The sequence below is a fragment of the Apium graveolens genome, chromosome 9, assembly GCF_009905375.1.
Source record: "Apium graveolens cultivar Ventura chromosome 9, ASM990537v1, whole genome shotgun sequence".
Classification (NCBI taxonomy): Eukaryota; Viridiplantae; Streptophyta; class Magnoliopsida; order Apiales; family Apiaceae; genus Apium; species Apium graveolens.
This window is the reverse complement of record NC_133655.1, coordinates 15,821,598-15,893,126: the sequence shown is the minus strand read 5'-3', so window position 1 is coordinate 15,893,126 and position 71,529 is coordinate 15,821,598. Positions and strand designations below refer to the sequence as shown.

The following is a 71,529-nucleotide window of genomic DNA, read 5'->3' as shown; positions in this document are numbered from 1 at the left end:
CCTCAAAGAAAGACAAGGGTAAAGCTCTTTTCATAAAGTCTGATACTGAGTCATCAAGTTCTGAGAGTGATGATGACTCAGATTCTGAAAGCTTGCCTGAGACTGATGCTGATGAGGAGATGATGAAGCTGTGTGCTCTTATGGTGAAAGGAATCACAAAGATTGCATACAGGAAGTTCAGGAAGGGAAAGAAGTTTTCCAGGAAAGGCATAAGTTCTGATAAGAAGAATTTCAGAAGATCTGAAGGCAGAGGAGGAAAGTCTGACAGAGGAGATTACACCAATGTTAAATGCTATAACTGTGGTGAGAAAGGCCACATATCTCCTGATTGCAAGAAGGTAAAGGGTGACAAAGGCAAGGCTCTTGTCACAAAGCAGAAAAGCTGGACAGACACCTCAGACTCTGAAAGTGAGGAAAACTATGCATTGATGGCAAATGCTGATAAAGAAAGTGCTGAGAGCATTTCTGAAGCTGCTGAAACAAAGGTACCTCAGACTACTTATGCTTTTCATACTGATGATATTAATGAGTTGAGAAGATATCTTAAAACCATGTTTGTTAGTTATAGAGATCAAACTTTAACATGTGAAAGATTAACTTCTGAAAATCTTGCATTTAAGAAAAGAAATGATTTCTTAGAAAAAGAGTTAGTCATGTTCCATCAAACTCAGAAAGATAGAGATGATGCTTTTTATGTTAGGAATGAAGTGCTAAAAATAAATGAATCTCTAAAAACTGAGTTAGAAAAGGAAAGAGAGATTATCAGGACTTGGACTAACTCTGGCAAAATAACTCAAAATTTGCTAAGTAGTGGAAACTGGAAAGAGGGCTTAGGTTATGGAGAAGATAAGAATAATAAAGGAACTGAAGAAATTAAGTCTGTTGATAAGCAAAAGCCAAAGTTAAAACCTGTTAAGTTTGTAACTGTAAAGTCTGAAAATGAAAAATCAGAAGTTAGAAAGAAATTAACTTCTGACAAACTAAAACAGGAAAAGACAGCTGAAGTGAACATAGGCTTAATGACAAAGATGCAGCTTAAGCATAAGCTGAAAGATGTTAAGAATGCAAACAAGGTAAAATCACCTAGGAAAAATAGGAATGGAAAGGAATGTGTGAATAAAAGCAATAATTATAAACCCGTTCCTAATGCTTCTAGGAAAACATGTCATAACTGTGGAAGTTCTAACCATCTGGCTTCTTTTTGCAGGAATAATAAGAATATTAACTCTTTACCTTCAAAGTCAGGAGTTAAGAGTCAATCTGTTAGATACAAACCACAAAATCCTTGTTTTCATTGTGGTAGTTTATGGCATTCCATTTATACTTGTAAGGAATATCATAGCTTGTACTATGATTATTATCAAATAAAACCTTCTTTGAAGAAAGTTTCCATTGTTCCTTCTAGTGTAAATTCTGATTCAAAGTCTGATAGTGTAAGTTCTGATAAGAAAAATGTTAACATAAACTCTTATGCTAAATCCGCTGTAAATGTTAACAAACTTAATAAGGCCAAAGGATCCAAGCAAGTCTGGGTCCTTAAAACTAATAATTAGTGGTCTTTGTGATTGCAGGGCAATAGGAAAAATATTCTAGTTTTGGACAGTGGATGTTCAGGACATATGACTGGAAATAAGACCCTGCTATCAGACTTTGTGGAGAAAGCTGGCCCAAGTGTTTCTTATGGAGATGGCAACATTGGAAAAACATTGGGATATGGCAATATCAATCTTGGAAATGTCATAATTAAACAAGTAGCTCTAGTCTCAGGACTTAAACACAACCTACTGAGTATAAGTCAAATCTGTGACAGAGGTTATCATGTTGATTTCTTTGAAGAACACTGTGAAATTGTGAGTAAATCTAAAGGCAAAGTTGTTCTGAAAGGATACAAGCGTGGTAACATTTATGAAGCTAAGCTTTCAACAAGTACTGATGGTTCTGCAATCTGTCTGATGAGTAGAGCATCAATTGAAGAAAGCTGGAATTGGCACAAGAAACTCTCTCATTTAAATTTCAACAATATAAATGAACTGGTCAAGAAAGATCTTGTGAGAGGATTGCCAAACACAGTATTTGCTCCTGATGGTCTTTGTTATTCATGTCAGAAAGCCAAACAAAGAAAATCTTTATTCAAGAGCAAGACTGAATCATCAATTCTTGAGCCTTATCATCTACTACATATTGATCTATTTGGTCCAGTAAATATCATGTCTATTGCAAAGAAGAAGTATGCGTTGGTCATAGTGGATGAGTTCACCAGATACACATGGGTGTATTTCTTGCATACGAAAAGTGAAACTGCATCAATCTTGATTGATCATGTCAAACATCTGGATAAAATGGTCAAAGATTCTGTGAAAATTTTAAGGAGTGATAATGGCACTGAGTTCAAGAATTTGATAATGGAAGAGTTCTGCAAAAGCCATGGAATAAAGCAGGAATTTTCTGCTCCTGGAACTCCACAGCAAAATGGAGTTGTTGAAAGGAAGAATAGAACTCTCATTGAAGCTGCACGTACAATGCTTGAAGAAGCAAAGCTTCCAACCTATTTCTGGGCTGAAGCTGTGCAGACTGCTTGTTTTACTCAAAATGCAACACTCATTAACAAGCATGGAAAAACACCATACGAGATGTGAAGAAAAAGAAGCCAAATCTGAAATACTTTCATGTATTTGGATGCAAGTGTTTTGTTCTCAAGACTCATACTGAACAGCTATCAAAGTTTGATCTAAAAGCTGATGAAGGAATCTTTGTTGGATATCCACTTTCCACAAAAGCCTTCAGAGTCTATAATTTGAGAACAAAAGTAGTCATGGAATCTATCAATGTCTCTTTTGATGACAAGAAGATTACTGGTCTTGAAGATTTCATTGACCATGATCAGCTGAGATTTGAAAATGAAGACTCAAATTCTGATACTGAAAATCCTGAAAGTCTAAGTCCTGATACTGTAAACTCTGATGGAATAAACTCTGATGTTATTGAAACTGTGGTGACTACGCCAAGGGAAGATGCACCGATGCAGGGGGAGCATACTCAAGATCCTACCACAGCTCAAGAAACATCAGAACATACATCTGGCTCTTCAAATTCTGATTCGTCAAGTTCTGATAAGCCAAGTTCTGATAGTGCTGAAAATTTAAATACTGAAGACTCCAACTCAGAGAGCATAGTTTCAGGGGGAGCATCAGAAAATAAAAATGAAGATAGCATGGATCATGGGGGAGCATCCAGTTCTAGAGAAAACCTTCCATCTACAAGGAAGTGGACAAAATCACATACACCTAATTTGATAATTGGAAATCCTGATGCAGGTGTCAGAACTAGAACAGGTACTTCAAATGAATGTCTTTACAATTCTTTTCTCTCTCAGACTGAGCCAAAGAAAGTGGAAGAAGCTCTTCAAGATGCTGATTGGGTGCAAGCAATGCAGGAAGAGTTGAATGAATTTGAAAGAAACAAAGTCTGGACCCTAGTGCCAAGACCAAAGAATAGATCTGTTGTTGGTACAAAGTGGGTATTCAGAAACAAAACTGACAATGATGGCATAATTACAAGGAATAAGGCAAGGCTGGTTGCAAAAGGATATTCTCAACAGGAGGGAATTGATTATGATGAAACATTTGCACCAGTTGTTAGGTTAGAAGCCATAAGGATATTCTTGGCTTATGTTGCTTACAAAAAGTTTACTGTCTTTCAAATGGATGTGAAAAGTGCTTTTCTCAATGGAGAATTGGAGGAGGAGGTATATGTTGAACAACCTCCAGGTTTTGTAGATACCAAACATCCAGATTATGTCTACAAACTTGATAAAGCACTTTATGGACTTAAGTAAGCTCCTAGAGCATGGTATGAGACTTTAGCTCAGTTTCTTCTGGAAAGTGGATTCAACAGAGGGACAATAGACAAAACACTGTTCTACCTCAACCATGGAAAGGACTTACTTCTGGTCCAGATTTATGTTGATGATATCATTTTTGGATCTACAAATGACAAACTTTGCAAAAAGTTTACCAAACTAATACAGTCAAGATATCAGATGAGTATGATGGGGGAACTTAGCTATTTTCTGGGCCTTCAAGTCAAGCAGAATGAGGAAGGCACTTTTATTTGTCAAACCAAGTACACCAGAAACTTGCTGAAGAAATTTGGAATGCAAGATTGTTCAAGTGCATCCACTCCAATGGCCACTGCAACAAAACTGGATAAGGATACCGGTAAATCAGTAGATATTACTGACTATAGAGGTATGATTGGCTCTCTACTCTATCTAACTGCTAGTAGACCTGATATCATGTATGCTACCTGTCTTTGTGCAAGATTTCAAGCAGATCCAAGAGAACCTCACTTAACAGCTGTAAAAAGAATCTTTAAGTATCTTAAAGGAACAGCTGATCTGGGATTATGGTATCCTAGAGAATCAGATTTTGCAGGTTGCAAAATTGACAGGAAAAGCACAAGTGGAAGTTGCCAATTTCTTGGAGGCAGATTGGTTTCTTGGTACAGCAAGAAACAAAAGTCAATTTCCACATCAACTGCAGAAGCAGAGTATATTGCTGCAGGAAGCTATTGTGCACAGATTCTTTGGATGAAGAATCAGTTACTGGATTATGGGTTAACATATTTCAAAATCCCTATTTACTGTGATAATCAAAGTGCTATTGCTATGACAGGTAATCCAGTTCAACACTCTATGACAAAGCACATCAGCATCAGGTACCACTTCATCAGGGAACATGTGGATGAAGGTACAGTGGAATTGCATTTTGTTCCCACAGATCAACAACTAGCAGATATCTTCACAAAACCACTGTGTGAAGCTACTTTTACAAGATTGGTAAATGAACTTGGAATGGTTTCAGGTTCTTTCTCTAAATCTGCTTAGTCTTGTTCTGTGTTATCAGACCTTATGCTCAGTATTTACAGAATTAATCTCATTGTGTATTCTGTGCTTAATTGATAAATGTCTTTAAGTACTGACTGTTGTGTGATATATGTTTCTAAACTCTGATAAGTGATATGTCTGTTCAAGTACCTATTCAATCCTATGAGGATAACTGTGCTAGATACTGACCTAGTAGTCTTCAATAAACAAATGATTTCATGTAAGAAGTAATTATTTCAGTGGAAATCTTATGACACTAGCAAATTCCGATAATTGAGCTTAGTTAAGTTTACTTTGTATATCTTATTACTAAGTCACAAATTAGAATAATGCTACTCATCTGTTAAGTTCTGATACTAGTAAAACTGCTGAATATACTAAGTGCTGATAAACCTCACTTATCAAAAGAAAAAGCAAAAAGATCAAAGAATAAAATCAGGTACTCCTTTGAGATCTAGAGTAAAAATGTGGAAGGGACGACCCAAGTGCATTGCTGGTATTAAGTAAATATGCATTAGAAAAGCAAAATATTTTCTTGGTGACTGTTCACACTCTATGATTACTGGAGAAATACTCTGATAATAGCATAAATTCTGATAAACAGTCGTGACTCACTTACACTGAGAAGCCACTGTAAAATAGAATATCAAAAGATGCATAAAATTAGCACAAAACAGTTGAGGTGGACTCAAGCATGAACTCATTCATCAGTAGGTTTCAGGACAATGACAGCTCTTTAGCAAAATTTTAGTTATGCCTTATTTCTAAGATGTACTAAAGTGACTCAGACTTTACTCTTTGTCTGTTATTTAGCTTAATGCACACACTAATCACTCCATATGAATGATGAAAATTACTGTGGTGGTCTATGTTATTTTAGATAAACAGTCACTGTGTCACTTTGCACAAATTCTGAGGACAAGTTCTAGTTACACGTTCTAATAATTAAGTTCTGAAGTCTATAACTCAGAACTTGTATGAGGATTTACTAAGATGGACATTCCTTTTTCGAGTTAAGAAATTATGTTCTGATGACTATTAAGTTCTGATATAAGTCTAAGTTCTGATATTACAGTCTAATGTTTTACTTGACTTATCTGTGCATAAAATTTGATAACAGTCTCAGTTAATAATTGAATATGTTGAAGTGGAAGATTAATAGTCACTATGATTAGGATTAATGGTATTCGTACTTGAACAGTCCATTGTTTCTTGTTTCTTGTGCGTTTTAAACCATGATTCCTCTTTCCAATGAATGTTATTCTTTTTCAAAGTCTAGGGAGACGAGGTAGAATTAATTCTACCTGTCAGCATTCAATTTCTTTGCGTCTCCTGGCATTCTCTTGCCTATATAAGCAGCCACTTCACATCAGACTTTCCATCAAATTCTTCTCACACACTTATCTTCATACTTCTTCTTTCAAAAACACAATGGTCAGATACAACATGTTTTTGAACTACCAAAACTTCAATCTGGAGCTAAGCTGTGCCGATTGGCAGCAGGAATGGCATGTCACAGCCATTCCTGAGGAGATATGGGACTCTGTCCCACAGGAGGTACTGCCACACCTCCTGTTCTTCTATATGGACTACCATCGCCATCTGGAGCGATTGGAGGAGGAAAGGCTGGAAGCTCTCCGCCAGCAAGAGCGAATCATCAGACTCGCCATTCTGTTTGTCGAGAGTAGGAAGAAGAAGATGACTTAATCTCGTCGTCTTCCTGTTTTTCTTCATCATCAGCTTTGTCAGGCTTTTTAGCTAGGACTAAGGCTGTTGATGTTAGGTTTAGAAGCTTAGGGAAAATCTTGTATAAGTATTGATGTAATTTCCATTTCATAAATGTATTGTCTTGATATATTAATGAAAGTTGTTTTTACTTCAAGATTTTGTCTCTGAGTTATTTTATCTTGTGTTGATAAATCCTGATTGATATTCTGATGACCATATAATTTTTTTTTATATTAAGTTCTGATTCATTTTCAGCACTTACTTATCTAATTTATCTTGGTCATTTTCATGTGATGTATTTTCAGAATATTATTGATGCAGTGAAAAATAATTCAATCAGTGATAACGGTTTAAATTTTGACTTAAAACTGTTTCTCTTGATAAATGGAACGGTTTTTCCTTGAAACTAGGCAAATGGGTAAGTAATAATTCCTGTTTTCTCGAGTCCAGTAACTGTCCGTTATTACTGCATGTCTAACAGGTGTCCAACGGTAACATTTTTGTTCAGAGTATAAGTACAACAGAGAGAAGATTTCTTTAATCTTTTATTTTCTTCATATTTTATCTCTCTCCTTACTTTTACTCTCTTTCTCTTTATTTCTCATGTTGGTTTTTCATACAGACATTATATCAAACACCTAACAGGCATACTTGAATCTCAATTTTTTCACATGGCACCAAAGGATTTAATCATTGATGGAGCTAAGTTTATCCCCAACAACTATGCTGCAGTTCTTGATCACACTGAAGCTCCATCTGAATTGCACTTTGTGCAAGATCTTCTTGCACATAGTGAGGTTGGGTATGCATTAACACAGCCTGAATTCTTTTCAAGCCAACAAGTTCTGAGGTTTTGGAGGACTGGACTTTTTGATGATGGTGGTCAACGTGGAACTCCCAGTATTATCTTCCAAGTGGGTGATTCATCCTTTGTAGTCACTACTGGTACAGTACGCAGGGCTTTACATCTTCCAGAAGATTGTACTTTCTCAATTCCAGAGGACTCAGCCCTTCGGGAGTTAATGGCTGAATTGGGATATGAAAAGAGTCTGACGAAACTTGGACAGTTGAAACGGGCTCATATCAGAAGAGAATGGAGTTTCTTCTTTGATTGCATCACCAAAGCTTTTGGGAACAAATGTTCGAATTTTGATGTTATTCCAATTATGAGTCAGCACATCGGGTATGCAATTATCAATCAAACTCATTTTGATTTTGCAACTGCTTTAATTGGTTTTATTGGGGATAGGATAACAGAGGATCGAGATGTTGTTTATTTTGCTAGATTCTGTCAACTTATTTACACTTATTGTACTGATGAACCTCATTTAGTCAGCACCCAAACCCCACCTTTTAAGGTTGTAAAACGATACTTTAATGACCTGGTAAATGCTGATACTAAGAAAAAAGTGGTTAGACCATTACAGATTCCTCAGTCTGTAAAACAGATCCTAGTAAATGCTGATCCTGATACTTATAGATCTGTTTACTCTGATGTCCAACCAACTCCAAACACCCAAAATCCATCAACCTCAGTACCTACCTCTCATTCTACTCAACCTACCCTCAGAACATATCTCAAATCCTATCTCTCCACTTCACAGACTGCTCAACCTTCATCTTCAGCACCTACTGTGAAATCTTCATCTTCCAAGCCAAAGAGGACAAAGAATGTTCCTCAAACACCTCAAAAGAGAATGAGGATTGCATTGAGAGATGAATCTGATTCTGAGGAACCGGTTCCTGCTAGAGAACCTGTTGTAACTGAAGCTGAGAAAGAGATTTCTCAGAAGGATTCTGAAATTGGGGGTTCTAGGCTTCTCAAGAGGCTTAGACGAATGACAGTTCCTGAAACTCCCAAGGAATCCAAATCAACAAGGAAGTACAAGAAACAGAGGGCACAAAGGCCAGTTTCAGATGATGAAGAGGAAGCAACTACGGAAGGGGATCAGGAATCTCTGATCTCACAAGACAAGGAATTTGCTCCAGTCACTTCTTCTCCATCAACTCCATCTCAGGAAGCTGTATCTGACAAGGCTAACTCGCCATCTGTGTCTCTTGTTGATCCAGGCACAAGTGTTGATATTGATGTTCAATACTTGGTTGTGTCTGAAGTATTTCTCTTGGAAGCTCCAACAGCAAATAATCCTTTCACAACACCTGTTACTGTGCTGTTCAAACTCCAGAGTTATCAACAACACCTTCTCTGCATCAAGATGCTGATGATCAAACTTTAGGTGAGCATCAGGATATGGCTGTTGATCAGAACTTAGTATCAGATCAGCAATTAAAGGATGCTGAAGCCTCCATTGCTACTCACACTGTTGTCTTATCAGAAGATACTGATTTTTTAAGTTCTGATGCTGCAAATGCTGGAGATACTGATGATGCTGCTCCAACTGTAGATGCTGATGAAGCAGGTCCTTCAGGACATATTCCTCAACAGACTCTTCCTAAGTCTGAACTTGTAAAGAAGTTTGTTACCGGGGAAGCACCAGTACCTTGGAGTGAAACTCCTGCAGGTCAGGAGTGGACTAAGGAATGGAACTCAGTTTCATGTGTTCCAACTGAAAAACATCTTGCTGAGCACTTGACTAAAGCTGATGAAATGTTAAATTCTGATGATTTTAAAACCCAGCTTAGAGTCACTGCATTGAGTACTAAACATCTACAAGGTCTTCATTCAACTACTCATGCAGAGCTACACAAGATTCAGGAGAACTTTATCAAACAGGAACAAGTTTGGAAAATTGATAAGAAAAAGTTCTTTCAACCTACCATTGACAGGATTGCTTATATTGAGAAAACTCAAGAGAAACAACAAGCTCAGATTGATGAAATTCTGACAAATCAAGCTTCTCAGCAATCGCAACTTACTGAAATCCAATCCTCAGTGGAATTACTTATCTCTCTTTTACTACCTGCTGATGCCAAAAAGGGGGAGAAGGTAATTAAGTCCAAATGCAAAACTAACAAGACACTGCAAGGAAAGGATGATGGAAATGATGATCAAGGATACTCTGGAATGGGTAGCGGTCATAGTCAAGGTAGAAGGTTTACATCACGACAAGCTAGTCACAGGACAAGTTCTGATACTGGGAAAAGAATAAGTTCTGCTGCTGGTAAAAGGATAAGTTCTGATGAACTTCTAGATCTTGATGAGGAAATGTCAAGACAGTTATTTCTTCAAGAAAATCCAGGAATGGACTTGGAAAGTTTAAAGGAAGAAGAAGCCAGACTTAAATCAGAGAAAGTCACATCTAAATCTGAAGCTTCTGGTAAAAAATCACTTCCAAAACTCAAAGGCATTATGATCAAAGAAAGGACACATACTGAAGCAACATTGGCTAGATCACAACCACAGATAGATCCAAGATCCAAGGGTAAAGAAAAGGTTGGTGAACCTATCAAGGTTTATGTACCTACTGAGGAAGAAGAAATTACTGATGAAAAGGATGATCTTGCTCTGACTTCAAGAAAAGTTCTTAAAACAACCTCTGACATGGCTCAAGTTGTTCAGAGTCAAGAAATTGTAAGTTCTGATATTCAGAAGAAGCAAGTAACCTCTGACATAGCTCAAGTTAACTTGATATCAGAAAATAGATCAAAGACACTCCTACCAGGATTTACTAAAGCTAAACAGACTCAATCTTTGAAGACTACTGCAAGTGGTTTTGAAGCAAGAGTAGTTACTGGAAAGGAAGCTAGAGATAAAACTGGATTGGGAAGTGCTGATGAAAGAAGAGTACACAACACTACCAATGATCCAACTTCCTTGAGTGAACCAGGTATTGGAGCAACTCCTGAGAGATTGAATCAACTGGAATCTGTACAGATGGTTTACCATACCTACTTGAAAGAATACATCATGTTGTATTTCATGACAGATGGTAGGGTTTATCATATAAGACAAAATGCCATTCCATTGAAGTATTTTGAAGAATTGGAGCATTTGCTTTTCTTACTTCAAGTGGATGACAGAATAACAGGGACTGCTGAAAACTACTTAAAAGAACAGATTCAGAGACATAAAAGACTTTATTTTGTTAAGTCTGACAGCATATATGTTCCAAAGTACAGAGATCACAATGGTGATATTGTTGATATGAAACCTAATACTGCACAGATCAGAACATATCTTGGTATTAAGGGACTTGAATTCAATCTGGAGTCTGACAAAGCTTATGTCATAAGACTAGATCATGAGTTGAGAAAAGCAAAGATCAATGATCTCAGAGCTGCAATCTTTCAAACTGGTGAAGATACTGTTGAGCTTAAAGATGTCAAAAGGAGAATAATTGATGAACTCAGATATGCTGAGAAATGTTTGTTGAAGAACTATCTCAGAACAACTCCTGACATCAGAGAGATCAGAAAATGATGAAGCCAAGTCGAAGATCTACAACTGCTTAAATTCTGATATTTATACAGACTGAAGTTGTTATCAGAAGTTGAAATTGGTAAAAGCTTTAAGGACTGTAAGTTGTAGTTATTTAGTCTAATTCTCATGCATTTGTACTTAATGTTTTTGACATCATCAAATATCTGTTAAACTTGTATATTATGTTAATTTACAAGTTGGGGGAGATTGTTAGATATATTTGATAATGTCATGACTAATATGTTTTATGTTTAGCTTTCAGATCTTACTTGAACATGATAAATCAGTACTTAACTGTTGATCAGTACTTATACTGGAAGTCAGGACTTAAGGATATCAGTACTTATGTTATCAGGAGATAATCATCAGAAGATAGATATCAGAACTTAAGTGCTGAAGGACGATCAGATAAGGACAGTAGCTGATTAAAGGAAAGAAAATCAAGATAAACATAAGAAGAGATATGCATGAAGAAGGAATTCTGTAAAGAATGGAATACTTGGAAGAAAAGATATCTGATTGATATATTTTAGGAAGCATAATTATATTCCATATCAATTAGCGATTATCTTGTAACTGTGTAGTATATAAACACAGACATAGGGTTTACACTATAAGTGTTATCATTATTAGAGAAGATTATTCATTGTAACCCTAGCAGCTCTCGTGATATTTGTTCATCACTGAGAGGTAACAGTTCCATACTGTAACAGAGTTTATTGTTTCAATAAAGTTTGTTTTCTGTTACTTAAGTTCTTAAAGTTCGATTTGAGTGTACTATACATTGTATTCACCCCCTCTACAGTGTGTGTGTGACCTAACAAATATTATTATCCTTTTTGATTCCTATATGACTTATAATTCTATATGTATAATTTTAACCCGTTTTTCTTTATTAATAAACAAAAATATTCACTTATTTTTTAGTTCCACCACTTTTTGGTTTCACATTTTATAACTTCAAGTGTATTATTTTTAACCCTTTTTATTCCTATATGACTTATAATTGTATATGTATTATTTTTACTCATTTTTAAATTTTTTATAAGTCATAATTTTTTATTATTTTATAGGTTTGAATCCTATTTTTAATTATATTTTAGAATAAATAAGTTCATAAATTGACTCAACTAAATAGGTTCCGAGAAATATAAACCACGACTAAGTAAATAGGCTATGTGTTTAAATTGAAATTTTTTAATTTGTTGGTAGAATTCCATTTTAATAAAATATTATGAATATTATAAAAAATTGTATTTTGATTTCACCATTTGAAAATAATAAAATTGTTCAAACCGTAATATGATTACAATTCTATTTTCGTAGAACTCCAAATTATTTTCTAATAGGGTACTTGGTTTCATCTTAGTACCGTTACGCCGTATTTTGGTTTCACCTCTATAGTTCTCTTTCATGTAGAGTTTTATATTGTTTTTAACAAAATATAGATTGAAATCATATTATAATTACGATATTTCTATTTTTCGTAGAATTCTTTTTTATTTTTTATTAAAATAATAAAATGAAATCCTTTAAAAAGTGTTATTATTAATTAATAAGGAAATCACCTTTTAAATGATACTTTGGTTTCACCTCTTTTCGGTTTTACGAACTTTTGGTTTCACCCTATTTTAAATCTTGCTATAGCTCTAAATATACCATTTTTATTTCTTTTTATTCATATATGACTTATAATTCTATAGGTAATACTTTACCCGTTTTTTGATTCTTATATATCACATATTTATATTGTTTTTATATAAACAAAATCGTATATACATTGTAATTTCTAGATTCATACCTACAGAATGTTATTTTAGCACCAAATGCAAATTTATACATACATAGTGAATATTTTATTAGAAAAAATTATGCAATCACGAACTATATAAAAACACAAATTCCGCTAACAATAAGAAATTTAATATGCAATTACTTAGTGTTGTTGATTTAATTTTTTTTTAAATTATCCTGTCACGACTAAAGTTTTGATGTAAAATATTAGTTATGTCTTTTTGAACAATAGATACATAATAACGCTGAGTTTGTTATTATAATAAGATTTGAATTAATGAAAGTTACATATAATTTAAAAGTGAAAATTGCAATAATCGTAAAATTTTGTTTATTATATATTTTAATAAAAAATTAAAATAAATTTTTATAATCATTATTAAATATTGATATTTTTATGTCGGTCCGTGTTTCGCACGAGTTATCTACTAGTATAATAAAAAATAGAGAGAGTAAAAAGTTAGAAATAATTGTACGATTTCAAATTAAAGTACTCTATTTACCCCTGGGGCGGACGTAATATTGTGTCTTGAGCGAGACTAAAATTTCTAATATGGTACAAAAATTATATTAATATTAAAAAAGATATAATGAATATTGATAATCTATCCTATATATTTCGATAATTATTATCATATGCCCAGTTTTAAATAATCTTATAATCCAAATCAATCATCTTTTAAGAGACAAACTAGTCAATTTTTTTTGTTTAACTAAAATTTGTATTACCAATTACCATTCATGATTCAACAGCTTCTTATCTTCAGTATACATCTGATTATATTTCATATAAATACGGTTACCTTTTCAGCCTATAGTCTTTGTCAAGATGGTTCTTCCAATATATTTTGTGACATTAGACTTTCATTATAGAGGATAATAAATGAGAAATTATCTATAATCGAAAGTTGGGGGTGGCCAAGGCTCCCTTCCGTCTCACTATAGGTCTGCCCCTGTTTGTCCCCGATTTACTCGTAGAAGAATAGTATATATTACGTATATTAGTAGATAACCCGTACGAAGCACGGACCGAGATAAAAATATTAATATTTAATAATGATTATAAAAATTTATTTTAATTTTTTATTAAAATATATAATAAATAAAATTGTATGATTATTGCAATTTTCACTTTTAAATTATATTTAACTTTCATTAATTCAAATATTATTATAATAACAAATTCAGCGTTATTATGTATCTATTGTATCTATTATAGCAAGATTTAAAAAATGGTGAAACCAAAAGTTCGTAAAACCGAAAAGAGGTGAAACCAAAGTATCCTTTTAAAAATGATTTCCTTATTAATTAATAATAATACTTTTTAAAGGATTCCATTTTATTATTTTAATAAAAAATAAAAAAGAATTCTACGAAAAATAGAAATATCGTAATTATTATATGATTCCAATCTATATTTTGTTAAAAACAACATAAAACTCTACATGAAAGATAACTATAGGGGTGAAACCAAAATACGGCGTAACCGTACCAAGATGAAACTAAGTACCCTATCAAAAAATAATTTGGAGTTCTACGAAAATAGAATTGTAATCATATTACGGTTTGAACAATTTTATTATTTTCAAATGGTGAAATCAAAATACATTTTTTTATAATATTCATACCATTTTATTAAAATGGAATTCTACCAACAAATTAAAAAATTCTAAATTAAAAAATTTCAATTTAAACACATGCCCTATTTACTTAGTCGTGGTTTATATTTCTCGGAACCTATTTAGTTGAGTCAATTTATAAACTTATTTATTCTAAAATATAATTAAAAATAGGATTCAAACCTATAAAATAATAAAAAATTATGACTTATAAAAAAATTTAAAAATGAGTAAAAACAATACATATACAATTATAAGTCATATAGGAATAAAAAGGTTTAAAGATAATACACTTGAAGTTATAAAATGTGAAACTAAAAAGTGGTGGAACTAAAAAATAAGTGAATATGTTTTGTTTATTAATAAAGAAAAACGGGTTAAAATTATACATATAGAATTATAAATCATATAGGAATCAAAAATGATAATAATATTACACTGATAGTTACACCATGAATCATAAAAACAAAAAAACAAAAGGTGATAGAACCAAAAAATAAGTGAAAACAAAGTATCACTTAAAAAATTTATTAATAAAGAAAAACGGGTAAAAATAATATATATATATATATAATTATAAGTCATATAGAAATAAAAAAGGATAATAATGATACAATTAGAGTTAGAGTTATAACATGAATGACTAAATGGTGGTACCAAAAAATAAGTGAAACCAACTATCACTTGAAAGAAGGTTTCACTTATTAATAAATATATAAATTACACTTAGAGTTACACCATGAATCATAAAAAAAAACAAAAGGTGATAGAACCAAAGAATAAGTGAAAACAAAGTATCACTTAAAAAATTTATTAATAAGGAAAAACGGGTAAAAATAATATATATATATATATATATATATATATATAATTATAAGTCATATAGGAATGAAAAAGGATAATAATAATACAATTAGAGTTAGAGTTATAATATGAATCATTAAAAGTGAAATTAAAAGGTGGTGGTACCAAAAAATAAGTGAAACTAAGTACCACTTGAAAGGAGGTTTCGCTTATTAATAAATGTTATTAAAGTTAATATGCTTGCATATTTAAGTTGATTAATTTTTAATTATTATTTCTTTGAATAAAAAATTTAATTTTAAATTTTAACTCAAAAAAATTGATTTTTTTAATAAAATTACACGGTCAATATACCTTAAATTATATATAAAAGTCAAAATGAACTATTAATTTGAAACAAAATATATATGTTATGTGTATCATTTAAAATTTCAAAAAACTAAGTTCATAAGAGCAAAAGATCAAGATTTGATTCAAATGATAAAGAACTATTTTTCGGAAAAATTAAAACTTTTCCATATGTAACGAATGAACTCGTCAAAAAGCAGTGTAAATATGGTTGCAAAAAATCACGAACCCTTGAAACTAAGGCAATGAATTATATCGGAATGGAGACATGAGCAGATTATTCTTTATTAACAAAAAGGAATTCCAACTATATGACAAAATGGTCACTTGTGAATATCCTACTAACATGATCGGGTTTGAATATTTAAACTACCTTGTCAACTCCGAATTCTCCCGACTTAGTGTCTGTTTGGTATTGCCGTAAGAAATTGTTGTACTGTTAGAAAAAGTGCTTGCAGAAAAAGTGCTGTTTTAAAAATCGGATGACTGTTTGGTAAAAGTAATGTTACTTGTGCTGTTTAAATAAAAGCTGGAAAAAAACAGTTTGGTAATTTTTTTTTTCTGAAAATGCTGACATACAAAATTGAAATTTATTCAAATTAATACTCTTAAAAATTGAACTGGTAAAATAATTATATCAAAATAAAATAACTCATACGTTCTCCATCATTAAACTATGAGCTATTTGATTGCGAAATATGTCCATTTGCCTTGATTTATCACTTCTTTGACTCTGTTCTGAAACTTGTGATTGACGATCTGAAAAACTATCTCTGGGCACAAAATCTGGATGTGTATCAAATTCGTGAAAAATCGTATCTTGAATGGTGCTCAATCTAATGTAATTATGCAGTGCCATTGACGCCACAACAATATTTCTTTGAGATTCAAAAGAATATTGAGGCATATTCATCAAGATCTTCCATCTTTTCTTCCAAACTCCAAATGTTCTTTCTATGCAACTTTCTAAGAGATGAATGAGCTTTATTAAATATTTCTTGATAACCCTCCGGTGCATGTCGACGATGAAATTCAGGAAGATGATATCTAAATTTTTTGTATTGACCAAGATATCCTTATGTATGTGGATATCCAGCATCTACCAAATAATACTTGCCTACATATTAAAAAAAACATATATATATATATATATATTACAATAATCAATTATACCAATACTTGCGTGTGTGTGTTTAAGTGTAATTTAATAAATATTACCATGGGGTGGAGAAGGGAAATTTAAATGTGGTGTGTTAACTGCAGAATTAAAAATGCGGGCATCATGAGCAGTTCCTTCCCATCCTGCTAAAACAAATGTAAATCGCATATCAAAGCTACAAACGGCCATCACATCTTGTGTTGCCACATTTTTTCTTCCTACAAACCGCACTTGATCATCTACGGGTACACAAGCATGTACATGAGTCCCGTCAATTGCACCAATACAATCCTGTAGATATAATATATTACAAGAATGAACAATGATTAATTATAAATAGTAATATTGACATAGTTAGATATTATGAAAATGACATTAAAATTCTAAAATAAAATTATACCTTAAATGAGGCATATATCTATCATCGTTAAGTATATGAGATGGTATCTTCTTAAATTCTGGATCGTCAGGCTTTATCAAATTTTTAGCAAAGGAGCAAACTGATTGTAGAACTTCATGAAAAACTCTACTTACTGTTTCACCGGAATGCTGAAAACGTTCTTGCGCGTGTCTGTTGGACGCACCTTGAGCTAAAAATAAAAATTCCTACCTTTTCGATAACTGACATCCTCCTTGAAGGTTTTAGATCATACATATTTTCCAAGTCTTGAGAGAGCTGAAAAAATGTTTCTTTTTCCATTCTAAACATATTCTTGCACCTTATTCCATTCATAGATAATATTTCTTGCATCCATCTATGACCAGTTTGAAAAGATGTCATACACGGAACTTTATGAATAAATGTGCAATAATATTCTATAACTGCACTAGTTGCACATACTATCAAATCCCAAAAATCATCATTATCATCGACCATCTCATCAGTTATCTCATCACCGGTACTCTGGTAATCCATATCTATAAATGTAACAAACACAAATTAAATTAGCATTTTTAAACACTAATGTACATTAACAAGAAAAAACTTTAATAAAAAAATTAACGTACGAAAAAAATGCATTAGTCATTAAATGAAACACTAAATAAAATTAACTTAAACCCCTAAATAAATATTTATGTCAAATAAATTATTATGAGGTAACTTATTCAAACTAATTTTTCGCATTCTCGGCGTCTTGTTTTTTTCCTGATAGTTTAACCAACCAACTTTAGCATCCGCAGTTTGTAGGTGTTTCCATAACTCTCTTTTAACTTTCTGCTCAAACATCGTCACAGCAAAATAATACAGATCACTATTTTTAGTGATCTCTGGGATGGAATGCAGATCATCCATAACTTCTTTTATAGTGCAACCTACAGCTTCTGTTATAGAACTTCTTTTCTCAACCGTCGCCACCAGTTTAGATATATTAGATCTCAATTTTGACGCGCTACTTAATCTTTGCTTGGTAGCTCCTTTTTCTTTTGGATTTTTATGTAGTTTATGAGCAGCTTCTTTGCCTGTCTTTTGTCTTTTACCCATTTTTGAATTATCATCTGAAATTGTATCATCTTGTTCCTGTAAGTACATATCCAAACTCTTCTGCAGTGGATCGTCACCTGACTCGTTTAAACTTATAATATCATCCTCATTTGGACCATTGTATGCTTGCACATTTGCATTAGATGATGGGGCCCAAGCAAACTCCCCGGTTGCAACTGTAGCTCCGAACATCAAATCATTTTTTGCAATAAGTTCAGGTTTTATTCCTTTTTTTTGAAATTTGGCATACTCTTTATTCAACTGCAAGTTAACCACGAGGATATCAATTGATATATTTCGTAATCAAGTAAAAAATAATCAAATTTAAATAAAAAAATTACCTTTATTTTTTCGTTCCACCATTCAGAAGTTGCATCCACCGTTTCTAATCTTGGATCCTTACCTATTAATTCTTTCCAAAGCTTCCAGTCCAACTTCAATGCATCCCACTTATTTTTTAGTTGAGGCTTCCAGTATTTTAACCCGGTCAGGTTTTGAAATTTATAACAACAAATTCCCATCCTTTTGTATTAAACTGTGTAGAAGGTCGCAAGCCTTTATTGATAGCAGTTATACAAATATCGCAAAATATATGTGTTGTGCTCAGATTCCATTTTGCTTTTGATCTGGAAGAATCTTGTGTTTCCTCGATTGAATTCTTCTGTGTCTTATGAGCCATATTTAATCTATTATAAAATAAAAATATACATGTAAAGAGTGATAATAATTACCCAATGAGATCCATGTGAAAGCTGAGGGGAGGAATTTATATATTGAGCATGTCATGTTTAAATGTTAACATTACAATATAATATAATATAATATATTATATTATATATTTGATAGCACCGTATACAGACATGACGTACTATGGTAGAAACAAGGAGAACACTTGCATTTAGCTTAGTATGTTCAACAGTGTTTTCGAAACTAAGCATGCATTTTCGCACAATGAAAGTAAAGTGATGGATAAAAGTTTGCACATGCAGTAATGGAGTGTATTTCTATTATATTTATTTATACACTTCAGGGACCCACATCATATGGACTTCTTCTTCCACAGTCATTGTAAAATTGCTAGTGCAGTTGATGATGCATTGAGAGCACACATTATATTCTGTATATTTAACATATCTTGAAAATTATTAAAGTTGCATTTTTTGATTGGAACAACATGCCTAATTAATATGTAGGGAAGGTTTGAGCGGCTTAATGATGATCTGCATTTTTTTTGCTAAGTAATGATAATATGCATATTAACCTAATAAACGTAGTAAGCCAATTTATAAGCTATCGGGATAAAACAATATTTATTTTATAGCAATTAGTTAATCATGTAACATGTATCACGACCCTTACATAAACCAATTGCAGAAGATTAACCAGAAGACAAACAATAATGATATGAAACAAAATTTAGCATCCTGAACATTAAAGAATATAGTGAACAATACAGTTTCTTAATTTTCTTAAAATATTAAGCATGAATAAACACAAACCTTATATATGTACACCATGTGTTTATATATTAACATATACAAATGAAGATGAAACACATACCAGAACAAAAGGCTTGAATCAAAGTAATAGCTTCTCAGTTGCTCTCTGTTGTCTGCTCTCAACTCAAAGAATCCAGCAGCTTCATGAACCCTATTTTGATAATTTATTGGTCGTATATTATATAATGATTGCAGCAGGTTATAAAAATAAGTTTTTGTGTTCAATTATAATACGTTTATTAGGTTATATTTTTAAGTTTTTGTTTTTTATTAATAGGTCGTTTGTATATTTGGTTGTACTTTGAGATGATATAGGAAATATGTAAATTTGTAAAAAAATGTAGTTCCCAGGGCTTGATACCTGACCCCTATACTGCTGTCCGCCAAAGCCACTTATCTTAAAAGCATGGTGAGGGCTGCTTTGTATATAATCAGTTTTTGGGCCAAAAGTGTGGTTCAAAAAGTACTTTTAAATTTACCAAACAGTTTTAATACAGCTTTTCTGAAAAAAGCTGCTGTGGCGGTGTGCAACAGCAACGCCAAACAGACACTTAAATGTCTTAGACCTTGGATTCTCTAATGCAATCCAAACTCTGTTTTTACGCTGTGCTCCCGAGTTTTTCTAGGAGAGAAGAGAAGAGATGGGGAGAGAAGAGAAGAGAAAAAGTGGCAGAAAATGAATCTCTCTCGTGCTCCCCAGTTCAAAAGAAATAGTTTCTCCTGTAATCTTTCTTATGCTCCCAAGTTAAGAGGGAAAGAAAGAAAATTTTACTTTTTACCACAATACCCTTAAAATAAATAAAATTATATATCCTACAAATTATCTACAACATTCATTCACACTGGGGATTCTAACGAAACTGCTGCTACAATTGCATGTAAAGCCCTTATGTTATTTTTTTTGGTAAATGAGGACTAAGCGTCGTAAAATATAAAAGAAGGAAAGAATATACAAAAAGTCACATCTCTTGGAACAAACCACCAAGAAACTAAACTCGAAACAAGGCAAAACCAAACAAAACAAAACAAATTACAAAAACAAATATACATACTTCCAGGAGCAAATAAAACTCCAGAAAAAAACCGAAGCAAAAACCCACCACAGCCCCAGGATTCCAAAGAAGTCCAGAAGTAGAGCAAAACAACATAGCACTCCACAGCAAGTCGAAAACCCAGCATAGCTTCCAAATCTGCAAATCCCAAAAAAATAATCCAGCAAAATTCAACTCCATAATCTGAAATATTTTGCCAAGGATCCACGCACAAAATTACCCAGAGACCATCCCCTTTATTGCTCAGACAAAAAGAAACTGTAGCAACAACATACTCTCGAAGCCACCTCGAACCAGCAGAAACAAAAACAAAAGTCCAGGTATAAAATAAGCAACCCCAGACTTTGCAAAACCAGCCAGTCATTCTGCAACAACTCATATCAAACCAGAAACACTTATTAAGTAAAGAAAATGCCACAACATTTTGGAACCTGCTGACAGAAACTCATCTTTGTAAGTAAAAGCAGGGAGATGTATATTGCCTTCACTGATATAAATGGAAATACAAAATTTACTCCAACACGAACCAAACCTAATATATCAGCTTCAACAATTCATATCATCATGGCCCCTGACTACTACAGAAGAAGTGCAAGAATAAAAAGAGCTTTTAAGTACACATCATGGTTAGTTGCATACAATTTTAGAAATAAGCTTTTGACAATAATTTAATCGTGATTAGGAATAGAGTTCAAGTAATAAGAATCTGATATGTGAGCTTATAAAAAAAGTATCACTACTCAAAAGGCGTCTTGAAAAAAAAGTCTCAACTACAGGTACAAGATAATTTTTCAAATTTCTTGCAATTTTTGTTAGTGAAAACATCAATACAACTTATTGCTTTCCTTGCGATAATACGAGGGGACTGATGAATGCAAAGGTTAACTACTCTACCTCGTGCTTGATGACCATCCAATGTTATCAACAAGGAGTGCTTCAACATTAGGTACATCTTCATCATCTGCTTCAGCTCCCTCATCATCATAAATCAAAAACTCTGAAGCCAAAAAAAAAATACCAACCCAATATCAAAAACGAGTTCAAGAAGAGCAAGGCAATGAAACCAAAGGTTGCAGTAATTATAATTTTTCTACAGATGTTCACTGATTCTTGATAGAATATTATTTATTTACAAAGTTGTAAGTGACAAAACTAGATGGCTAAATTAGTCTTGTGTGCATACTGCTACTTGGCCATGAGTTCATAACAAACTGGCACATCTAGAAAGCATATAGCTCCCCTTGGGTTTATAGAACACATACATGTATCATTACCAGCTGTTGAATACTCAACATTCTGCACAATGTAATAAAATTTGTGAATTAAAGAAAGAATGAATTTTAAAATAATGAAGAATTACTAAATTACTAGAATAAGCCCAACAATCAATCTATTGTAGAAAAATTTCAGATTAAACCAAATAATCTAGAGAATAAACAATCCATAAAAAACACAATTAAAAAAATGACCTAAACGTCTCAAAATCCTAAATTTATTAACTCCTACTCTAGAAGATAAAAAATAGAATTTAATAATAAATCTCAACAAACTCAATCTTTTTTCTTCATCAATTCTTCCAGGATCTCCTTTCGCATTTGAAGCGGACAACCAAAAAACGCCGTTGCACTTTCAGGACATTTCACTAGGAATAAATAAGCTTCACAGATTTTAGTTGCCTCCAAGCCGATAACTTGCAGCTCATTATATATTTCTTGAATAGTGTAAACACGTTGTCGGGACCTTTCGAGTATGATGTTACTCTCTTTAAGTACGGCATGTCCTTCCCTAATAGAATTCGCGACATTCTCGAGAGACATCACTATTTTCTTATTTACGTCTTCTTCCTCCTCCAACTTCTTTTTCTTTCCTTTATTTATGTCCTCCTCCTCATCATACTTCCTTTTTTTTACCCTTAGCTTCAGTTGCACTATTAAATGTCTCGTCAGGTGATTGCGTAGCAGCCACAAACTGAACATCATCATCATTGTTTAACTTTCCAGATTTACATTAGACCGTTAGTAAATCATTTATGTCATCAACCGACCAGTCCGTAGAACTTGTACTCAACCTTCTTTTATTTTTTTCCTTGGCCATTTCAACTTTAGCACCCGTCGCCCTGTCTTTTGCAAACAACTCCTCCAATTCGTTATAGTTTAAAACTGGCTTGGTCTTCCACTTAATAGCATCAGGTTTTACCTACAAAAATAAAAGAAATGAAGTATACAATATTAGTAGAAATAAAGAGATTAAAAAAATAATGAAATTATATAATTAGTATAGTTAATACTTATTGTTATTAGTTGATCCCAAACATCTTCTGTTGCTTCAAACAATTTAGATTCTGAATTCCAAGAGAAGCCACTCAAACCTACACCGCGAAATAAATCATAGCATTGAGCAAAGTGATCTTTAAGAGTTTTTAATCGATTCTTTAGATGTGCTTTATTCGGTTCTATATTGAGCTTTTGCCGCATCTCAGCTACCATATTAACATAAGCTTGAGACGTGAAAGTCCCGTCAATTCTGTGGCCTTCGTATTGTTGATTAAACATGGATTGAATAAAAGCACTGTCCATCATAGGGGTCCATATCAATTGTTCTCTCTTTACTGCATCTTCGTCCTTCACTGTTTTGCCCATCTAATATAACATAATAACAATGATAACAATAGAAGTTATATATTTAAAACCTGAAAATTGACATAGTTAAACCTGAAACACATTTAACATATATTTAAGAAACTTTGATATTTTAGATGTCCAATATGTATAACCAAAGCATGTTAACATGAAAAAAAATCGTATGATAAACCTCTTCCTTAAGCAATTATAAAGTTAAAACTTCAACTTTATTTTGGTAACTAGAATTCTAAGACTAAAACTAATGTCAACGAAATACACAATCAATAGTAACATTTACTCTCCCATATCAGATTCATTGTCTTGTTCGTGCAGCGTATAATCAGCCCACATGGAATTTGCTATTCTATTTCTTATTTCATCGGCAATAGCACCAGCTTCACTCTTGTCCCTTGGTGCATAATAAGGTACCTCAGGATCTTCCTTTTCTAGTTCTTTTATCACTTTTTCTTCAGCAGCAAGATCCCGATCTTCGACTTGTAAAAAGTTGTGCAAGATACAACATGCAAGGAATATGTCTGATTGTGTTTCACACGAATAGAATGGTTCAGTTGTACTTCTAATAATAGGAAACCTTTTTTATAGCACGCCAAATGCTCGTTTGATAGTATTCCTCAATGATGCATGACGATAATTAAACAACTCTTTTGCATTCTGAGGTCCACGAGTTGAGTACTCTTTCAAATGGTAACAGGCACCTCTAAATGGGGCAATTAGTCCAATTCTATGAGGGAGACCCGCATCAACTAAATAATATTTGCCTATATAAAAAGAAATTTATTATAAAATATTAAATTAAATAACAGAAACTTATGTTTTGTATGTTTAATAATCAATACCTCTTGGAATAATTAATTTATCATCTCTCGACAATGCATCTTTAATAATCCTGGAATCTGATGCTGTTCCTTCCCAACCACTTAAAAGATATGTAAATTTTAAATTGAAAGTACATGCAACTAGTACATTTATTGTTGGATATCCCTTACGATCACGATACCTTGGAACATCTTTACTAGGCACTCTAACACGAACATGTGTTCCATCAATAGCACCAACACAATCCTGAAACATTGTTATTTAACATTAATACATTTATTAAGTTTTATAAATATAATAATTTAATAAGTTTTATATGAGTCACACGTACCTTAAAATAGGGAAAAAACCTTCTCTTCTTACGAATTTCTTGTGGAATTATTTTTCCATTGGGTTGTTGAAGAAAACGATCCTCTATAGTTAATATTGCTTTTAAAACTCTGTGAAAGGTTCTACTTGTGGTTGAGGAAGATCGAAGATATACCCAATAAATAAACCGATTCCTCTCATCACCCCCTATTATATGTAAAAATCTAGCAACTTGCTCTTCAACTGACATTTGTTGGGTTGGTCGTAGGCCTCCATCACTTATTAAAATTTTACATAACTTCAAGAAAGTTTCTTTATTCATTCGAATTGTATCACGACATTTAGCACGATTAGATAGATCATCCATCACTTCTTCTCGCACTCTTTGTCTATGTAATCTAAGCTCCCTACTAGGCAAATTCACATACTTTATCCGCTGATTTTTGCGATGCACAAGTAATACCACAACAAGACAAACCAGTTGAATAGCAGCTAATTGTTGCATTTGTACCTAACGGCGAATTTGATTTACCCCCTCAAGTATAGTATTGTCCATCCTTACATGTATTAAACAATTAAGTCATATGAGTAACATATCTACTACTAACAAAATTAACAAAAAAATTGAAGATAAAATCACACACAACCCGTATCATATATGAATTATGATACATCAATACTCAAATTTACATATCATTATTATATATACGTATATAGATACATATTACTATCAAAAACAATAATTTTGATAGGAAGCTAATTTAAATACATATAGGCAGAACTATGTACGCCCATATAGCATCTCTAATTTTGAGAAGAAGAAAATTACCTGCCGATTTTTTTTGCTAGTACAGGGAAGTAGAAGAAGCGACTGTTTTTTGCTGGCACAGGGAAGTAGGACTCAAGAATAAGGTGATTGTGGACTCTTATTTTTTTTATGCAAATAGATATGTATGGGTATTTTTGGAATACTAAAATAATTGATACAAAATTGTTTCTCTTCCATCCCAATCTTTCCAATTTTGGAGTAAAAATTTTGTAACCAAATTCTATCATATCTTCTCTCCCCTTCTCTCCTGTAAAAAAATTTTAACTCGGGAGCACAACGTTAGGAATATAAACGACCTAATCAAGTCAGTTGCAGTAGCCGATCTAGCTAAGAAAACTTGTCGAGTGACTTATTTTTATGAACATTATCATTATACTTAAAAAAATCAAAAAATATTTTTTTCCGTATACATTCTTTGATCTCAAAATTTTAACCTTTTTTTGGTGCATCCTATCAAATAATTAAAATACATTTATCATAAGAAATTGTAAATCAATCACATGCAAGTAAATATTAGCCCTAGTAAATATTAGCCCTACAATACATACGTGTACCTAAATTTATGATTGCAAATAGATGAACGGGTTTAAATGAGCTTTGCAAATAGGTGAACAGGTGTAAATGAGCGTATTGAAGTGTTCTTATTCCTATTATTTCATCATATGATGATTATTTTCATCCAATAAAAATATATTTATACTTTTGACCTTTCATTCTTCACCTAGCAAAAATTGTGGTGCGCTCTCTTTTGGATCTGCCTGTTAGAACATTCTCAACCAAGAAGTCCAATCATATTTTTTTTACTATGCAAGAGTGCATGATTGAGATTATAAAGGTAAGAGGCGACAATACTTATAAAATTTCACGTATGAATAAAGCCTATTTAGAAACTTTCAGTTCAGATGCAGTGTGATGCAAAGATTTTATTTTTTCTTTTCAAAATAATAACTAATCAACATCATGGTGCACACTTTACTAGATAGAAAAATATTGCTAGTGGGGAACTCCTTGTATTTACACACACGACAAATTTAAATATATTCACGAGACATTGAAAATTATCAAGAATCATATTTAAAAAAAAGAATGAGTAGTTCTTTTATTTTCTTAACAAGGTTATTGCCCGAGGATCACATGATTATACTTTTCCCATCATAAAGCTCATTATAGCTTGGGTGTGTGGGTGAGGAAAATAATATAGTTTCTTTCGTTTTTTTTTAGTTTTTATATGTAAAAAAATTACCATTGTCTCATACTTGTTTTAATGCAAATTTTTTCATATTTTTTCATATTTATCCATTAATTTTTAGTTCCAATACTTGACTTTACCACAAATATATAGACTTATAACTTAGTATTTAATGTAATTGTTAGATGTTCAGGATGATTTCCAGAATGCATATAAACAGAATGGAAGTAACCGAGTTTCTAGCATTGCAGTTCGCTGGAATTATTCAGGAAGTTATTTCTCAGGTTTAGATAATGTTTAGGGTTTTGTGTAAATCTTGTTTATCTGGATAAACCTTATCTCAAACAAACCATATCTTATAAATCAAGTTTAAATCTCTCAAGCCTTATCTTTACTTGATTTACCTTTTTCAAACGTACTAACGGATTAGTTTCAAAGTTTCATTCAAATATTTTCAAACAAACTTATCTTCCAACCTTATCTTGTGTTTGAAAATAAATCTGTTAGAACTTTGCTTATAAATACAACTCTTCATTTCAGATTTGTGGCTAACGCTTTCACGAGAATCTTCCATCATCTGAAATCACTTTCTTGTTTTATACCCGAGATATATATATCCAGAAAATAAGAAACCTAGTTTGAGTTGTAAACTTTCACATTATATTCTTGTAACTGAATCGTGTATTATATCACTTGTCCCGGGTTGTGGTAGGTTGATTACAACAGGAAAGCCAAGTAGCTTTGTGTTAGGTAGTTGTGTGCTAGGGAAATGTTTCTTTCAAGTGACCCAAATTTGTAATCAAGGAAAGTTTGTAAGTACTTTGTTTTTAAGTGGATATAATACATTCTCTATGCTAGTTGGCATGGAGACTTGGATGTAGGCCATAGACTAGGTGTGGGGCCGAACCAAGTGAAAACTCTTGGTGTTCTGCATTGTTTAATTTCTTTATTACTGCATTTATATTTCAGTAATTTACTTTCTGCAGTTAAAAGAGACTGTCCAATTCCCTGTCTCATTTGTAAAGGGACTGTCCATTTGCATAAGAGACTGTCCCATTTACCTTAACAGTTAGAATATTATATTATCTATCGAGTCATCGAATTTCAGTAATAACATGAATATGCATGGAAATAACAGTTTTTTTTAATATGTGTGTTTTTTACAAATGCTAAACAGGGGAGTAAGACATATCATGAGGTATTTCTCATGTATGCTCAAATTTTTACAAAAAATTAGAAAGTAATTTCAAAAAGAAAATATTTATATCATACTTAAAGATGGAGAATATTTAATTCACACTTCAAATTTCAAAATTAATTGGGTTTCACATAACTCCCACAGTCCAGTTGTTTTGTTATCAAAAGATATTTGCAAAAAATCAAGACACTCATTAAAAAATGTATATTCATGGGCTACTGGCTATATTAAAATAACCTGCATAACGTAATACACTACTTATACGGTAAATTAGTTGTGTGGGGTGTAAATAATAAAATATTTTGATATCAAATTTTATTAATATATAAAGTTTGCTATTTACAAAAAGTATTGAAAAAAAACATAAAAAATTGGTTAGAACAATGGAGCATGTCCAGTTTATTATGGGATCATCTACCTAACCTTATTCAATTAAAAATGAACACACTATTTGATAGATTAAAAAAATGAATGTGACGATACATTAAATAAATACCTGCGAAAAGTACGAGATATCAATTTTGAAAACAATCCCTTCATCAGCATAACAACAATTTTTAAAATGCATTACTTCGTGAACTTGTTAGATTATATTTATACATCACTTCAATCCATGTTTAAATGATTTCAGATATATGAATATATTTTGCGCGCTTAAGTGATAATAATTTTAAGACTTATTGCATGAATCTTGAAGAACTTTAAAGTACAAATTTTGTATTTGATATTAATGAAGATGTTGTTAAGAATTATAAAAGAAAGTTTAGTTATAGTCTATAGAATCTTAGTGAAAATATCATGATTATTGAGTTAGAGAATAACAGATGAATACTTGTAAAAGTAGAAAAGGTGAATGATAAGTTGAAATTTTTGAAAAAAAAAAAGATTTTAAGACCTCCTTAGACATCTTGTAGTTGTAACTCATGGCATGCATGTTTTCAATTGTAATCTCATTTTCGTAAGAATTCATTTGATGTTCTTGTGCAACCTACTTTGTCTACATATTTTTTTTTACTAATTTTGCAATCTTTTTAATTATTTGAGATAGAATTTAAATTCTCTTGCAAGTTCACTTCATAAATAAAACAAGTGCCACGAAAGTTTATTGAATTTTGAGGTATCCTTACTTTTTAGTCCTTAGCCAGTCAATAATAAATCATACCTGGCCAAAAGGCCAATGACTTAAACCAAAAGGACCAAATTATTCTTGAGCATCACTTAAAGCTTTCTATATTTGTTACTCCTTGATTATATATGTGTGGACCCTTATAGGAAGCTTCTCACTAAACTCCATTTTGAGTCTTTGACCAGTCTATTCTGTACAACAAACCAATTGTAAGTACAGAAAGATCAGCTCTCTGCATTTCATTTTCATATCTCTTCCTTTGACTTACTGCCAGTTGCTGACTTGCTGCCTACATTTTTTACATACTTGGGAGCCAAACAAAATGTACAGTACATACCAATGGTACAAGTCCTACTGTCCTATATAAATGTGTGATAATCAAGCACAATGTAGTAGAAAGCAATACTGAACAAAGTCTTAGATATGGACAGTACTCTTGTTCATGTATTAGCTATACCACTTCCAGCACAAGGCCATGTCATTCCAATGATGGAGCTTGCCAAGAAACTTGCGCGCCATGGTTTTAAAGTTACGTTTGTTAATACGGACTTCATTCATAATGTTGTCTTGAATGCATCGACGAAAAATGAGGATGACGGTGATGAGGGGATACGCCAGGTCTCAATCCCGGATGGACTTGAAATCTGTGACACGAGGACTAATTTTGGACGATTAAGTGAAGCGATGCAGAGAGTGATGCCTCGAAAGCTGGAGGAGGTGATTGAAAAGATGAATGATGATGGTATGAAAATCAAATGTGTTTTTGCTGATAATTGTATGACTTGGGCTTTGGGGGTAGCAAAGAAGATGGGAATTAAGGGAGTCGCCTTCTGTCCTGCGCCAGTTACATCCCTGGCCTTATTTTCGACTATTCCTAAACTGATAAATGATGGAATTATAAACAGCGATGATGGTGAGCTCTCATCTTATTTAATCTCGTTACAATTTTACTTTTATTTCATCGAAAGAGGTTGTGCACTTGCTTCTAGTCATATTTTGGTGTGTACTATGTTATAAATGAGTATGTAAGTTCAAATGCAGGAAGCATAGTGAAGCAGCAACTTGTTCATTTGTCACCAACAATGCCAGCCTTAAGTACTGAAACATTTCCATGGGTATGCTTCACGGATATGAACTTGAGAAAAAGTGCTTTCCAACATTTTGTCACCAGTACTGAAGACTTGAGATATGCAGACAAGATAATATCCAATTCATCCGAGGTACTCGAGCCTCATACATTTTCATCATTTGCAAACATGTTAGCAGTTGGTCCACTTTTGGCAAGCAATACCCTGGGAAATCAAGGAGGCAATTTTTGGTCAGAAGACTTGGCCTGCTTGTCATGGCTTGATCAGCAACCAGCCAGCTCTGTCATTTATGTTGCTTTTGGAAGCTCCGGAAGTCCTGATCAAATACAAATTCAAGAAATTGCTTTGGGACTTGAACTAACAGGCAAGCCATTCCTTTGGGTTGTGCGTCCCGGTACGACGGGTAAGGAAGCAACTGAAGAATTAGCTCATTTTAAAGAGCGAATAGGGGATCATGGCCGGATGGTGAGTTGGGCACCTCAGGAGAAAGTTCTAAGACATCCGTCTGTGGCTTGTTATGTGAGCCATTGTGGTTGGAATTCTACACTGGAAGGTGTGAGCAATGGAGTGCCTATAATCTGCTGGCCTTACTCTGCTGATCAGTTTCTCAACGAGCGTGTCATTTGTGATTCCTGGAAGGTTGGATTGGGGCTCCAAAAAGATGAAAGCACTGGCATAGTCAGAAAATATGAAATAGTAAACAAAATAAATCATTTACTTGGTGACAAGAATTACAAATTAAGGGCTATGGATTTGAAAGAGAAGCTTGTGCATTGTGTCCATGAAGGCAGCTCTTACAGGAACTGGACCAATCTTATTGAATGGATTGAAAATGAGCAAGTCAGTATCTGAAAATTAAGCAAAAAGGTGCAGGTCACATATGCAACATAAGCTCGAAACAAATCACAGGTCAACTATTTTTCTTCTAATAAATTGCAGTGAATTACAATAGTGCTTATGCACAACATTTTGTATTTGTTTCTTATGTATTGTATCAGAGACACATGTCCCTTTTGATATGTATCTGTGTTATTTTTTTATTAAGTAGCCTCTTCTCTGAAATTCTGTTCATACTTTGTATTAAATAAAATTCAAAAATAACATGAAATTATTTTGGCCGCACGGGACCAGGATGTCTTTCACTAGATTAGAATTTTGTGGCCTCGTTTTCGCAAAAAAAAAAAATTGCAAAGAGACTTCGACTTATTTCAAACTTGGATACGCGAAAAGTAGAAATAAACGTAAGAATAATTTAAGTCGACCAGCTGGGGTAAGGATATCTGGCTACCTTAAGTCCTTAACTACTTGTTCCCAACTTGGGATAGAATGACTTCATTCACCATTCTGTCCAAATTTAAATAAGACGAACCAAGAATGGCCTTGTCACTTTTACTTTTCCACTCCAAAGCCCTTTTCTTGATTTCCTTTCCCTTATCTTCTTCCATCAACTCCCTCACCATCTTCTCCACTCCTTCTCTCTTCACATCCTCTTCAACTTCAACTCCAACTTCCCACATTTTGCAAACACAATGTCGGACGCTTAGCTGGTCCGAAAAAAATGGCCAACATATCATTGGTACTCCAGCTGATAGGCTTTCGAGAGTCGAGTTCCATCCGCAATGAGTTAAGAACCCTCCAATTGACAGGTGGCTTAACACTTGTTGTTGGTCACACCAACTTGCTAGGAAACCTCTTCCTTCAGTCTGCGTTATGAAATCCGGAGGGAGGACTTGTGAGTCACCCGTGACAAGATCCGGTCGAATGATCCAAAGAAAATTGTGCATGCTATTAGCAAGGCCCCATGCATACTCTTGCAAGTGTTGAGGACTCATGACTGTGATGCTACCGAAGTTCACATAAACCACCGACCCGGCTTCTTTTGAATCTAACCATTCAATGCAATTCGAGTCTTCTTTCCATAAATTGGATTTTATCGATTTGGTATCATCATCTGAACTAAGGGACTTGAAAAGGCCGTGAACTGGACCAATAGAGTAAACTGGAAGATTTATGACGGTTGAAATTTGGCAAACAATATCAGATTCCAGTGCATCAAAAGTGTTGAGAATCACGGCAGAAGCCTTGTGAGTTCTTGAAATTTCACGAATGCAAAACTCGACAAAGTAATCTGGCAGTACGGGTTCCCAAATCAGAGAAGGAGTGTCACGCAAACGAACATTTCCGATTGCAGGCAGCCAATCAATAATGTGGTCGAGATGCTCATTCTTCAAGCTGCAGGTACTTGCTGCATGGGAGAATATCAGTAATTAATAAGACTAATTGCAAACTTATGCTTACGCAGATACTGGATTATCAAGAGCAATTATGCACAAAATTATACTATACTAACTAAAATTTCACAGTTTTAATTAAACCAGAGTCCCAATCAAACCATTCCAAGCATGATGCAAACATTATGAGTTAACTTTTAACTAAGCTTGTACTAAGGTTTCACCAGATTGAATAATATTAAACATATATGAACAGTTTCCATAAAGGAAAATATTTGTCGTACAAAATTGTGTACATAATGACATGTGGTAGTTTTAATTGTAATGGACCCTTTGTATTCATATCAACAAATTCAATTAAAACAACATCAATTGTCATGTCATTCTCTAGAATTTTTTTTGTACAAAATTCTGGACAACTAGTACTACTCAATTTAGCAATATTGAAGCATGATAAAATATGAATCAAGTGCAAACCTCGCTGCAAAGCGAAATCGCGAATACGAGAGTAATGCAAGTAGCACATAAGGGTAAAAGCATTAACGGTCCAAAAGAAAACATTAGGAATGCCAAGCTCCTCGGAAACATCAAGCGTAAAAGACATGTTAGCATCAGAAATGATACAAGTCACAGGAGGAACATCAGGTGAATCATTCAGCCTAGCAACAACATCGCGGAACGGGGCAAGACAATTAACAGAGGTAGAAACACAAAGCTCGATAGTGTTTTGAGTGGCGTCAGGGTTTTCAGGGGGAGGAAGGCCATCAGGAATAGTTTCGAAACGAAAGTTGGGCTTGGCGGAGAGTGAGTTGAGGCCGCCTGATTTGAGCAGGCGGTTGTAGTTGAAGTGAGTGTGAACAAAAGTGATGTAAAAGCCTCTGTTGTGAAGAAGCTTGGCTAATTTTAGCATAGGCGTTACGTGACCTTGAGCTGGATAAGGCATGCATACTACATGAGTGATAGGCTTTTTCTGGATAGCAATATCCATGATTTTAGTTGTATAGATTTTAATTGCTACCGAGGTGTATCATTCAAATGGTTCTAAATATGGTTTTTATGTGTAAAGAAGTGAAACGAGAGGTGATTTAAGTCCATGGCAAGCTCAACTACGCTGGTCCAGGGACTAGAGGAATCACAGCCACAGGGCAGTCTTAACAAAATCACACGCAAATGCTTTTGTCCTGATTTAAGTGATTTCAAGTAGGAATGGCAATTGCTCCCAAAATCACTAAATCAAAACAATCCAATTCAGTTTGAAATTTGAAATTTAACCCCTTATTTTCGAGTTTTAAAGAGAAAGAAAAGCACGCAGTGTTGTTTCCGAATTTTAAAAAGAAACGAAATTAAATAGTGATGAATGCAAATTTGATACTCCCTCCGTTCCTCCCAATTATTATTGTTTATGAGAGAGTGTTTGATACGTATATTAAGATAAATAAAAAGTATAGTTCTATAAAAAAAATTAAAAAAAAAAATTTTCTAAATAAAAATAAAATGTATAAACTTTTATTCAGAAAAAGAAAATTATAAAAAAAGGTTATAGCACTATATTTTATATTAATCTTAAAATGTATGTCGAACACTTTTTCGGAAATGATAATAATTTGGAGGAATAGAGAGAGTATATTTTATTTTCAAAATTCTCATTCCAAAAATGAAGTGAAGGAAATTTATCTCTGAATTACTTCGTTTTTTTTAAAAAAATCGGGAGCAAAAAGTAACGATCCCCTTTTGGCTCATCCACTGTGGTTCATCTGTAGCTGCGTCGTTGAGTTTGAAAGCATGACAAGCCTTTGCTTGGTTTTGCTTAAAGGCCGATGCCCAAGTCCAACCGTCCCTAAGTAATTACAAAACTTAAATAACCACCGAATGAAAAGAAGAAAATACACCTAGTAGCAGCAATAGAGTATAGTGGAAGAATGAACATCTCTCTTTATTTACACCCTCTACATATTCCTCATTATACAGAAAAAAAGCTGCCCCCTGCAGCTATTATTTATTGAGATTTTCTATGGTGGCCCAAAAGCACGCAATAGTCACTAACCTTCTTCTTATTGGTGGTTGAATAATAAATGTTAATGGCCTCCTGCATTCACATCAATTTCACCAATAAAAAAGACCATTTTTTATTGGAGTTATTGACTAATAAAGACCGTTATTCATTTTGTCAACTTCAACTTCTATAAAGATTTCAAATGCATCGTCCATTTCACTTTACGAAAAACTAATGACTCCAATTACTTTGATCATTCCACCTGTTAGGTTCTAATTCTTTTTTATTTGTAGACACTAGTTTATGACCTCCTAGTGGTGTAATTAGTACTCACTATAAAGCAAAGAAAATTAGTAATCAAGTAGCATAATCACAAGATTAAAGATATATTCCCACCTCCAATATGCTGCCTCTTTGAATTATTTTGCAATTTTATAATCCTAGAAACAAGTACAACTTTTTTACTTCTCACATAATTTTGTTCCTAATAACTATTATTATTCCTAATCTTGTTGTAGTGTATGAGATATCGAGGTTGAATGTTCGAGTCTTAGTGCAAATTGTTATCGTGATTTTTGTTCAAACGAAAAAACTATTTATTGAAGAAAAATAAGAAGTAAAGTGTGTTTAGATGAAAGAATTAATTAACAGAAAAAAATATGAATTAAAGTCTGATTATGTAACAACAAGAATATGAATTAAAGCCCTGCCACTGCCGTTACTAAGAGCGACTTGATAATAAATAATTCGTCGAAGAGAATTTAGTAGCCTTCGTTCATATTAAGTACTTTGTAAACTAAATATTTATTCAAATAAAAGAGGTATTTGCATCTTTCTTGCTTTTTCTGATTGATCATAAGATGTCCTTGACGGCTTTCAATGGCCAAGAAGTAAAACTAAATCAGGCACACAATTATAAATGTAATACAATACAGGAAAAGCCATAAAAATATCCCTGACCAGTCATCTGACTAACATATGATTGGAGACCACTGAATATTATTAGTGTGTATAAATACCAAGTAGAAATGTTCCAACATGTAAGACGCAAACAGAGGTCTGTTTTCTCTTTGAAAGCTCTCTCTTGAAGCTCTTCTACTGGTTAAGAGCCTCCATTACATGGCGAAGGAAGGCGATATAAAGGTGGAAAACCATGATCTGTTTCTTCTCTCAATCTTGCTTTGCTTTTGCAATAAATTTTGCATAGTATAGTTTTCTTACTTGGTAGTTTGAAACCAAATTGTGTGCCTTTGTTCCAGAGAGTGGAGCTAAAAGTTACAGTCCATTGCTGCGACGGTTGCAGGAAGAAAGTGAAGAAGATATTACGTAGTACAGAAGGTATGGAGCACGGAGAAATGGTTCATCAGTTTTTTTGTTATTGCCCCTCATGTTCTGCTGCTAAATTTTCAACTTTGCACCAGGGGTTCTCAATGTTGAAATCGACACTGTGGAGCCGAAGGTTACAGTCCTGGGGAATGTAGAACCGCAAAAATTAATCAAGAAACTATCGAAAGTTGGAAAACAAGCGGAAATATGGAGCTGCAATAATCAAAATGCAACAAAAGGAAAAAAGGAAAGTAGTATGTCTCCGTCAATGAAGAGTGATACAGAAAATCTTTCCTCTGGTCGTGAGACAATGAATCACTCAGAGACGCGTCATGAGCCAATGAATCACTCGGAGACACAACGAGCCACAAGCACCGACAAACACACTGAGAGTGTAGTCAGTAAGGAGGGAGCAGGCAATAAGGGATTGGATCACAAAGATGACACCTTCTATGGTACCTCAGGAATGGTAAGAACTGGAAATCCGCTACTCCATCAGCCAGAAGCAAGCGGAGTTCTCATACATCCTAGCTACACAACTCATGACGGTGCATACAAAGTTATAAGTCAGGATACATTTACACCACAGTACTATTACATGGTGGAACCAGCTCGCGGTCCAGTTATCCTGCCATACTGTGCAGTATATCCTCCAGTATATACTCGCAGCCCAGAACCCTACAACTATGGGCAGACAATGTTGGAGCCACCAGTGCAGCCACCGGCATCAACAACAGGACTTGGAGATTATTTCAATGATGAAAATACAGTTGGATGCCTGATTATGTAAGATTATAAACTAATGACCAGTACACTACTAATTATACATCAATATCTAATTTGCAAGGGAGTAACTGTACTTTTACCTTCACTAAATTAAAAACTATGCTGACTTGTCCACTGATCTATTGTGCACACTGCTTTCTGTTTTGTAATAAAAAATTGATATCAGGTAGAAAATATGTGATTGATGAAAAGCAAACAATTCTTGTGTACATAACAAAACACCAAGTACATAAGATTGTACGATAAGCACCACTAGAATCCCATGAAATTTTTTATATAGAAGAGAATAAAAAGAAGATATTAAACTTGAAATTTATCTCAATCTTCATTTGTCACTTTCACCTCACCATCATTCTTAATCCATTCAATGATATTTCTCCAATTCTTGTGGGAGCTACCTTCATTGACACTTTTCGCAAGCTTCTCTTTCATATCCATAGCCCTTGATTTATAATCCATGTCACCAAGTAATTGATTTGCCTTGTTCACTATTTCATCTTTCCTGACTATGCCAGTTTTTTCATCCTTTTCGAGCCCCAATCCGACCTTCCAAGCATCACAAATGACGCGCTCGTTAAGAAATTGATCAGCAAAGTAGGGCCAGCAGAGGAAAGGTACTCCGTTGCTTATACCTTCCATGGTTGAATTCCATCCACAATGGCTCATAAAACAGGCCACAGACGGATGTCGTAGAACTTTCTCCTGGGGTGCCCAACTGACCACTCTGCCACGGTGCTCTATTTGTTCTTTACAATAGGCCAATTCTTCGTTTTCTTTCTTATCAATACCTGGACGGATAACCCAAAGGAATGGCTTGCCTGTTAGTTCAAGTCCTAAAGCAATTTTTTGTACTTGTTGTTGATCATGAATTGTGGTGCTTCCAAAAGCAACATAAATCACGGAGTTGGCTGGTTGGTGATCAAGCCATGACAAACAGGCCAAATCTTCTGGCCAAAAACTGCCTCTCTGATTTCCAAGCCTGTTGCTTGCCGAAAGTGGACCAACTGCCAACATGTTTGGAAACGATTTAAAAGTATCAGGCTCCAGCTCCTCGGAAGAATTGGATATTATTCTGTCTGCATATTTCAAGTCTTCGGTAATGGCAACAAATTGTTCAAAAACACTTTTTTGCAAGGCCATATCCGTAAAGCATACCCATGGAAATGTTGCAGTACTTACAGTTGGCATTGTAGGTGACAAATGAAGCTGTTGTTGCCTCAGTATACTTCCTGCAAGTAATATGAAGAATAGTTAGAAGCTCTATCGATGACATAAAAATGCACAACTGAAACAAATAACGTATAAAATGAGAAATCACCATCCTTCCGGCTTATAATTCCATCATTTATCAGCCTTGGAATAGTTGAAAACAAGGCCAGCGATGTAACTTGTGCAGGACAGAAAGCAACTACCTTAATTCCCATCTTGTTTGCAACTCTTAAAGCCCAACTCATGCTATTATCAGCAAAAACACATTTGATTTTCATACCATCATCATTCATCTTTTCAATCAGCTCCTTCAGCTTTTGAGGCATCACTCTCTGCATCGCTTCAACTAATCGTCCAAAATCAGTTCTGGTGTCACAAGGTTCAAGTCCATCCGGGATTGAGACCTGGAGTATCCCATTATCTTCATCCTGATTTTTTGCTGATGCATTCACGACTACACTGTGAATGAAGTCCGTGTTAACAAACGTGACTCTGAAACCATGACCAGCAAGTTTCCTGGCAAGCTCCATCATGGGAATTACATGACCTTGTGCTGGAAGTGGTAAAACTAATACATGAATAAGATTGTCCATAACTCGGACTGTTAATTTGCTACCTAGAGACTTGATAGCACATGTATGGGAAGGATAGCGCTCTTGGTATGTACAAATTGTTTTTTGGTCCCCAAGTATCAAATAATGCAGGCTGCAATTTTCAGCAAGTAAAATAAAAGAGATAAACAATGTGTAGCAAGTAGCAAGTCTTCTCCACTAGATGTGACCCCCTGTTGCTAAACAATTACTGGTATTTGTGCATATTAGCTAAACTAATCACAATAGTCAATGCTACATGACAAATTTTATACATATATGCCAGATCATTATTTGAGTGGGCAGCACTCAGCAGCTTCATAATTGTTCCATTCCAAGTAACTAAAATATGGGAGTGAAGTGGTTCCCCAGAACAATAGATTATTAATCCGGACATAAAAAATTAAAATTACACTAAATTTAATTAGTTGAATTTGGTCGTAGTAATGGGCATCAGGTTAAAATAAAATAAAGTAAACCAATAATACGGGATAAATCAAATTAATATCAGTTAAGCATAATTCGTATCATATTGATATGAACCAAAAATTAACTTTTAACTAAACATAATTATTATTATTTTTAAAACACACATAAATGATCAATAAACTATACCGTTCAATCAGTACTATTATCTTTTTCAAAAAAACTCTTATAGTTTATCGATTAAGTAATAAACTCTCTAAAATAATATTTTTATTAAAGTTCCAACACAATATAAACATTGTATTTTTATTCCCAAAAAACTATTAAATCGCTATAATATTTTTAAAAATATATGAACATATACGTGTATTAATATAATTATCATGAAGTTATATTATTTAAAAAGGTAGAAATAAAAAAATCAATGAACAAATTTAAAAAATTCAATTCAAAATATTTTTGTTTAAAAAAATTATATAATATTAAAAAAAAATTGTGAGGAAAATGTCAATTTGTCAGGTATATAATTATCAAAGTATTTGTGTTTTTTATTTTTATTTTAGTTCGATAGTCAAATCGCATCAATCCATTTGACCAACGAAATCGAAATTATCAATTTTTGTTCAACGAAAGAGATAATAATTTATATGATATCAAAATTCATTACGGATCGACAAAATAGAACTAAAGCTGTAGCAGTTTACACCAATAGATTTTATAATAAATGAATCACACTTCCAATATACGTAATCTGAATTATTGATTATAATAGTTCAAACTGAAATTTTAAAATGCACCATATTCATCCTTTGCTCTTAAGAAAATAAAATATTATTTTGGCAAAAAAACGAAAAAGAAAAATGTAAACCAAAACATGGATGCAAGCTTTTCCTTGTCTAATACTTAATCAAAAATGACTTTTCTCTATACTGCAAATAACTAGGTGATGCATATGGCAGGAGAAAAATACCAACATGAAACTACTAACAAGACTTGGGAGGGACGGGGGGAAACAATTTCCCAACTACTAACATGGATGCAAAACCCATAGCCAATGTCAACCTGAATTCAATCATTCATACAAACTGTACAGCACACTTCATATTTCGATCATCCAGTTCATGTATATCTCAATGAGATTCTATATTAATGTTAATCTATAGTAAAAACACAGATTCCGTACAATATATCACTCTAAAACAACCAGTGCTTCTTCTTTGGCTTTACCTGCACAGGAGCAGCTGCAAAAGAGAGAACACTATTTAGTCTTTTAGCCTATTTATTTAAGTTAAATTGTGGTTTTTTCGATTTTTTAAAATTACTTGTAGAGTTTTCAGTGGGGAGCAAACAACCAAGTTAGTCATGATGTACCTTGAATTTCATACAGCGAGTTGTAATGCACCTCAGACCAAAAACTCAGCCACAGCCCTGCATAAGTAGAAATGAAGTAGTTTATACCAACTGAAATTGTTGTTCAAACAATAAACTGAGAAACTCTCAATAGTCAAAACCAATTTCAAAAAAATTGAATAGTCAGCATACTACAAAATACATAGACACATGGTTCCGCATCTTTTATATGACTTGGAATTTTGTAGGGGGTAAAAATATGACCTATAACAGTTGTTAAGAGTATTAGACTACCAAGGGAGGGCAAGTAATTTTGTTGTACCGCCATAACAATTTTAAATTTCCAACGTCATGTTCTGAATCATACATTTCAAAAATAAAAGGTAGTGTTCTGGGAACTTCATAATTAAATACATATGCTGATACAAGCATTCATTCATAGCCTAGTGACAAGGCTGTGTCCCCATTCCTCGTGGCCAACGGTCATTATTGGTTTGAGTCCTTGCTCACCCTCCCTATATACATAAATATCTGAACCCCAAAAAAGTTTTATATATTCGTGTGGTCTGATTTTTAGTATTTTCCTAAACCATCAAGAGCTTAATCTTAATTTACTAAAATTAAAAATAAAAAAAAAAAATATATATATATATATATATATTGTTGTAATTAGTCAGGGTCATATAACAGCTTTTGTTGGTTTGTATGATCACATTCCATCTTACACTTGCGAGTTTTGCAAAATAATATTTCATTTGATTTTGCGAAGTATTTGGCCAATAATTTTTTTTACTGATATTGTCACATGAACATATGTAGCTCATCCAACTTTAACATGGTAATTACAAATGGATGAAGTAAACATTAATTATCTAACGTAAAGTAATAGTAGTATGCCACTCTTACCTCTTTTAGCTTCCTGATATTGAGGAACAATTTCAATAAAACAAGTATCTCTGAATGAAGTCAAAAGACAGATCTTTGCTGCAAACTGCACATAAATGATTTAAATATAATTTTTTATCATAAAAGTTAATAAGGAGATATAAAATCGCTCTTTAACCAACGATAAGTAACCAAAACAAATCATTGTTGCAAGATTAAGTTTCACCTAACAAAATTATAATGTATCATATTACAAAATTACAAAGTCCAAAATTCTTCTTACATAGCCCAAAGAAACATTGCTCAGAATTCCCTATAATATAAGATGTTTTAAATATGAGGTGAATATTTTTGGAGAGGAAAGCATAGTAGTCATGAAGAAAAATCAAGAGTCTAGAATTGACTTTTTTAAAATCTCATTCTGGAAGTATTGTACTCGCGCCTCCTATTATAGGGAACAACAATAAGCTGAATATTACCACTCAAACATGCTAGGTGTCATCACCTAAAACTAAAACACATTCTACAGGTCTTCTTGACCTCAGGCTATCATAACGGAAGAGAACGACCAAACGATCTTATTATTATTCAATTAAACCTTTGAATATCTTCTACCCAAGCATAACAAACTTGTATCTGTCCTTCACCTTATGCACAATTTTATCTAAGCACAGGGAGCCTCAGAATTACATTTTTCTTTAATCTAAGTGGCAAGGGTGCTTTCTGTATCAACTTTATATTGAAAACTGAAGATACTATGTCCTAAAGCAACGTAAAATCATAACCAATCAGTTCCAGCTTAATGGAGAAACATCATCGTACGCCTGAACAAAATCACACACACACACACACTGATATAAGAGTGTTTGACACTTAATTTTGGTAAGCGTCTGTCATGTGCTCGTTTTTTTTAAAAGTTGCATGCAAGAAGATGGTTTTGAACACGAAGAGACTTATTTTAAAACTGCAAAACACATAGTTATTCTAACAACTATTAGATAATAGTGTTTGTCACTGGGAGCTTTCAGCAATTCCAACTGATATTGAAAAAATTGGAAAAATATAAATATCTTAATGATTTCTTTAGAGAATCTATATCATTGCACCTTGTAAGTTGACACAGTGACATGTACCACTACCATCTTATTCTCTACTTCTCTGCATACCAGCAGTAATATCAAGTAACACTTACAACTGCCACATTCTCACACAGTATCCATTTGTAATTAGCATGCTAACATTACACATTGCATCCACATTACCAAAAAAAAAGTATATGCACAAGTCATAACATACATAAGCATTTTTGTTAAGACAATTCATGAAGCAGTTTCTGATAACTTAACATTCAACTAAAATTTATATGTTTGATATATCTTATTTTCTTTTAGCTGAAAATTTATATGTATATTCAAAATAACTATTTACAATTAATTTTAACTTACCATGCATTGTGTGTATGACTAGCAAATATAATGGGAGAGGGTGAGCTTTATGTTCTGATGAAATTCTATTCACTGCTAAGAATGCATTGTGTATTTGACTAGCAAAATATAATGGGAGAAGGTGAGCTTTAAGTTCTCATTGAAATTCTATTCATTGAAAAACAGTTAGGTTTCGTTTCTTTTACCCCATTCCATTTATTGGCTATCCTTTCATAATATTTTTCAACAAGTGTAAATTGCACGGCAGACGTCAAAAATGACTATTATCCATCTGGCAAATGTCATATGCAGACTACATAAAAAATCTAATATTACTCCCTGCATCCCCACTTACATGTCCTGTTGATTTTTTGCATGTATTTTAAAGTGCTAAGTGCATAAACAACATACTTCCGTATATTATTTTTGAATTTTCATGTGAATAAAAGTATAAATGCTAAACTTAAATTCAAAAAAATTATTAAAAAAAATATAGTTGAAAAGTATGTTTTTCATGCAGCTCAAAGTACGTGCAAAAGGTCAAAAGGACATGTAAAAGGGGACGGAGGTAGTACTCAACTAGAGAAGCAAATGTTCCAATCCTATATCACGACTGCAAAATCCATTGATAATGTCTAAAAAGCATACTGACTTAGGTGATAAAGAACAAGAACCAGAACAGTAAATGAGAATGATGTCTAGACATATGAGACCTTATCAGCTGCTGCTTGTAAAGTAACATGGTCTCCCCATTCCCCAGATCTGCAAGGGCCATCAACCAGAGGAAGTAACATTAGTATAGTTTGACAGCAGCGCAAAGCACTATCGCCAAGCAAGAAAGAAGTAAAAGCGCCGTTAACGCTCTCTTGGAATTACAATATAACAACTTTAAAAGAGTATCCTACTTGGCCACTTTCTTGTAATACTTCTTGTACTTCATTGGAACATAGCCTTCGTACAAAGAACGGTTGTCCTTAAGCTGAAACAATAAACACATACTACCAGTGAGCAAATAATTACCAATAATGACATTCAAGCAAGTAATTCCCCTGCACAGTGTGCTGATGCTTTTATAAAATTTAGCAGACACAAAGACCATGTACCAAAGGAATAAGTAAAAATTCATAGCTCTCTTCCTAGTAAAAACTTTGAAAGGTGCCAGGTTGTGAAGGAGACAAGTTCACAAACGTACTTATATACGTGGGAATATGAAATGAATTTAAGAAGACAATTATGAAGTAACATTGTGTGACACTAATGTAGCAGCTTCTTTATATCAAGCTGAAATTTAAATTAAAAATAGCTGTCATGACATTCTGAAGTTTCAGGATCAAAGGTTAATCTCAAGTGCGTCCACCCTGCCTTTACTTTGTAAACCTACACAAAGGAATAAAACTCGAACCTAAAGTAAAAAAGAGAGAAAAAAAAGAAAAAGATGTAACCTAGAATTAAACTATGAAACTGGAAAACCAAGCTAATGACGACCCATCTCTAATTAGTTCATTGCTAGTTCTAGCTGCAAACTTACATGATATATCAGTACTAACCTGTTTCACTACCTCCTTGCGGACATGCTTATGATACTCTGGGGTTCTATAAAGTTGATCTGAAAGTGCACGAAACTGAAAAAAGAACTCGCATTACTACATGTAAGAATTAAAATCTCACATCATTAACTAGAATAAAGCAAACCTGACAATTTCCATCGCCCGAGACCTTTACTTCAAACAAATTATAGGCGTTCAGCCTGAGAGAAAGTGATGCACGTAATTTATCAGTACATATCTGATTCAACAAGAAGTAGCATAGCATGTAAAGTGAAGCTCCTAACAAATAGTACTAAATTTGACAGAAGATATCATAACTGTGAGGCCTAAAATATAGGGATACAGGATGTCTGATTCACTGATTTATGAATATTACCAGTAAAATGATTTTACAACTCATGCGACATATATCATCTAAAACTTTAAATGGGCAGGATCATATCAAAGTTTTAAACTTATTATCTGGTTAGTCAGAAGATAGAATTTACTGTGCTACCTTGTAAGAAATTTTAACCCTTTTAGAAATTGATCAGTGCAAAGATTACCTATTACATTGACAAAGATTAAAAAGTACGAGGGGTATAATATCAACAACTTTAGTAAGAAATAATTAAACTAGAGTACATAGGTGAGTTAAGATTGCAAAAAAACATTATTTTTTACCCTCTTACACTAAATTAAATATACCCAATATGTTTACTGACTTTACTCAGAAGAATCAAATTATATGTTAATCTCAGAGTTTAAAATAAACAATTTGACACTGCTTTTTTTAATGAGATAAAAACGTGTCTGTCACGATAATAAAGTTTTAAAGTTTTTAAAACTACACATATTTTATGCTTCCTGTAGTTTGATTTAAAATCCCCGAGTCTTGGACAATTACTAAAATAAAAAAAATTGAACTTAAATTCTAATTAATATAACTTGTCTCTCAAATGTACCCATTTCAAGTACATTCAGAACAAAAGAGATAGTAAATATTAATTAATAATGACTTTTTGTTACAGAGTTATTTTTTCTAAATATCTTAAACTAAAAATTCAAAACAAATATTATATGATATAGTAGGAGTGATATAGGACTTCATTTAATAACATTTAAAGAATAATCCCGATAAGGCTTCATCACATACATTTTTAATGATTCCAAAATAAATTCGTTACCAGAAAAAGCTTGTGGCCTACTGAACTACCAAATAAATGGCATACCTTTCGAGCAGCCTTTGGTGATCCAGACTAGCATCACTTATGTTGGGAATGTAGGTATTTATACGCGGAACATGCTGAAAGATAAAATACTTTAATGTCAACAAAAATTATGAAAAAATTCCTACAATATTCAAGATAAATAACAAAAAATGCTACTAAATGAAATAATCTAGGTAGAGTTTGTGCAGGGATTAGTTTATACTGTTGAGTGTAACTAATAATTAACTGAATGGAAGTCCAGCGATCCCACTTTACGATCTTGTAATTTACAACAACAAAAGAGGAAAGAGACGTATTATATCATCGTAATTTACGCGAAGCATGTTAACAAATCCATGCTTGGTAACAGCTACCAGTTGATTAACAGTAATATTTTTCGAAATAAATTAGAAATGACAAAAATAGAAAGCAATCTTACAGGAATAGGTGCCAAATTGGACAGTCGTCGACCAACTGCACCATCTAAGTTGGCATACTCTTCGGTCAACAGAAGAGCTATCATCCTGTCATCCTCAATATCTTGCTGACTGCTTGCTGAAGTTGAAGTAGAACATTCACCAACACTTTCAGTTCCATTTCTCAGCATTTAACTAACAGCTTGGAGCTTCTTAACGAAAGTTGATCAGGCAGAAAATTAGTAAATGCTGCAAGCACGAAACCATTTAGTAAATTTTTTCAAGGATGATCATTTATCTAAAGTTTTAAACTATAAATGCAACATATTGCAGAAAAAATATTTGCCTGCAACGATTATAATCCGAAGAACACGTCATACTTGCTCTAATATCATTCTGTACAGAATTCTAAAAATATCTGAAAGATCACAACTTATCACTTCTAGTTTAATGGGGTTTAGTAGTACAGTACCTATAAAGTGGGTCGGGTTAAATATAGTATTTATATATCATGTCTAGAAGCGGTTTTTGATTGCGTAAACCGCAATGATCAGTTTACACCTTTTAAACCAAGTTGTCTGTATGCCACGTAAGCAAATTCAGCTCGCTTTACATTCCCAATTCCCATTAGCTAATTATGTACCTTTAATAAATATACATACAAGTATAGCTGAAATAATATATGGGAAAGAAGAAATGATGTTATATAGCAAATTCTAAAGCCTAGTTTGTTGACCAAATGGCACCAAATTGTTTGAAGATATTTTCATACTGAACTGCAGCCCACATACGATTAAAATTAATCCATCTAACTACCCCACACCGATAAGGCTATAACAACAACACGGTCCCAAGTATACGAAACAACAATCTAAAGAACAACCAACAGTAATCAAACAACCAACAATGGTTCGAAAAAATGATTGAATACTAACTTAAACACCATCAAGAACATAAAGAAAATTGTAATTCAAACAACCCATGTAATTTTTTTCAAAAATATCACAAAAACCATATTTAATTTAATGCATACATATCAATAATCCCTGAAATCAAACATGTCAATTGATGTCATCATAGGCTCATAGCTCATAAACAAGAACAACTAAAAACATAAAAGCAATAAAATTTAAACACCCTTATATCTAATTTAGCTATGATCATGATTAAAAAGCCAAAAAGAAGAAATTAAACTAAGATTTGCAATAAAAAAAGATACAGCAATGAAAATTAAAAAGCCAAGAAAGCTTTATTTGAATGAATAAAGATGATAATAATTGAATAAAAGAAAAATGAGACATGAAAATTACTTGTATTCAGATTGCTTGGTGATTTTGAGAATGGGGTTTTGCAATAGATTTGATTTTGTGGGGGTGAATGTGTGTATATATGTAATGTATGTATGTATTTATTTAGATATGGAAAGAGAGAAGAGCTGACACAAATAGACAACCAAACACGGGCAGAAGCTGACCCTCCCAGAAAAGGAATATATATATTATATACACGTATCTGTGTGTATATATTTGTCTTACATTTTTTATTTTATGACTAAAACATAAGAGCTAGACTAGGTAATTTGAGCTGAGTTTAATTAAAACTGACCCGACTTTTTTAATTAATTGAGCCTAAATTTTTAAATGAACTCGACTCGTTTATTATCACGAGTTAAATTGAGCCGATTCATTTAGCTAAATGAGTCGGTTTTAACGAGTAAAGCAATGCGGCTCTTTTTATTTTATACTAAATCGAGTATAAACTTTTACTAGAACTCAACTCGTATATTTTCACAAATCAAGTTGAGCAGACTCGTTTAAAACAGGAATTATACTTGAACTCAGTTAATTTAACTAAACGAGTTCGAGCTGGGTAAATTCGTAAGTCGCCCGACCCAAAATTATTAAAACTTTAATCCAAAGGATGTTCGCAAGCCACCCGAATTAATCCAAAAAATGTTCGTAAGCCGCCCGACTCAGACTTATTATAGCTCTAATTCAAAGATCCTTGTTTCTCCAAAGTATGTCAAAGTTCTAACTCATGCCTGCGAGATTAAGTGTTAAAAGAAAAACGGATTTTCTACTATGTACCCAAGAGTATATAATAAAAGATTAGGTGTCAAATTTTTATTGACTCTCATCTATTAATGATAATGGATCCCGTTGTATGCACAAAAATCACCGTAAAAAATATCCTTTATTTTTTAAATTATTTTTAGTTGTGTTAATATTGAAAAGGATTTGCCTATATCAATAGATAGGAAGTGTGGCTCCGTGACATATAAAATCATTAAAAAAATTTAATTTACAAATTATGTGTAGTAATATTGGTTTTGTTTGATTAATGAGTGAGACTCCTGATCGCATCTCATAATAAAATAATTTTACTTCGTAAGATGAAAAAGATATGAATGGTTAACGCGGACATGAAATACGTGGGAGAAGAGAAATATGTGACCACTTTGGCTGCCTATATTTGTTTTTTGTTGCTTGTCGGTGGGGTGAGTATTGACTTTCAGTATCATAACATCCAATGTTTTCATTGGTATCAACACAGTTCAGCTGCAGAATCAATTTATTTGGTATCCAAAAGAGAATTTTATGAGTAACTGTTCAATCTTTCTGGGCCTGAGTTTCTAGCTGCAATGAATTACAATAAAAAAAATGGAATTGTAGTTTACTATATCTAGAAATTTATCAAATTTTCATCCGGTCATTTATGCCGGTTTTCTTTAAAACATACATACGGCCTCCATTTGATTACACAGAAGCCACGTGTGAGGAATCAATATAATGCCACAGACTTGAGGGAGTTCAACCACATGGGAGGAATCAGTATAACAACTCATACTTCAGGGGAGTTTGGATCATTGATGGGGACGAGTGTATGAGAATGAGAATTGGGGTTCATAGGGAATGAAATGATATCCTACGGGTACGAGGAAGGTATGAGCCAACCTTCTAATGGGAATGGGAATGAAGTTCCCATCAGGTTGCCAATCCGACTATATCATGGGATAAATAGGTTCCGTTTCTCGTTAACCACCCTCATTAACCATGAACGGAACACCCCCTTCAATGTCCAAATGTAGACTCTAGATAACAGAAGCATTTCATACTCTGTCATATAATTTAAAACAATGCATTATTCAAACATCTTATTTGGTATTCAAAGATACCTCTAGCATAAAAGTTAAGCAATGAAGTACATCAGCATATTACTTAACGGGTCCAAAAAGGAATGTGTGAAGGAACAGCAAATATGTTTGCATCAAGTACCACACAAATTTTAATAATAAAATTTATATTTGGGGTCTTCTAAACCCAACTGGGTTTTGCCGGGAATTCTTCGCCAACATCTAACCAATCAACATTTTATTCTCCTCCAAAAAGCTGTAACTTGGTATCTCAAGATTGTATGGTGCTGGGCCCTTGCGGATCCTGCCAGAGATGTCATAATGAGACCCGTGGCAAGGGCAGAACCACCCACCGAAATCACCTGCATTTGGTAGTGGAATACAACCCAGATGAGTGCACACACCAATGACAACCAGCCATTCTGGATTTTTAACCCTGTCTGCATCTTCCTGTGGGTCACGGAGAGATCCAACATCAACACTGTTTGCCAATTTGATATCATCCTCAGTTCGTCGCCTGATGAAGACTGGCTTTCCACGCCACTTGACAGTAACAGTTTTTCCAGGTTCAATGCTACTCAGATCAACCTCAAGTGATGCCAATGCAAGAACATCTCTACTGGCGGACATACTGACAACAAACTTTAGGACGAGAAGGCGAATGAGTGATGCATAAACAAACCTTCCACCTGTCAAGACAAAATAGGCAGCTGCCCTCTTGCTGGGATCCCCTGGAGGAAATCGCTCGTGGTTGGAAATATCATAATCAATCTTTGAGGTTGGGCTCTTCAAGGCTGCCACAGTAGGTGGAACTTCTGGAATCAGGTTGCTGACATCCTTTGGCAGACTTACATCAGCAGTAAAACCTGCAAACAACCATGATATACCAAAAAATAAATACTCAGTTAAAAAATTCATTGAACAGAATGCAACAATGTATATTACAAAAAAAAAGAGGACTGTTTCTGATCAAACTTACATAAGGCTTCATTTTTATTAAACTGATAAGATGTTAGGTTAAGACTTAAAAAGTTCCTTTTTTCTGAGGGGCAAGGGGTTTTCTAATAACAAATATCTAGAGATACTATGAACAAAATCATTATTGATACACTTTTTCTGTTTCCACATAATTATAAAGGATATCAGCAAATACTTGGTCATAAGCTATAGTTCTAATTATTAGGCAGTTCGTACTTGCAACATACTAATGCAGGAGGATTTGGAAAAGATGGATATATGAGATAAAAACAAGAATAACAATGAACTTGCCTGAATTAAACACACAAAAGCCACTACCCAATGATTCCCCAACCGCAAAAGAAAGAAAAAACCATGAATTGCAACCCATAAATATAGACAATAATCAAGTTTAGCAAAACACAATAATAAAACCCTAACAGACTAAGGTCCATAACTAATTGGCTTATTATTAATAAATAACTAGAGCCTTTAAACCTTCTGATTATAGATAATTAGATATCTCAAGACTTCATAAAAAATTCAAAGACTCTCTTTTATCTTTACTTGCATTCTTCATCACATATTATCACTTGAATATAAATCAAGAGTAGCATTACTTAATTTCAGATTTAACTTATAAGGTTCTTGATATGTACTGACTATGGATTTAAAAAAAAAAATCCCCTACAAAACTCAATTGCTGTTGCACAATACCAAAGAAATACAAGTCTATAATATAAAATAATTGTGTATGTACATGTGGGGCAGTTGTGGTGTAAACAAGTGAAGTTCTTCACAAGTGGTTCGAGCTTGGTTAGTAAAATATTCGAATCCAGCATGACATCATGCCAAGCTCAAACTTTAAATTATTTAGCTCGGGAGCCTAAATGAGCCGGTTTCTTCGTTTTAATTGCAGAATATATTCAAACTTTTGTCAATATAAAGCACATCCTATCAGAGCTCTTGAGCTCATCAAACTTTTACTAAGCCAGGCTCTTAAGCTCAAAGTTTATGGCTTAATTACCCCTTGCATAAAAAGTACCACCTAAAGAGAACGCAAACCAAAGTTTATCCAAAACAAATTTTATTCAAGTCCGAGAATACAAATGATAATACGAAGTTAATAACAAGTCCAGCATGATACAAGTACAGTGGGGCATGGAGTGCAGTATAGCATGACATTGTGGTCATTAAGGGTAATTAATTGATTCAAGTAACTGGCAAGTAAGCTTGTTCACACAAACGGTCAGCTTTCGGGGGAGGCCAGATGCTCAATTGCTCAACATAATTGTGTTAAGTAATAGAAATTAGTTAATTCAAATCATAATACACATCCTTAAAATAAAACATTATTAACTTATGATATCCAAATTTTGTCAACAGTAACCACATTTTAATCAGCCTCTCGAGCTTATCAAACTTTTATTAGGCCAAGCTCTTAAGAGCAAGTCCAACAGTGTCCTAGTAGGTTCCTTATAAATATTATAAAATATTAACCCTTAGTGATTTAAGACATGATTTTGAATTACAACTCCAACAATGATACTTATCTTCATTCCTTATTATTATAATAATAAATTTGAATGAGATATAAAAGGAAGTGAGAGAAAAGAACCAAAAAAAGAGAGATAAGTCAATTTTTTATTGATAAAAATGATATAAGGGATGACTTGTGGTTCCTTAAAGACAAGATATGAGAGAAGCATCTTAGTGATATAAGGAACCACTAAGACACTGTTGGAGTGTAATTTTATGTCATATTCCTTATATTTGGACTTAAGAGCATGTTTAACAAAGCTGATGGACTTTCTCTAAGCTCAAAGCTTATGCCAAAAAGAGATGGCAAACAAATGAAAATTCTAACAAGTCCAGCATGATAAAAGTAAAGTATGACACGAAATTGCGGTCATTACTGATTAAATCAAGTAATTGGCATGTAAGCTTGTTTACATAAACGGTCGGCTTTCGGCGAAGGCCCGATGCTCAATTGCAAAACATTCTCGTGTCAAGTAATAAAAACCGGTTAATTCAAATACATAAGTTTCGACAGAGCCAGCCGTATGTCTACCACATCAGAGAATTATAAAAACAATTAATTTACAAGCAATAAAAATAAACAAGTAAATCCAAAAGAAAACTAATTAATCACAACTGAAAAATAATAATAATAATAATTCATATATATTTATATATAAAAAGACGAGAAATGAATTGAAATGAAATGAAACCCTAGAATTAACAAACCTCTCGATGGAATCAAAAACTGATGAGGGGCAATCGAGAAGGAGCTAGAGAAATGAGAGCCAGATCTGATTTGTTGAGACTCATCGGCGATTGGATTTCTCGTCACGGCGGCGGCGGCGAGCGGAGGAGATCGAGAAGAAAGGCCACAAAGGCGGCGACTCGCAACTCTCAACATGATTGTTGTGTGTATTTTGTAAGTATAGGTGTTTCGATTTGTATCTCTCTTGTTCCTTTTTGTTCCCCTAAATATTGGGGGCGCGTATGGTCAAATGGGGATTATTTCACAGTTGCGTTGCTAGCAGCCGAGGCGTGTCATTACAGTGCTCCTTATATTTATGTGGTTTCTTACTTTTTGGGCATCCAAGTTTGTCAAATGGTACACGGGTAGCATGTGGAAATATGGTTTTACCTTCTTACCCTTTCGGAACGAGTTTTGTACATTTTAACAGTTTATTTGTTAATTTTCATACTTTTGAAGTAATCATTACAATAATAATAATTTTGAATCATTTATGATAAAATATCAAAAAATATTAAGGACACTAGATTGATATTTTTTACATCGAACAGTTAATTTCTTTATGTTCATAATTAAAATGACGTTAAAAACGAATGATATTCATTCATGTTTTTACTTAAAAGTGATAAAAATATACTAAAATAATTTACTCATTCATATGTCTTGTATATTATGTTGTAATGATAATAATACTAACAAAATATTTTTATTGTTATTTACATTTTATATTTTAAGAGAATAAAATCTTAAATTTTAGTTATATGGTCAAATTGACTATAAAAGGATAAAAATTCAAAAAATATAAGATAACTGGAGTACTAGTAACTTATTAATAAGTCATAACAATATTCGATTTTCAATATGGCCCAATGTATATAAGCTTATTTTGAATTCAACATCACAACTCAAACTGATTTTTGAAATATACACAAAAATTAGTTGTTATCACAAACAATATCAGAGCCTTGTTAGGCTGAAATTTCTTTCTTTACTATCGAATTTAGTAAATTTGTTTGTTAGTTCGAAGAGGACGTAAACTTAATGTAATAGGGTATTTGTAACATTCTAAATCCACAAAAATTAGTGTATAAACAAATCTGAATGGGGTTTCTTTGTTGACATAAGATCTAAATTGTAATCTCAGAAACCACACGTTTCTCTGGATCATCATAGCGTACTTCCACATATCTACTCAGAGGAAGGTCTGTTCATAATGGATGACCCTCAAAAGGCTTTAAGTATTCTAAATGTGTTAGGTCAATATATACCATAAGCTAGACTTTATTTGACTACTCCTTGAGATATAGTGGAAACATTTTGTTACTCTGGGGTGGTGGTTGAACTCGGCGCAGAGTTTAGGAGCGAGAAAGACTATCTTAATGAATGCAATAGGAACCAGCTGCTCATCGCAGCAGAGTGTTTTGCCCATGCTGTTGTCCGCCGCAGAAGCACGTGACCTACAATTTTGATAAAGTATATAGAGAATAGAGAAAAGTGAGGTTTTATTATAATAAGACTTGTTCTTGATTACAATAAAAGAGGGGCTTATATAACCAACAACCATACATAATAAAGGAAAATATCCTAACAAGGAAACTATTATAATAATAAAATTATCCAATAATATAATTATATATGTTAACATCCCCCCTCAAACTCACGATGTTAAATCGGGAGTTTGTCAACCAAGAGATGGAGCCACGTAACCAAACAAATCCAAAACTGCAACACCGGATTCAAGAACATCCAAACAAATGCAAAAACAGAGTTTCAAATCCAAACAAATCAAAAACATCCAAACGAATCCAAAGACGCAACAATAAAAGAAAATGCAGCAACAAAAGAGAAATCGTCCAAAAACGCAACAACCCAAAAGAGACCAAAGCAATCAAATCACCAAAGTAACAAATCCGCAACCATCGAAAACAATACCAAAAATATATGCAGAACTGAATCCTAATCCAAAACCAAACTCCATAATCAACCCAATACAAACTCCAAATAACTGAATACAAGGCAACAAACTGTATCCAATTCAACCAAACTGTATCCCAATTCAAATTTTATCCAAATCTAATCAAATTTCGCGAAGGGCCGGTGTGCCTAAAGCACCAGATAAACTAAACTAATGTGTTTAGAGCACCAAATAAACTAAATCAATCCCCGTGATGACCCAATGTGCCTAGAGCACCAAATAAACTAAACCAATCACTCAAAGTGCCAATGTGCCTAGAGCACCGGATAGAATAAAACAAAAAGAGCGGAGAAGTATACAGATGTGTCTAGGGCTACCCATATCATCAACACGAAAAAAGGAAGATGAGAAAAAGAACAATATTATCAAGGAGTCAAAATCATTGAAGCGAAACTGAGAGTGTGTATTAGAGTCTAAACCAAAATCAGAAGAAAAATTATATAAGAGTTTCAACCAAAACTGACAGAAAAGTTGTATGAGAGTCCCAACCAAAATCAGTAGAAAAAAAATCAACCAAAATCAAGTACCCATAAGAAATCCAACCAAATCGAAGAAAAAAACAATAGTCATGATTAAAACTCAAAATCATCCATTGAAAAAAAATAACCGATTTGAATAGGAAGAGGACAAGAAGAAACAATAATTATAACACATGTTTTAAACGCAACATGTGGAACCCAACCCGATATAATTCATCATCAACCTATCCCGGATCGAATCATAACTCTTGATACCATGATAAAGTATAGATAGGAGAGGGAAAAGTGAGGTTTTATTATAATAAGACTTGTTCTTGATTACAATAGAAGAGGGGGTTATATAGCCAATAACCATACATAATAAAGGAAAATATCCTAACAAGGAAACTATTATAATAATAAAATTATCCAATAATATAATAGAATTATATATGTTAACAAATTTAATAACATAAAATTAGAGCTAACGTCTAGCGGGCTTCTATGGATCTCTCTTTGTTTGCTTCTTAATTGACTCTTATGAGCTAGTTTCTCGTCGATAGTGAAGACCATACTAATGCGTATGCGGGACAACATAATAGAACTATCGCGGGTAGCATGTCTATCATAGTCCTAATCTTTTTATCCTTGTTTAAAAGAAAGGGACTGCTAGCTAGATGCTTAACCACACAAGTAGCGTGTCCACGCTTACGGCTTCCGATCGCTAGCTTTTTTTTCTTTAGCAAAGAAAGAGTAGGAATAGTTCGTGATGATTAGGAACATGCCGCTAGCCGCTTCTTGCATACCCAAAAGGGGGCACTCCATACATCCTGTTTTGGACGGCACGACGGGGAGATTTTGTTACGTTAGCTAAAAAAGGATAAGTTGCTCCACACAACATGGGGATTGGCACACTTTCGGGAAAAATATATAATAATAGAGGATTAGTTAGGGACATGGCCCCATTATGAAAAATAATCAGGATTTCGGTCCAATTATCACATGATCGGTAAAAATATGAATGTTATATGCAACCAACTTTTTTCCATATTCCACTTCGTTAGAATAAATATGCATTAATGCCAAATTTTAAAGTAAGTATATATATGCATATGACAGATGCTTAAATGCACTTCCTTAATCTCGAATTTAATAAATTTGTCGTAGGTTTGATGCAGGCTCGGCCTAGAGGGAGGGTACCCCAGTCGACCGGCCTAGAGGGAGGGTATCCCACCCTACTGTCATGGGCCAAGAATGTTAGGGGCTCAAAAATTTCAAAGTATGTGTAGTATTATTAGTATAGATATGGTAGGTTGTCGTGTATCTAACAATAATAACATAAGTCTGACCTCTTAAAAATAGTTGGTAAGTTAAAGTCGATCCCCAGAGATTTGATTTATTATAATATAACTTGTGTAGCTAAAAAAACCCTGGTTTTAATAATTTAACTATATGAAAAATATAATAATACTAGATGCTAATTAATTTGATCAAATAAATAAAACATATGATAAATGGTATTCAAATATGGATTTAGAGAAAATTTTTGGCATTAAGTTATTGAATGATCCTCTGAACAATTCACTAAAACTTCTTAATGCTAACTCAAGAACACAAATACGTCATAACTTCCTTTTTTTCTTACAAATAAATCAAATAAGCTCTTAGAATATTGTCTAAATAATTAGTAATCTGGAACAAGGTCTCTAGTCGACTAATTAGCAGCACTAATACAGTGGAAGCATAGTTAACTTAAGCCAAAAACTTATAAGCTCAGTTTATGCAACTTACTGTACTAATAATCTCAAGTGCATTGATAAATTTAAGTTGCTAACGAAGCACCTAAATTATAGTAATGAAAATTAACAAGGACATGTACGAATCACAATTTGATATTCTAGAAATTAAACTTGTTAACTATATTTAAGATGGCCATTAAAAACATAATTGACAAATTCTGGATGATAAGTTATATTATTAAGTCAGTCAAAGGGATAAAATTTATCATTCTCATATGGAATTTTGTAATATCCGGGATTTTCGCGACATATATTTATGTGAGTAAATTGTTTATTATATAATTTTATGTAATTTATGTAAGTCATTGAATGAATATTCAAATAAAAATTATTCCAGTTTGACGAGTCAACTATGACTTGAGAAGTGGTTTCGGGCCGTCGGTTGGAACGTGACCCGTAAAGTATTGTGAAGTGGATTCTGAGTTATTTAAAAAAAAGGTATAAAGATGAATGAGCAAAATGTTGAAAAGTATATTATGAGCTATGTGTGTTTATGTGATTAGTCGAGTTAAAATATTTAATGTTAGGCCGATCGTTGAATTATAATGTGAAGGTTAATTATGAAAAGAATTATATAAATAGAGCTTAAATAGAAATATTGTGGATATGAGATTTTTCCTATTTGTAAATGTGAATATATGTTATTGGAGTCATATGTGATTGATTTTGTGATTAGCGTATTTTTAAATATTTTTAAATGAACTGATTGAGAAATAGTAATTATTTGACTTTAAAACATTTATATAAAATCATTGGAGTATATTTAAATCTTGTTTTGTTATCTTTATGATAATTATAGAGATTTTTTAAAAATGATAGTTGGATTTATTATGATATTCAGGTATTTTAAAATGATTTTTAAAAGGATTATTTTTATTTTGCGAATTAACTTGCAAAATTCGTAATAAATAAATCGTTCACTCAAAAATTAAATCATATTTTTCCATTTTACATATAATTTACAAATTGTGAATCATCATTTTTAAAAAACCAGAAAATCAGGAAAAAAAGGAATTTATAAATGACGAAATTGCCCCTGTGCATATAAAAACCCAGCGGCCCATTCCCCCTTTTCTTCTTCATTTTCTTCGACTCTCATATCTCTCTCTGTTCTCTCTCTCTCTACCTCGTTTCTTCTCGATTCTTCGTATGTTTCTTGATTTGTGACCATGATTGTGTCTATTTTCGCTCTTAGTTTCTTGCTTGTGATTGCATGACTGTTTCGTGGTGATTAAAAACCGGACCCATGAAATTCATTTTGAGTTTTCAACTCGAATTGAAGGCAGTGTTCTAAAAATCGGTCGATTAACCGATTAATCGGAGTTCAAACGGGCCCCGTCTCGATTAATCAAGAATCGGGTCAAAGTGTGTGTTTTTTTAAAAAAGGGTCAAAAGTCGGCTGATTCAGTCAAAATCGGTCAGTTCGGGTCAAAGAACGGTCAGTTCAGTCAAATAGTGAAAATTAAGAAAAAAAATATTTTTTAAGAAAAATTGAAATTCGAAATAGTAATTAATGTTCAATAATAAAATATTAACTTATATCAACTATCATATGCCCCTAAATCATAATCTTTAATAATTGAACAAATTTCTTCCATTAAATTACTCTTATTCATCCTTCACAATCTCATGTAGTTGATTTTTTATGCAACTAATTTTAGCAGATTACGAAGTTGTATCCAATTTGTATCTAGCAGTCCGTAACTTGTGAACTATTAAATAATTAATATTAATTATTATGCATAAATCAATTATCAAATGATATTATTTTTGTAAAATTTATGAAAGGTTAATGAAATTTAAATAGAATTATATTATTATTTAATTAATTAAATTAGTTCCGATTAATACTTCGATTAATCGATCTGATTAATCACCGATTACCTGATTAATCACTAGAAGGTACCTCCACCGAACAATGTCGATTTCCGACTTTTAGAACATTGATTCAAGGTGTGGGCATCCCGTGAAATTGAAATTTTTTGAGTAGAAAACCCCAATTTGGGGCACCAACGGAAGTTATCGCCACCGGTGATGAACTCCGGTGAAGTGGTGGTGGGCTATGATGTTATTATCGAGCCCTATAATTCATGAATTCAAGATTTTTATGATTGCATGTCATGATTTAGAGGAAATTCATATTTTAAAAAATTTCAATTTCTTAGTTTGGTTCAGTTTTGTGATATCTTGATGCATATGAGTTGGATAATTGGTTTAATGAGTGTTTATTTAATTGCATGCTAATATTCTTAAGTGTTTAAAATTTCAAAAATCATTCTCTTGGAATTATAGTTCGATGTTAAGTAATTGATCAATATTGTGCTTAAAATTATGGAATAATATTATACGTTGACTGGTGTATATCTTTTAGAGATATTTTAGATTATATCTTTTATCATCATTTTGTTTTCGAATTTGTGCATTAGTGACAAGTTAAATATACTTATGGTATAATTATTGAGTTACACAAATTGAGATGTATGTTCACTTGTGATGATTGTTTGGTTGTGTGTAAAAAGTGTATCCAGTAAATACGAACACTTCATGTCGATTTTTTTATAAAAGTATAATATTAATAAATCGTTTAATAGTTAAAAGACGTTAGCGTCTATGATTAGTAGTAATGATTGTTTAGAGAATGGGATGATATGTATATGAATATGAGTATGTTATTGATTCGTGTTATGTGTAATCGAGGTGAACCTATATGGTTACTTGGAATATAGTAAAGTAAAATCGAGGAGATTTGAGTATAAGAAAGTAATGGATATGATTACGTGTAAATGTAACAATGTGACTGTAATTAAAGTAAAGATATATGTTTATAAGTATGTTAATTAACGCGAAAGAGTAGAAAGTTTAGACGTTCAGGGAAACTTTATTTTATTACGAGATCTCTAATTATGGTTTATTTTAATGTGTAGATTTGGAAAGCGACGACGCTCAAGGTAGAAAAGAAAAGGAAGTTCTAGGTGACAGTAACCCTATTCAGATCAAGAAGGAAAACTTTTGAGGAAAGTAACTCTGTCATCTCTTGTAAAGTGAATTTTGATATGAGATGTTAAAGGAAAAGATAGAGACTATGTGATATTATTATCCTTGGAACTTGAATACCCTTATTGCTAGCCTGTTCTTTATATACGTGCATGATTATTTCAATACCTTGTTTATTTCAGTAATACCCATGTTACCCTGATACTTATACTTTGATAATATGCTTTGTTGATATCCCAACGCTTATATTATTTGCACTTTGCTAAAACCTATACCTATCCCCAAATTGTATTTCTTGAACTATGTTTCCTTGTTACACCCTTACTTTAGATTTGAATCACTGAAATTGGAATTTAAGAATGATTTTCGACTTGAAAGGGTCCAAATAATTTTAAAGGACGGTAATTCTTGTAAAATGAATTGTGAATTGAGATTATAAACGAATTTCCAATATAAAGTTTTTCATTGAAATCCTAAAAATTGGAGGCCTAAGTGGTCGTGTAATAACGATCCAACCAAGTATATGGAGGCCAGAGATAGCATGGAGCGCAATGTAACCAGAGATAAACAAATATATAAGAAGGCCAATATAATGCCTTATGTACCTTTATGACCAGATGGAGACTCACACGGGTTGATCACCCGTATCGTATTTATCAGTTATACACTCCAATTTCATTTTATTAATATTATCAGAAAATATGATTTTGCAAAGTATATACTCTAGACGAGTACAATTAAAGATCAATTTCAAAGAAAATTGAAAGATTTGAATCAGAAATGCTTAAACCCGATTAACCTTTCTTTCAATAACCTTCTAGAGCCTAAACACTTAAAACCCAAAGCCAAAACTTGTGGGTATGAACCCATTTTTACATTAATGTGATCTAAATAGTTATTGATCGTTAAAGTTACTTGCTGAGTTTTATACTCATATTATTTTGCTATTGTTCTAACCTTGAAAGTTATAACTTGAGGATGTCGAGGCTTGGACATACTGTCAGGAAAAGTGTTTATAATGGTCCCTTTCGTACCCCTAGGTTTGCCATTTCATATCAGGTAGAAGGAGTCAGCGAGATCATCGACATATTTTGGGTTGTAAACTATTTTGGCTCGGATTCTCTTGAATTATTTGACAATTTCAAGTCAGAATTATTTTTAATATTCTTAAAAGTTTGTAATAATATCAATTTAATATTTTGATTGGTAGTTGTACTTGTTTCATACCTTATACTATGTCGTGGCTCCTCGATCTTAACCCCGGATCCGAGGGCGTCGTTACAAATTCCATACTGAATGCTCGCGTGTCTCTGTACCCTTTAGAAAATTGAGCTTCCATGGTAAAAGAAGAAAAACACACCAACAGTTGATTTCATTACCTAAAGAATGCGATAGAATTCTTAAGAAACAAAAAACAATCAAATCCAATTCTGAGCAACTAATAAAATTCAATGTTAAATAAAAACTGAACACAGAAGAAACTTCATTTTTATCTACCAATAGCAACACAATGAAGATCCCGAGCTCCAATTTCACATCCTTCGTATTGCCCCCCTTTTTTTTTCTCATTCGATATTCAATTGATACCCACTATACCAAAATCCTTTTCCCTCAATTTATGTCACTTCTAGAGTAATATCACGTTCCTACATAACTAGACCCGTTGAGTCCCGCGGATCGGGCCGGGCCGCCAGATTCTTTTAAAGTAATTTCAATAATAAATTTTTAAGTAATATTTATAATTTTTGTATTTTTTATTGTACTTAAAAGTTTAGGTTTTTTATTTATAAGTACACAATCTTGATTACAATTTAGAACAAGTTATTCATATTATATCTTCAATAGTTTAAATTTAAAATGGATATTTTGGTTATATTGATCTTAATATCAATAGTTTAAAAAAATATCAACAAAAGGTGTCTATATATGAATAAATGATGAGTACATGTCGGTTAGTATATATCTTATTAGAAATTTTGGACTTTTATTTAAAACTATATATAATTTTAAAATAAATTTCGATAAAATATAATTTATCAAAAATTAAATTCAAATATTTATTAAACATCATCACAAAATTCGATTTTTTATCGGGTCGAATCAGGTTTGGCCGGGCTTTTATTCGTATTGAGGCTGGGTTTTTGTCCCGATTTGATTTTAAATCTAGATCGGGCTTTAGACAGGATTTTATCGGATCAAACCGGGCTAGATGTTTGTGAAAAATATGTGGCCTGACACACAAGTCGAATCTGGCAGGCTTCTCCCGAACAAGATTTTTTCCGGATTTTTCTGGATTTGACCGGACGGGCTTATCGAATACAAATATTTTGTGCATCTTTACCTTACAACCATGAATATGAATACATGACATACATAATTTATAATAAACATCTGCATATATCTAACTTAAAGATCACGTATAATCGATGTATGACATTACCGAAATTATCAAAGTCTCGAAAAATGAGAAATTATAAACATGACAAGATATATCATCATTCAACGTTTTAAACAATCATCGAGTATAAAATATTTTTAGTAGACTTTTTCATACACTTAATTTAATATTTTCGAACTATACATATTTTTTCCTAATAAAAACCGCACAAATTAAATTTATTAAAATTTATACACTTTGCATTCTGAAACTTTACTTAAGATAACCCGTAACTCGAAAAGGCTGTCGTGCTACTTTGAGTTTTTAAACTTTGAAATGTGAATTAGAATTCTAAAAATTATGAACATGTGTAAAATTATTTAATTTTGCAGTTAATTCATATTCATTAAAATTATAAATATTAATTATTACTTACTATTTTCAGGTGTTTTACTTTAGAATTCATAAAGAAAAAATATGACTGAAAGTATTTTAAAACAATAATTTTCTAATGATAATTTGTATGTCGGACCAAAGTTCTTTAGAATTGAATTTATACTAAATTACGTGTTCTGTCTTAATTTATTAATTTCAAAATTCTCTCTTTATATTTAAATATTATTTTTCAAAAAAATTCATACATCCGAGATTTCTGACTTAAATATTTACTATTAATACCCAATATATTTATCACAATATCTCCTAGATAATAACTGATATATTTATCACAATATTATCTCCTAGAGAATAACCGATATTTTTATTTTTTAAAATAATTCAACAACAAATATTACCATAAAGTAAAATAGTGAATATCTCAATTTTACCCCTCTCTGGAAAACGCACGTCCAGTCTTCAACCCTCGTAGTCGTCGTACATTGAATACGACTTCAGTAACAGTTGCACAATAAAACTTTTTCTCAAATAAACATTTAAATAATTTTAATAATTAATAATAAAAATCAAAATTTTCATCAAAAAAGAAAATAAAAATAGGGTAAAACTAAAAACTTTCAAAGGAAGTTGAAGAGTAATAATTTGTTTTATATTTTTTGCCAAGTGAGCCAAACAAACACACAAGAAAACTTCTATTATACATACACAATACACACACAAACACACCCTCTATATATAAAATCATTCAATCTTGTTGTTCAATCTCCTCTCTTAATTTCATCAATTCCCAGTATTCACTTAAACGCCGCAATCAAAAAGAGGTGATTTTCAAGCCTTTTCATTCTCTTTTTTCTCACATACAAACACACTATACATAAATATTTATCAATCTTGAATTTTTAGTAATTGGGACTCTAAAATCAACGGTTCTGGTCAGTTTGAGGATTAGGGTTTGGTGGGTTTTGTTTCTTTTTTAATTTTATATATGTGGTTTTTTTTATGAGGGTTTATTTATTTATATGAATATCTGAATTTACTGCTTTTGATATTCTTGGTTTTTGGGCTTGTTGAGGTTTGTTGGTGATTGTTGCATGTGGGTTTTGGAAAGTTTTGGTTTTTATGCTGTTTTAGACTAGGGTTTGATTGGTTTTTGGGGGTTTGGATTGTTTTTTTGGTTTAGTACTTGTGGGGTGGTGTTTTCGGTTTTTTTTTGAACTTTGTTCGTGGTGTCCAATAAGGGTTGTTTTGTGTTCTCGGGGTTTCGGGATTTGGTTGATGCAAATTATAAGAGATAGAGAGAGTAAGCTAGTTTTGTCAGTTGAATTGAAGCTTTGAGACATTTGAATTGATTATGGGGAATGGATATTAGGAGGTTGCGATTTTAGGGGAAAGAAGTTGTTGTGAGAGGTGGTGCTATTTAGGATTAAGACATAGAGTGCAGAGTTGGACTTCCCCGTTTCTTTCCATGTGATCATGTTTGATATTAGTTATGGAAAAAAGTGAGCCAACATTAGTACCCGAGTGGTTGAAAAGCAGCGGAAGTGTATCTGGAGTTGTCTCTACTAATCACCATAATTCCTCACTGCACCAAGGTAAATGTTTCTCTTATGTCATGTAGTAGACTAATTGTTTCCATCATGTTATGTATATATATTTCTTGTGTCAATAATATGGATTAGTTTTTTTTGACAATATTATTGTTTTAATTTCCTTATAGATAATCACACTACACTGAAGGCAGCAAGAAATAAGTCACTAGTGAACATTAGCGATAATGATTTAGGCCATCGAACAACATCGGCTTATTTTCGGAGGAGTTCAAATAATGGTTCTTCACACTTGAGGTCTTATGGAAGTTTTGGTAGAAATAATCGTGACAGGGACTGGGATAAAGACTTTTATGATAATCGTGACAAGGAGAAGTCAAATTTAGGGGACCGCAAGTATCGGCAGTTTTCTGATTCTTTTGAAAGCAATTTGTCAAATAGGTTTGAGAAGGATGGATTAAGACGTACACAGTCGACCATATCTAGGACAGGTACCGAACCTTGGCCCAGAAAAGTACCATCTGATTTGAAAAATATTGGTAAAAGCAGCCATAATAATGGAAATTCCCGTGTGGCCGTAAGTAGTTCTATTAGCAATGTACACAAAGCTTCTTTTGATAGAGATTTTCCATCTCTCGGTGCTGAAGAAAGACAAAAAGATCCCGAGATAGGAAGAGTACCGTCTCCGGGATTGGGTACATCCATTCAAAACTTGCCAACTGGTTCTTCTGCAGGGATTGTTGATGGTGGGTGGACCTCAGCCCTAGCAGAGGTGCCTGCAATGATCGGAAGTAATGGCACCACCGTCTCATCTGCTCCTCAAGCTGTTCCAAGTTCATCTTCTGCAGCACCAAGTATGACCACTGGTCTTAATATGGCTGAAACTTTAGCTCAGGGTCCTCCTCGTGCTCAGGCTGATCCTCAGGTAGTTAAAAATGCGTTTCTGTTTAAAATGGTGCTTATCAAGGTTTATTGCTAACAATATTGTGTTTGTTTCTCTGATAGTTGTCTGTTGAAACTCAGCGTCTTGAAGAGCTGGCTATTAAACAGTCCAGACAGCTAATTCCTGTCACACCGTCTATGCCTAAAGCCTTGGTAAGTTTATTGTGCTCATCTATTCGATGATATGCATCACAATATTGCCACATGTACTATAACATTGCCTAATTTAACTATCTTTTTTTGGCTTATAAATCAAGGAGCACTAATTATTGGATAACTATATAAGATGTGTTTTAAGGTTGAACGATCAAGCATGTGTAAGAATCCTCACCACATTTATTTTAGTGCTAAATGACCTGAAGTATATAATATCAGTTACATGTAATGCTGGTTATTTATTATGTCAAGTTTAACCTGTATAAGTAGAGGTTTTAGAAGACATTGATGCAAGTGTATGGAATTCTCAATAGTTGCTCCCACATAGTCTTGTACATGATTACATGATTAGCATGATCGTCTTAGGAAGAACGAGGAATGTCAATGCATTTGTTGGAGAAAAGGACAACATAACTTCGTAATTGTGAAATGCTTTTGCTCTTTATATTGTGTCTTCAAGAAAAACAATCCTTTGTGGCAAGTTCGTACTATCTGGTTTGTTTAAGTGCTTTATCAAAAAGCTAGGCAGATTTTCTTGATCAAATCCCTTGATTTCCCATCAACCTTAGACTTACAGAGAGGCGATCTAGAACAAGCTAATAACACCAATTATAAATTGGGATATGAAGCTACCTAGACTGACTAGCAGAGTCCCATGGGCTACTTGTTACACATGAGAAAGAAATAAGCCCATGACAAGAGAGAGAGGCACTGCCAATCTTTTATGTCAACAGTAATTTTCATCTTCTGTGAAGGTTTACCTGTTCAACTCTGATGTCTGATGTAGTAACATGTACTTGCGATCCATTTGGTTGGAGAGAATGGAAAGGATTAAAATGAGATTAAACTATCTCATGGTAGAAAATTGTGAACAAGACCTGTTAATTTTTTATCTCGTGTTAATATGATATTTTCTTCTTATAGTAGAAAATTTTCATCTGTTTCTCCCGAAGACATGTTTCAGCTCCCCGAGAAGCTTTTTGCTCTAATTATACATATACTAAATACTTATAATTGTGTGTTTCTGCAAGCTTTGTGTCCAAGAAAAGTTTCAGTGCCTACTATGATAATTGTTAGATAAATATGGTAGTGCTTCACCCTCTTTTAGAGGTGAAGAACTTATATCTGTTATATATGTGTCTGCCTACCTAATAGCTAGATATCATTAAACCTCAATTTTTTTAGTTATTCAGAATGCTTTGTACTAAAACATATGAAACAACGATGGTACTTAAAAGGTTGTTGTCTAAGATTTAATGGTGCGTATTGAATGAACATATCCGCGTATTGTCATGTAAGAGATACTTGCTTCTAGAACAATCTTCTGTCCAATTGTGTTTTTAAGTGTTTTTTGCTATTGGTCTATTTACCTGTCAGTTTTTATTGCAGTATGATCCTTGTGTCCTGACTCTAGTTTTTGGTTAGGTTTTGTGAATTTTGATCCTTATTACTATACGAGAAGCATGAATGTGTCGAGGTTGTATAACAATAACAGAATTTACACAGAGAGATACTTATTTTTAATTTTATTGAATGTTCATAAAGATAGTTTACTAATAGCGATTAAAATAAAGTTGTTGAGTGAAGAAGATCAATAAGCGCTATATTTCTAATAGAGTTGCATGCTTATGGGGACTTTTTTGTTTTTAACAAGCAATTACATTGGATAAGTTTTTGTGCAAAAATAGTACTCATATTTAATATGATTTGGCAAGAGCTTTGTAAATTACAGATGATTTTTCTCAGACTTATTGAATTAGATTAAATTGTCAATGCATGTGTCCACATGAATACCAAACTGGCATCTTTTTGTCACTCTATTTTTGTCCAATTTTCTTATACTTCTTTTGAAGAATAAAAATCATATTTTGCTTCTTTAAGTTATTTCGCATGTGGTCTTTCAGTTTAAGATGTCTGCTTTATAGTATTTGGTCACAAAAGTCCAATTTAAGTTGAAAGATCTGATGTGTTGCATGACATGGGTATTGTGACTGAAACCAAAGAATTGGATTCATAGAGAAATGAACGGTTGAATTGTAATCTCTTGGTTAAAATTAAAACAGCATAGTTGTTGTAATCTCTTGGTTAAAATTAAAACAACATAGTTGCAAATCTCGCCTTAATATAATATGTTACTCCCTCCGTCCCTTTGAGTTGTTAACATTTGAAATGAAGTGTTCGACACGCTTTTTAAGGCTCTTATCTAGTATGGTTGTATAACTTATTTTGAATATTTTCTTTTTTTGAATAAAAGTTCAAACTTTTAATATTTATTCAGAAGAATTTTAAAAAAATAATAATTTATGTAACTATACTAGATAAGAGGCTTAAAATGCGTGTCGAACACTTCATTTCAAATGTCAACAACTCCAAGGGACGGAGGGAGTATTAGATTGGGGACTAAGGAGGTAAAGGTTGAGAAGGGAAGGCAATGAATCGAAAGGGTCAGGACCTTGCTTTGTTTGGATGTATGGGTGAGTGAGAGGGTTGAGTGGAAGGTTAAATTTTAGTGTAGTGGTTGCAATTTATTTTTTCCCCTACTTTTTGAAAGTCTAGTTATCTTTGTTGTAAAGATGAAATGGATATTTTATTGAATTTTTGAATGAGTATTGGATAAAAGCATGTATGAACATGCTTCTCATTAATATTTAGGCTCCATAATATACTGAGAGCCATAACCAAGAGAATAGATACTAATGATAGATTAATTGATCATGTACGATTTTAATGGAGTTTTGAGAGGTATCAATTTTGAACAGAATTTGGAAGAGACTTGGGAGAAAATCGAAGGTAGAAAGAAATATATAGTGAGAAGGGAGAATGAGTTTTAGAGCATAAACTGGAGACAGAATGGGCTCAAAGAAACAAGTGATTTTATATCATCGAATATATAACTCCTATAGTACCAGGGTCTAGTAACTTAACCCACATTTTAAGGAAATGATATTTTAGGATCATGAAATATGATTAGGAAAAAAGATGATTTGTGTTTTTGTAGTCTCTCTGGTCATTTGCTTCTGCTTTGGACTGTCCAGACGTGGATTGTTGTTCATATTATAGCTTTCGTATTAGTGCAAACCCCCTATTAATTTGCTGTCTTTTATATTTTGGGAAAAATTCTTATCTGACGGTGGAGCGATTCTATATGATTTTTCAGGTTTTGAATTCTACAGATAAAACAAAAGGTAAAGTAGGTCTGCAGCAGCAGAGCACTTCTGCTAACCTTGTTCACCACTCTCCGCGTGGGACTCCTACAAAGAGCGATATATCAAAGACATCTAGCTTGGGAAAGCTTCAAGTTCTCAAACCAGCACGAGAGAGGAATGGTGTCTCAAGTGCTGCAAAGGATTCATTGAGCCCGACTAGTAGTAAACTAGCGAATAACCCGTTAACTCCTGCTTTAGCAACAGTTGGTGCTGCACCTTTGAGAAGTTCAGTCAACAACCCTGTTCTTGTCAGTGCTGAGCGCAAGTCTGCTCCCCCAGTGTTGGTCACCCCAATATTGGAGAAGAGACCTTCACCTCAAGCAAAGAGCCGAAATGATTTCTTCAATTCAATGAGAAAGAAATCTATGGCGAACTCCTCTTCTACTGTCTCTAATCCTGTCCCTGCTGTGTCTCCATTGGATCCAGGTAAGCATAGCGAAGCTGAGGCTGTTGCTTCCCTTGATTCTGAAGGAAAAGATGCCCCAGTGGTGGAGAGTTCTAATGGGGGCAAGGTCAACGAGTGTAGTGATGAATTTATCCGGAATAGTTATGGGCCTCAGAAATCCCTTGACAATGGGGTGAATCATCCAAGCACTGATGTGATACTTTCTTCAGAGGAGGAGGAGGCTGCATTTTTGCGTTCACTTGGATGGGAAGAAAATGATGGAGAGGATGAAGGCCTTACAGAGGAGGAGATCAATGCTTTCTATAGGGATGTGAGTAAGGTAATAACTATCAGAAATATGGTTTATTTGAATTGGTTTGAAAACAAGAGTTTTAAGTTTTAACTTTACCATAAATTTGTTACATTATATTGTTGCTCCTTGGACTATATATTATATTGACATGTTCTTTTTATTTGACAGTACATCAATTCTGTGCCTTCCTCAAAAACATTTCTAGGAACTAAACAAAAACTTTTTGGGGCTACCAACTTTCAAATGGGAAACAATGGTGGTGTGTCGTCTGGAGTAAGCTCATCTGACTCTAAGCTGGATTCTTGATATACTGCACGTCTCTTACCGTGTTTGACGAACATGAAGCTGGTGGGAAGGTTTTCAGTTTAAACTCTTTTTGTCGCTTTGTTGATATTGAGATACAACCCGAGTCAAGTATGCATTAAAGGAAGAGACAGTTTCTTTGTGTACTGTGATGGAAGTGAATAGAAATAAGTTACAGATGACGTTGTGCCTTGACTTGTGTAACTCTCTGAGGTTGAACTGTTGAGATAAAGAGTAGGATTAGGACTCTATCAAGCTGTTGATGGCGATATCTTGGTTTGTTCATAGTCTGGATTTTTGTTAGCTTAAGGGCGGGGGTTAGTTTTAAACTTAAATTATGCTACATAGTTATTTTACAAAGAAAAGAAGCATTGGATTTATATGTTTTTTGTTTTAGCATTTTATCATTTTTGGTTGCCAACATCCAAGGTTTGTTTATTCTTTCTACACCAGCTAATTATATGTTTTATGTTGTGTGATGTATCACGTATATAATGTTCTCGTTCTTGAAATGAGACATGTGAAAGATGCAGGGTTCAGTCTGTTTCTTTCAGTTGCCGAACCTTGATCTTTAAGCAATATGCTACAGCAGATACGAGATAACATAGACTTGCAGTTGTAAATAACCAAGTCCTGAACCTTGATCTTTAAGCAATATGCTACAGCAGATACGAGATAACATAGATGCAGGGTTCAGTCTGTTTCTTGAAATGAAGAGGGAATGATGATGGCTTTGTAGCTAATTTCAGTGCAAAGCATGCAAATTATGTACTAAACGAGCATACATAGGGGCCGTTTGGTTTGTCCCCTCCTGGAATCAGCTATGAGTTTCGGCCATTCTAATCCCATATCCGGCGTTTGGTTTAGAAAAATAGAATTTCATACACATTAAAAAATAGAATTTCACACACATTAATAGAATTTCATATACATTCCTCAAACCTTCCAGGTATGGTTTTTTCGTAGCTGGATTTGGAGGTGGGTATGAGGAAGTGGTATAACTATTAACTTTTAATTTACTATTTTAATTTTTATTTAAGCAATTAAATATAATTGATTAGTATTAAAAGGAATTTATGAATCTAAAATATATTAAAATAATAATAAAATTAATATATTTAATTAAATTAAAATTATTGACTTAGCATATTTTAAATTAAAAATATTTATTATATAACTCAACCAAACATTGGAAAACCACGGAAAACACGACATATCAGATATGATACCTGATTTTCATTTCACTCAACCTCGATTCCTGATTTCAATCCGATACAACATCTTAAATCAAACGATCCCTTAACAGTATCATCATATATTAATTCTAAACTGCTTAGTTCCGGATCAAGTTAATTTGTAAAATATATTAATGCAACAAATGCGATTATGTTACATTAAACTCGTACTCAGTTCATTCATGCATTTTTTTTCCAGATGAGCATAAGAAAAATAAGAAAAAGTACTTAAAAAATGCATCTTTAGACACACACGCATCAAAATAATAGACAATTTTAAGTTAATCAAATACCTACAATATATGAATGAATTACAATTGGGGACTTGGAGTGGAGGTAATACATATTTTCACTCTAGGTCCCGAATGGAAGAAGATTTGACTTGAGTTTTTTAATTTGGGTTACTATGTTGACATTTTACAAATTTATATAATATCAGAACTTATATTATATGAAAATAAAAGAATGCATATTCCCTTATAAAATTGTTAGAGCATCTCTCATACTTTTTAGTTAAAATGATTGGCTAAATATTGTGAAATACTGATTATCTAAAATTTAGTGAATTTGTAAAAAAATTTTGTTCAATAGAATTGGCTATAATGATTAGCTATATTTTAAAAATAGTATGTTATTTCAAGTTGTTATAAATGGAATATTTTATTTTGATATATTAACATATGACGTGACATTTGGCTACAGATTTGTAGAGGTTAACAAATTTGGCCAAGTTGAGGAGATTAACTATATTTTTAGCTAACGAGATTTTACCATTGGAGTGAATACCTTTTTACAAAATCTCTATAATTGATATTTATGGTATGCCACTTATATTTTTACCTAAGGGGTTTTTAGCATTTTACGCAATTAAAGTTTTTTTCCACTCCACTGCTGAGAGGTTATGACTTGTGAGTTTTTCATATTTCTGTAATTATTTTTTTATAATAGAGATTGTTTAGAAAACGTAATCACTACATAAAAAATTACATAAGTTTCTTTCAGAAATAGAAGTTTCATAATTTGAAATAAGTAAAGACTCGTTATAAAGTAAAGAATGGAAGCCTCTAATATCATGAAAATTAATCGCAAGGGAAAGTGCAACCTTTTTCTTTCTTCGAATCCGTAATCAATCTTATTTCTGGGTTGACAACTGAATCTAACTTTTGTCATACTCCCACCATCAAATATTAGATGTCTTTGTTTGATTAGTTTGTATTCATTTTTTTTTATATTTTAACCATAAATAACAATTTATTTATGATTAAATATAATTTAAAACTTATATTATTAGAAAATATATTTAATCCTCTTTAAAATGTATTTTTCAATATTTTAAGAACATATAAATTTATCTTAATTTTTAGTTAAAGTGTGATCAGTTTGACATAATAATCAAAACACACACGTAATATGAAATAGAAGAAGTAATTTTTATATCTGTAATAGTGTGAAAAGAAGGTCCGATTACAAGTTGTTGAATGATAATGGCATTGAGTTTTGCCTTAGGTGAGTTCTGTTTCTCGAGGGGGGCATGAAAGAGATACCATGACTCAACAGTAGGGTGTCATCCTGATTATGGAGCATCGATGGCTATATTTCTGGGAGTGAACGGCGGGTGAATATTAAGTGCATGGATACCAGTTGCTAAGTGGTATCAAATTATTTATGGAACACTTTAAAGTTTTAGATGAATAACATGATATGAAAGTCTGGTTTAGGGAGAAAATTGAATTCAAGTCCTCCCATCTCATTAATTTAATTTAAT

General features: G+C 33.0%; 7 protein-coding genes and 1 long non-coding RNA gene across 10 annotated transcripts; 3 read left to right on the top strand and 5 right to left on the bottom strand.

Annotated features, from left to right (window-relative positions):
- Window positions 1–22,125: 22,125 nt before the first annotated feature.
- On the bottom strand, window positions 22,126–23,816 carry LOC141682450 (uncharacterized). The gene is made up of 2 exons (XR_012559786.1): window positions 23,040–23,816; window positions 22,126–22,948 (listed from the first exon to the last, which is right to left on the bottom strand). It is a non-coding gene; the product is annotated as an uncharacterized LOC141682450 (long non-coding RNA).
- A 154-nt stretch (window positions 23,817–23,970) lies between these two features.
- Window positions 23,971–25,024, bottom strand: LOC141685059 (uncharacterized). Its single transcript, XM_074490183.1, has 3 exons — window positions 24,542–25,024; window positions 24,345–24,456; window positions 23,971–24,152 (listed from the first exon to the last, which is right to left on the bottom strand). The coding sequence occupies exons 1-3, from the start codon at window positions 25,022–25,024 to the stop codon at window positions 23,971–23,973; spliced, it is 777 nt and encodes a 258-aa protein (XP_074346284.1).
- Window positions 25,025–29,181: 4,157 nt separating this feature from the next.
- On the top strand, window positions 29,182–31,011 carry LOC141683264 (UDP-glycosyltransferase 83A1-like). Its single transcript, XM_074487963.1, has 2 exons — window positions 29,182–29,774; window positions 29,903–31,011. Exons 1-2 carry the CDS (start codon window positions 29,285–29,287, stop codon window positions 30,799–30,801), a joined length of 1,389 nt encoding a protein of 462 aa, XP_074344064.1. The 5' UTR covers window positions 29,182–29,284; the 3' UTR covers window positions 30,802–31,011.
- Window positions 31,012–31,055: 44 nt separating this feature from the next.
- Window positions 31,056–38,313, bottom strand: LOC141685058 (uncharacterized). The gene is made up of 4 exons (XM_074490182.1): window positions 37,604–38,313; window positions 36,606–37,514; window positions 32,658–33,203; window positions 31,056–32,194 (listed from the first exon to the last, which is right to left on the bottom strand). The coding sequence occupies exons 1-4, from the start codon at window positions 38,085–38,087 to the stop codon at window positions 31,251–31,253; spliced, it is 2,883 nt and encodes a 960-aa protein (XP_074346283.1). The 5' UTR covers window positions 38,088–38,313; the 3' UTR covers window positions 31,056–31,250.
- Window positions 35,185–36,405, top strand: LOC141683265 (uncharacterized). The gene is made up of 3 exons (XM_074487964.1): window positions 35,185–35,316; window positions 35,433–35,511; window positions 35,595–36,405. The coding sequence occupies exons 1-3, from the start codon at window positions 35,293–35,295 to the stop codon at window positions 36,287–36,289; spliced, it is 798 nt and encodes a 265-aa protein (XP_074344065.1). The 5' UTR covers window positions 35,185–35,292; the 3' UTR covers window positions 36,290–36,405.
- Window positions 38,314–39,510: 1,197 nt separating the features above from the next.
- Window positions 39,511–46,791, bottom strand: LOC141684368 (OVARIAN TUMOR DOMAIN-containing deubiquitinating enzyme 12). 3 transcript variants are annotated; one of them, XM_074489293.1, is made up of 10 exons: window positions 46,633–46,791; window positions 45,346–45,571; window positions 44,928–45,001; window positions 43,862–43,916; window positions 43,717–43,791; window positions 43,075–43,148; window positions 42,883–42,931; window positions 40,767–40,851; window positions 39,882–39,938; window positions 39,511–39,751 (listed from the first exon to the last, which is right to left on the bottom strand). In XM_074489293.1, exons 2-10 carry the CDS (start codon window positions 45,511–45,513, stop codon window positions 39,705–39,707), a joined length of 684 nt encoding a protein of 227 aa, XP_074345394.1. In that variant the 5' UTR covers window positions 45,514–45,571; window positions 46,633–46,791; the 3' UTR covers window positions 39,511–39,704. The 3 variants fall into 3 exon arrangements, with proteins under 3 accessions (XP_074345394.1, XP_074345396.1, XP_074345395.1); XM_074489295.1 differs by lacking the exon at window positions 46,633–46,791 and adding an exon at window positions 45,795–46,328; XM_074489294.1 differs by lacking the exon at window positions 46,633–46,791 and adding an exon at window positions 45,669–45,786.
- Window positions 46,792–48,446: 1,655 nt separating this feature from the next.
- On the bottom strand, window positions 48,447–51,965 carry LOC141683425 (cytochrome b-c1 complex subunit Rieske-4, mitochondrial-like). Its single transcript, XM_074488142.1, has 2 exons — window positions 51,660–51,965; window positions 48,447–49,321 (listed from the first exon to the last, which is right to left on the bottom strand). Exons 1-2 carry the CDS (start codon window positions 51,832–51,834, stop codon window positions 48,678–48,680), a joined length of 819 nt encoding a protein of 272 aa, XP_074344243.1. The 5' UTR covers window positions 51,835–51,965; the 3' UTR covers window positions 48,447–48,677.
- Window positions 51,966–62,329: 10,364 nt separating this feature from the next.
- Window positions 62,330–68,952, top strand: LOC141683818 (uncharacterized). The gene is made up of 5 exons (XM_074488583.1): window positions 62,330–63,269; window positions 63,395–64,149; window positions 64,230–64,319; window positions 67,480–68,253; window positions 68,395–68,952. The coding sequence occupies exons 1-5, from the start codon at window positions 63,167–63,169 to the stop codon at window positions 68,530–68,532; spliced, it is 1,860 nt and encodes a 619-aa protein (XP_074344684.1). The 5' UTR covers window positions 62,330–63,166; the 3' UTR covers window positions 68,533–68,952.
- Window positions 68,953–71,529: the final 2,577 nt, after the last annotated feature.

Bases quoted from the DNA above. Each gene is read 5' to 3' on its own strand.
- LOC141685059 (XM_074490183.1), bottom strand. From the start codon at position 25,024: ATGCAACAATTAGCTGCTATTCAACTGGTTTGTCTTGTTGTGGTATTA. The intron at 24,457-24,541 runs GTACGTGTGACT...ACAATGTTTCAG, and splicing joins GGTTTTTTCCCTATTTTAAG to GATTGTGTTGGTGCTATTGA. The intron at 24,153-24,344 runs GTACTTTCAATT...CTTTTTATATAG, and splicing joins AATAAATGTACTAGTTGCAT to GCAAATATTATTTAGTTGAT.
- LOC141683264 (XM_074487963.1), top strand. From the start codon at position 29,285: ATGGACAGTACTCTTGTTCATGTATTAGCTATACCACTTCCAGCACAA. The intron at 29,775-29,902 runs GTGAGCTCTCAT...GTTCAAATGCAG, and splicing joins AATTATAAACAGCGATGATG to GAAGCATAGTGAAGCAGCAA.
- LOC141683265 (XM_074487964.1), top strand. From the start codon at position 35,293: ATGGCGAAGGAAGGCGATATAAAG. The intron at 35,317-35,432 runs GTGGAAAACCAT...CCTTTGTTCCAG, and splicing joins CGAAGGAAGGCGATATAAAG to AGAGTGGAGCTAAAAGTTAC. The intron at 35,512-35,594 runs GTATGGAGCACG...ACTTTGCACCAG, and splicing joins GATATTACGTAGTACAGAAG to GGGTTCTCAATGTTGAAATC.
- LOC141685058 (XM_074490182.1), bottom strand. From the start codon at position 38,087: ATGGACAATCTTATTCATGTATTAGTTTTACCACTTCCAGCACAAGGT. The intron at 33,204-36,605 runs GAGATAAATTTC...TTGAATGATACA, and splicing joins GAAAGTGACAAATGAAGATT to CCTCGGTAGCAATTAAAATC. The intron at 32,195-32,657 runs GTTTGCACTTGA...TCTCCCATGCAG, and splicing joins CGATTTCGCTTTGCAGCGAG to CAAGTACCTGCAGCTTGAAG.
- LOC141684368 (XM_074489293.1), bottom strand. From the start codon at position 45,513: ATGCTGAGAAATGGAACTGAAAGTGTTGGTGAATGTTCTACTTCAACT. The intron at 43,149-43,716 runs GTTAGTACTGAT...TTATTGTTTCAG, and splicing joins GCAAGGAGGTAGTGAAACAG to CTTAAGGACAACCGTTCTTT. The intron at 39,752-39,881 runs GTACATCATGAC...TCTCTTTTGCAG, and splicing joins CTCGCTGTATGAAATTCAAG to CTGCTCCTGTGCAGGTAAAG.
- LOC141683425 (XM_074488142.1), bottom strand. From the start codon at position 51,834: ATGTTGAGAGTTGCGAGTCGCCGCCTTTGTGGCCTTTCTTCTCGATCT. The intron at 49,322-51,659 runs GTTTGTTAATTC...GGTTGTTTGCAG, and splicing joins GTTTTTGATTCCATCGAGAG to GTTTTACTGCTGATGTAAGT.
- LOC141683818 (XM_074488583.1), top strand. From the start codon at position 63,167: ATGGAAAAAAGTGAGCCAACATTAGTACCCGAGTGGTTGAAAAGCAGC. The intron at 63,270-63,394 runs GTAAATGTTTCT...ATTTCCTTATAG, and splicing joins TAATTCCTCACTGCACCAAG to ATAATCACACTACACTGAAG. The intron at 64,320-67,479 runs GTAAGTTTATTG...ATGATTTTTCAG, and splicing joins CGTCTATGCCTAAAGCCTTG to GTTTTGAATTCTACAGATAA.